Source organism: Marmota monax, unplaced genomic scaffold, assembly GCF_021218885.2.
Source record: "Marmota monax isolate L192 unplaced genomic scaffold, Marmota_monax_Labrador192_F-V1.1 WCK01_AAM20220418_F8-fsc00005, whole genome shotgun sequence".
Lineage (NCBI taxonomy): Eukaryota > Metazoa > Chordata > Mammalia > Rodentia > Sciuridae > Marmota > Marmota monax.
The window spans coordinates 2,708,847-2,780,935 of record NW_026692254.1 but is presented as its reverse complement, the minus strand read 5'-3'; the positions used below and the strand labels follow the sequence as shown (position 1 = coordinate 2,780,935).

General features: G+C 37.9%; 2 protein-coding genes across 2 annotated transcripts; both read right to left on the bottom strand.

The window, feature by feature from the left end:
• Nucleotides 1–50,646: 50,646 nt before the first annotated feature.
• Nucleotides 50,647–54,258, bottom strand: Otor (otoraplin). The gene is made up of 4 exons (XM_046434260.2): nt 54,117–54,258; nt 53,600–53,739; nt 52,705–52,812; nt 50,647–50,808 (listed from the first exon to the last, which is right to left on the bottom strand). The coding sequence occupies exons 1-4, from the start codon at nt 54,229–54,231 to the stop codon at nt 50,785–50,787; spliced, it is 387 nt and encodes a 128-aa protein (XP_046290216.1). The 5' UTR covers nt 54,232–54,258; the 3' UTR covers nt 50,647–50,784.
• Nucleotides 54,259–61,718: 7,460 nt separating this feature from the next.
• On the bottom strand, nt 61,719–71,588 carry Snrpb2 (small nuclear ribonucleoprotein polypeptide B2). Its single transcript, XM_046434462.2, has 7 exons — nt 71,436–71,588; nt 69,594–69,682; nt 68,687–68,859; nt 64,389–64,529; nt 63,281–63,331; nt 62,631–62,719; nt 61,719–62,095 (listed from the first exon to the last, which is right to left on the bottom strand). The coding sequence occupies exons 2-7, from the start codon at nt 69,655–69,657 to the stop codon at nt 61,936–61,938; spliced, it is 678 nt and encodes a 225-aa protein (XP_046290418.1). The 5' UTR covers nt 69,658–69,682; nt 71,436–71,588; the 3' UTR covers nt 61,719–61,935.
• Nucleotides 71,589–72,089: the final 501 nt, after the last annotated feature.

The following is a 72,089-nucleotide window of genomic DNA, read 5'->3' as shown; positions in this document are numbered from 1 at the left end:
TATGTTTAAAAGAATACTACCAATGTAAGTCACAGTCGGTCTTCTTTTAATATTCAACTTTCTTTTATAACAGTTGAAATATTATAAAATCCTCTGGATTTCCCTGCCCTGTCTAGTTATATCAAAAGTCCAAAACATTCCAAGAGACTTGGAATTTTTCATCTCATTTCAGGAATCTTCCAAGATTGACTTTGTCAGGGAAGTGACCATCAGTCTTAAATTCTTGATGTTTTCCTCTTTTAACTCACATTATCTGATGAGCTGAGAAAAAAACAGGTTTCAGAATTTGGGATGATCACCTATTTAGATTGTAAATTGTAAGCCTGGGGCGCCCTCTACAGGTTGAATTGAGTATGTCCAAGTAAGAATCTTGGACTGTTTTTAATCTGGGCTTCAGAAAGAAATTATCTGGACAGCTTCAAATACTCAAATGCTGCTCAGCTGCACACTTACAGCCTGAGATTTAATTGCTCTTTAGTGTGGCTTTAACTTCAGAGCTTTTAAAGGATTTCCTGTACTTATAACAATTCCTGAAAGCAGCTAGTGTTGATCCTCCATTTAGTTCCAGTTCTTTTCCAGTTGCTTTGACTGTCTTTTGCATTTCTGTATGATTTTAGAACCAGTTATCAGTTTTGCTTTGAAAAATGTCTGATGGAGTTTTAACTGGGATTGAATTGCTCCTGTGGTTCTGTTTGGGCAAAATGAACAAAACACGATTGAGTCTTCTGACCCATAAAAAACCAGTTTATGTCTCCTTTTATTTAGATCTTTCATTTCTCCCAGAAATGCTTTGCATTTTTCGATTTACAGATCTTGGAAGAACTAGACCCCTCACATGAACAAGTTGAAGCCAATGTAAAAGCTTTGGGAAAGCAGGGCAGTCTCTTTAAGAGTTAAATGTACATCTATTGATGTACATTTCAAATCCTACATGTCCATGAATATTCCTAATATCTTTGGAGAGGGGAAATATATCAGTTGCTAGATTGTGTCCTCCATTGTTTTCTTTCCTGTATTGGTTCAAATCTGAGGCTCTCCAAAAGCTCATGTGTGGGACAATGCAAGAAAGTTTAGAAATGAAATGATTGGAATCTGATAGCCTTACCTTAATCAATGCATTAATCCACTGATAGGGATTAACTGGGTGATAACTGTAGTGTGTGGGTGGAGGAGGTAGGTCACTCGCATATGCCTTTGAGGTATATATTTTATCCCTGTTGAGCAAAGCACGGTGTCTCTTTGCTTCTTCATTGCGATGTCCTGAGCCACTTTCCTTCACCACATTCTTCCACCATGATGTTTTGCCATCCCCTTGGGCCCAGAGCAATGGAGTTGGCTGCCTATGGACTGAGATCTCTGAAACCATGAGTAACAAATAAATTTTCCTCCTTTAAAGTTGCTCTTTTCAGGTCCTTTTTGGTGATGAAAAAGCTGACAAAAACACTTCCCTCCATTGTCACCTTCAAACAACCAATTTTGTGAAAGTTCTTGACTGGAGATCTGCTTGTGAGGAATCCAAACTTAAGAGAAACTGCAAATCCAAAATAATAAGGAGATAGGGAAAATGATCATCGTGTATTAGCTTTTGTGTACATATGCTCCCATTTTCTGTTGCTAATAACACAACACCATAGACTGGGTCAATTATAAAGAAAAGGGGTTTATTTTGGCTCATGGTTCTGGAAGTTCAAGGATAAGGGGACAAAAATGGTGTTGGTCTTCTTGCTGGAAGAGTCCCAGGGTGGTGTCCGGCATCAAGAAGCAATATGTCTGTGTATGCATATCTCTTCTGGTTTCTCTCCCTCTTCTTAGTCAATCATAGGGATCCATCTTAATGATCTTATCTAAGCCTAATCTCCTGCCAAAGGCCCCACCTCTACACATCCCAGGTCAAATTCTCACCCTCTTAATACCTTCCAATGGAGACTGTGAGGAGGGAAAATGCAATGCTCCTTTCTAAAGAAGGAAAAGTACATAGTGATCCAGGAAGCCAAGGGGTTGATGACAGAGAAAAGAAGGGAAATTGGGGGGAAAGAGTGAGTAAAGTAGAAGGTTGCTGGGATCAGGTGAAGGAAGGGAGGTCTGACAAAGGAAAAAGATATTGCTTATGGTTCCATTGGAAAATGGATTCTATCACCACCCTCCTCTGAGCTCCCTTCAAATGTCCTGTAAAACTTACTAGTGCTTACCAGTGCTTTGGGCAGGAGGGCTTTTGGTAAAATTCAAAGGAGCTGTTGTGTTTCACGCTTCCTAGAGCAGAACAGACACTAGAAGAATAAGAAGCAAGATCCTGGAGACTGAGCAGAGCTTGAAAATGTAAGCCTGCAGAAATCATCAGATGATCGTTCAGAGTAGGTCTTGACATTGACCAGGTATAGCTTTGACAGTCAAGCAAGTTTACACGGATCTCTGTAAGGCAGGGTGGGAAAGACTGTGATAAATGAGCTACACCAAGGCATTAAACTTCCTTCTTTTGTAGGAGCAGGGACCAGATGAGGTTCCTCTTCTGCAGAAATAGCCTCTGCATTTTTTTCATCAGCCAGTGGGTGGAAGAGGAGTAAGTGTGAGTCATCCAGAGCAAGGCTGGGGATATTAAATCAGTACAAGGCAGAGGGATTCCCTTGAGGAAGACAGAGAAATTAAAATCTAGAGGAGAAAAAAAATGGTGAGCCTATCAGTACAGCAAAAGGAATTTATATGCAGAAAAGGAAATAAAGAAGAAAGATCGGTAGAGGAAATGGCTCTGCTCCAGAACCGAGTCTTAGCATAGGGATAGCATTGTATTTCCTATATATATATCAAAGCTACTGTGAATTAGAAAGGACAGATTATATACTAGAGCACAGCTATGAATACATAAAAGAGAAATATACATTTTATTTTAAAGCATTGCTAATGGGTCAGGAGCGTTAGGAATGGATAATTCACAAAAAATAGCCTACAATAATCAATAATACCCCAGGTGGCTAAGCACTACATCTTCCAAATGATGTGGCTTAAAAAAAAAAAAAAGTCCTGAGGAATAAACTCCATGAATACATGAATATATAATTTTTTATGGTTCTAGGAAATTGACATTTCTAATCAGAACATAGCTATAGGGTTGTAAAATATTGTTCAAAGAACTTTTCTATGGATTTGGCAAGGGAAATCAGGTTTGTGGATAATGGCGGGTGTACCATTAGCAAGGATTCCAGGCCAATTCTCATGGTAGCTAGAAAGTTATGGTAAGGAATTGTTCTCTGTATAAAGAACAATCAGAGCAGGAGGAAAGGTTTCCTTTGGGAAAAGCCCAACCTCGTTTACAACCTCTTGCACTTTGTTTTCCACCCTGGATGTGCAATGCAGAGGGGTTAGTGTTGGCTGGAACAAAAAGTGCCAATCAACAGTGTTAGCCTCCTCTCTGTGGCTTTGGTCCACACACTTTTTCTCTTCTTTCTCTCCCTCCATCTGATCATAAGCTTTTCTTAGGTTCTTTTAAGACTTAGAGACGATCTTCCATTCTTTATTATCTCCTTCCCAACCATCAAGTAATGTACAAAATTCTGAACTCATTAAATCCATGTTGTAAATCACTCTCCTTACTGAAAAAACTGAAGCCTCGAGTTTTAGCCTTGTGAGGAGTGTGTTAGTAGCGGCATCTCCTGGTCAACTGTGGAATTGAATTGTATGATCTCTAAAATAGCCTTTTCCGAGTTTTGTTTTTGTTTTCCCTCAAAGAAACCCTCACCCCTTAGGCTGCTAAAGACTATTGAGGACTCAAAACAATTTTAAAGCATATGGGTGATTTCTATACATATTTATAGTATTATAAACTATAACTGAGAAAATGTTAATATTTATTTATGTATGAACAGAACAATAATAAATCCATTTACCTATGAATGTAAACACTGTTTCTAAGAAAAGTAGCATAGTTTCCACATGATAAAATTAGTGAGAAAAGAATCCATTGTTTTACATTTTTACATATCTATGATATATGACTGAATAAAAGATACCTGGATTCTCGTACCTGCCGCTACCTTCCATCTATTTCGAGTGTATGGGTTTTTTTTAGAGGTTTTTATTTTAGTTATTTATTTTTTAATTTGTTCTAATTAGTTATACATGATAGTAGAATGCATTTTGACACATTGTACAAAATGGAGCACAAATTGTTCCTCCCTCTGGCTGAACATGGTGTAGAGTCACATAGGTAGTGTGTATATAAGGTATAGTTTTGATTGAAGTATGTGAAGAAAATCCAGCCCCACACAAATGTACAGTCATTTCAAATGTAGTTAATCTTTTTGGTACTACTTCAAAATTTGAAGATAGTTTCTTGAAGTTTAATTGCACAGTGAAATCTGTAAATATATCAGAACTCTTCCTTTTTTGTTACATTAAAATTCATTGATTTCTCTTGCACTTTGAATGGATCGTTACCAACATGTGATTTTTGTAACATTATCTCTTGGATATTTGGAAAATACTGACTACCAAGTCATGTAGACCTCCAAATATTAACATATTACATAACATTCAATAAGAAAAAAAACACATTTATCATCAAATTCATAAAATACAATTTCCTCACCCATCTCCTTGTTTACCCACAAGACAGCCACAATGTGTGCAGGAAGATGGTCTTCATCTCACGCCATGAACCTTTCACTGGGTGAGACAGTCTAATTGACAGAACCTAAGTTGCCTCCTTTATCAGAAGAAAGTATGAAAAGCATAGTGTGTGCTCACTAGCCTCTTAAACTTAGAGACATGATGAAGTGGAGACTGAGCAGGTCAACACCTGCTCTAGATGCAGTCAACAGAAATTTGTTCATTCAGCCAGTGATTATAAAGTTAACATTATTTATTATCTTTTCTCCAAATTATGGAAAATCTTCCCAGAATGGATCAGGGAGAGAGAGGCAGGGAGGGAAAGAGGAAGTACTAAAGAATGAAAGGGAGAACACTGTTGTGTGTATATATGAATGTGTCATGGTGAGCCCCACTATTGTGCATAATTATAATGTACTAATAAAAACATAATAAAAGGAGAATCTTCCTAGATCATATAATAAGAGGTTGCTATTTAACACATTTAATCACTGATTTTGAGCAAACCATGACAATTGCATGTTATAAACCCAGAAGAATTAATGGGGATAAAAAGGGTGGGGGAGAATCCAAGATGGTGGGCCAGAGGGAGATAGCATTCTGTGTCACTCCGTGACCTGGGACTCAAGAAGCGAGAATACTGCTTCTCTGTGAGCGTTATTCCTGCTCCCACACAGGAATCACAGTCCTTGCCCATCCAGGGCTCCAGGCCTCAGCATCAGAGTAGGTCTCCCAATTACGCACTCACACAAGACTATCGAGTACCCGAGTAAGACCTTCGGTGGCAGCAGCACCTGCAAAAAACTTATGGCCCCCACCCAAGCAGATATCACAGATGCTGCTCCCACACAGGACACCCGGCAGCTTCCAACGAGTAGGAACTCTGGCTGCCACTCCCATGTGGACCCCCATCTACCAACGTGGGGCTCCCCCAGTTGCTGCCATCTTGGGACTCTGCAGCAGTGAAGATAGTCCCCTATGTGCAGTGGCCTGCCTGCACCTGAGAACCTCACACAGGCTCTAAAGTCAGCCGACAGCCACACACTGCAAGCCACAGAGCTCGTCTCTGAACTCAGTGTCCAACACCATTGCTTGACTCCTCCCACCTGACCTGACACCTCACCCCTGAAAGCAGGTGCCTCCATCTTGGGCCACCTTCATCACCATCTTCAGTGGGGGCAACTCCCAATTTGAAACTCATGCTGGCCAGGTACCCAGTTTCTAACTTCCCCCTCTCCCCAACTGCCACTACCCTGGCATAGTGACACCTGGTTACCTTCACCATTCTGAGGGTGAAGATACCAGCTAACAACAGACAACCCCATCTATTGGATGAGAAGGGAAGCAGGAAAGACACTGATCTCCAACCAAAACTATCCTGTTTCTTCCTTCAAGATTTATTTTCCCCTCTCCCTCTCTATTCTCCTGCCCTCACATCCCCAACATATGTGAAACCACGTACTTTGCATGAATTAGGATTTTGAGGACTGGGATATCTGAATTGTATATTACAGTTGTGCTGTATATTCTTTTTTCTTCACCAGTTTCTACTATTTTAACATTTTAAATTTTTCTTAATATGTGTGTGTTTGTTTTACGTACTCTACTGTCTTCCCACTTACTTGTCCATTCAAAATTACTTCCTCTCCCTTCTCCTGCTACTAATCTTTCTCTTTAGATTTCTCTTTCACATTTCCTAAGGTATAATAACTCTATATCCTCACCTCATACCTCCTCAGCATATCATCCTACTTCTCACCCCCAGTTCTTTGTCCACCATCAGAAACTGTAAACCCGTTTACAAACCTACTGAGTATATTGTAGGTAATAATTGATTTCACCATTTCTGTACATTGTGACCAAATTGTAAACATCCTAATAGCAAACATTTGTTTTTTAGGGTGTATATTGTTTATATCTGTTAACATTATCCTTCACTTCAAAGGAAAAATATTGGATTCCTACAGGGGCACTATAAGCCTATAGGGTAAAAATGGAAATGCCTCAGATCCACAGTGCTAGAAGGAAGACACACAAGCAATATGAAAAGACAAGGGAATAAAATGCCCAAAAAAATCAAGATACCACATTATTAGAATCCATGGCCAGCACAGCAGAAGAAATTACAGAGAAGGAGTTCAGGATGTACATAATTAAAATGTTCTGCAAATTAAAGGACAATATAAGAGCCAATACAGGCAGCAAAAGATCATTTTGACAAAGAGCTACATAAACAAATACAGAAAGCAAAAGATTACTTCAATTGGGAGATAAAGGTTCTAAAAAAATACCAAGTGGAAATCCTTGAAATGAAAGAAACAACAAACCAAATTAAAAGTTCAATTGAAAGCATCACCAACAGATTAGACCACTTGGAAGACAGAATCTCAGACAATGAAGACGAAATATATAATCTTGAAAAGAATGTGGACCACACAGTGAAAATGGTAAGAAACTATGAGAAGAACATTCAAGAAATATTGGATAGCATGAAAAGACCGAATTTAAGAGTTGTTGGGATAGAGGAAGACATAGAGTTCCAAACCAAAGGAATGAGCAATCTATTCAACAAAATAATATCAGAAAATTTTCCAAACAGAAGAATGAATTGAAAAATCAAATACAAGAGGCTTACAGGATGCCAAATATACAAATCACATCAGATCCATACCAAGGCACGTTATAATCAAAATGCCTAGAATACAAAATAAGGAGATAATGTTAAAAAACCATGAGACACCTAATCAATAAATGGGCCAAGGACTTGAACAGACACTTCTCAGAAGATGATATACAATCAATCAACAAATATATGAAAAAGTGTTCATCATCACTAGCAATTAGAGAAATGCAAATCAAAACTACTCTAAGATATCATCTCACTCCAGTCAGAATGGCAGCTATTATGAAGACAAACAACAATAAGTGTTGGCGAGGATGTGGGGAAAAAGGTACACTCATACATTGCTGGTAGAACTACAAATTGGTGCAGCCAATATGGAAAGCAGTATGGAGATTTCTCAGAAAATTGGGAATGAAACCACCATTTGACCCAGCTATCCCACTCACTGGTCTATACTCAAAGGACTTAAAAACAGCATACTACAGGGACACAGCCACATCAATGTTTATAGCAGCACAATTCATAGTAGCTAAACTGTGGAACCAACCTAGATGTCCTTCAATAGATGAATGGATTAAAAAAGTGGCATATACACACAATGGAATATTACTCAGCAATAAAAGAGAATAAAATCATGGTATTTGGAGGTAAATAGATGGAGTTGAGAAGATAATGCTAAGTGAGGTTAGCCAATCCAAAAAAAAAAAAAATGCTGAATGTTTCGTCTGATATAAGGAAGCTGATTCATATTGGGGTAGGGAGGGAGAGCATGGGAGAAATAGTTGAACTCTAGATAGGGCAGAGGGGTGGAAGGGGAAGGGAGGGGCATGGGGTTATTAATAATGGTGGAATGTGATGAACATTATTATCCAAAGTACATGTATGAAGACACAAATTGGTTTGAATATATTCTGTATACAACCAGAGATATGAAAAGTTGAGCTTTATATGTGTAATAAGAATTGTAATGCATTCTGCTGTCATATAAAAAAAAACACAAGAGAAAGGAATCAGATTACATAAAGTGGGAAACCAATTAGATTATGTGCAGATTTTTCAACCCAGACTCTGAAAGTGAGAAGATCTTGGAACAACATATATCAAGCTCTGAAAGAAAATGAGTGCCAACCAAGAACCTTATATCCAGCAAAATTAAGCTTTAGATTTGATGATGAAATAAAAACCTTCCATAATAAACAAAAGTTAAAAGAATTTACAACTAGAAAGCTGCACTAGAGAACATCCTTGGCAAAATATTCCATAAAGAGAAATTGAAAACAACAATAAAAATCAGCAGAGGGAGTATTAGACTAAAGGAAAAACTAATCAAGGGAGAAACCAAGTCAAGTTAAACACCAAAAATGGCTGGGAATACAAATCATGTCTCAATAATAACCCTGATTGTTAATGGCCTAAACTCACCAATCAAAAGATATAGACTGACAGATTGGATTAAAAAAAAAAAAGACCTAACAATATGCTACCTCCAAGAGACTCATCTCATAGGAAAAGACATCCACAGACTGAAGGTGAAAGATTGGGAAATCACACCACTCACATGGACTGCAGAAGCAAGCAGGTGTTTCCATCCTCATATCAAATAAAATAGATTTCAACCAAAGTTAATCAAAAAGTATATATACTAAAAGGACATTTTATACTGCTTAAGGAAACCATTCATCAAACATCAACAAGATATAACAATAATAAACTTATATGCCCCAAACAATGGAGTATCTGCGTTCATCAAACTCTTCTCAAGTTCAAGAGTCAAATAGACCACAACACAATCATTCTGGGTGACTTTAACACACCTCTTTCACCACTGAATAGATCATCCAAACACAAGTTGAACAAAGAAACTATAGAACTCAATAATACAATCAATAATTTAGACTTAACTGACATGTATAGAATATTTCATTTTTCAATGAGCAAATACACTTTTTTCTCAGCAGCACATGGATCTTTCTCTAAAATAGACCATATATTATGCCACAAAGCAACTGTTTGCAAATATAAAAAAATAGAGATACTATCCTGCATTCTATCAGATTATAATGGAATGAAATTAGAAATCAATGATAAAATAAAAAATAAAAGCTACTCCAATACCTAGAGACTAAATAATATGCTACTGAATGAACAAGGGGTTGCAGAAAATATCAAGGAGGAGATTTAAAAAATTTTAGAGGGCTGGAGTTGTGGCTAAATGGTAGAGCACTCACCTAGCATGGGTGAGGCACTGGGTTTGATCCTCAGCACCATATAAGAATAAATAAATAAAAATAAAGTCATTATGTCAACCTACAGCTAAAAAAATTTTTTAAAAATTAGAGGTGAATGAAAACACAGATACAACTTATCAAAATCTCTGGGACACTATGAAGGCAGTACTAAGAGGAAAGTTCATTGCATGGAGTTTATTCCTTAAAAGAAGAAAAAAAAATCAACAAATAAATGACTTCATATTACATTTCAAAGCCCTAGAAAAAGAAGAACAAATCTACACCAAAAGCAGTAGAAGACATGAAATAATTAAAATCAGAGCTGAAATCATGAAATTGAAACAAAAGAAACATTGAAAAAATTGACAGAACAAAATGTTGGTTCTTTGAAAAAATAAATAAATAAAATTGACAACTCTTAACAATGCTAATGAAGAGAAGGAGAGAGAAAACTCAAATTACTAAAATTCATAATGAAAAAAGAAATATCACAACAGACACTATAGAAATACAGAAGGTAATTAAAAATTATTTTGAAAACCTGTACTCCAATAAAATAGAAAATATCAAAGACATCGACAAATTTCTAGAGTCATATGATTTGCCTGTATTGAATCAGGATGATGTACACAATTTAAACAGATCAATTTCAAGGGATGAAGTAGAAGATGCCATCAGAAGCCTACCAACCAAGAAAAGCCCAGGACCGAATAGATACACAGCTGAGTTTTACAAGACTTTTAAAAGAAGAACTAATACCAATACTTTTCAATTTATTTCAGGAAATAGAAAAAGAGGGAGCACTTCCAAACTCATTCTATTAGACCAACATCACTTTGAATCCAAAACCAAGCAAAGACCCATCAAAGAAAGAAAACTTCAGACCAATATCTCTAATGAACATAGACACAAAAATTCTCAATAAAATTCTGGCAAATCAAATACAAAAAATATATCAAAAAGATCATGCACCATGATCAAGTGGGATTCATCCTAGGGATGCAAGTTTGGTTCAATATATGGAAATCAATAATGTAATTCATCACATCTATAGACTTAAAGAGAAAAATCATGATCATCTCAATAGATGCAGAAAAAGCATTTGGCAAAATACAGCACCCCTTCATGTTTAAAACACTAGAAAATCTAGGGATAACAGGAACATATCTCAACATAGTAAAAGCTATCTATGCTAAGCCCCAGTCCAATATCATTCTAAATGGAGAAAAATTGAAAGAATTCCCTCTAAAAATTGGAACAAGACAGGGATGCCCACTTTCACGACTTCTATTTAATATAGTTCTTGAAACACTGGCCAGAAGAATTAGACAGATGAAAGAAATTAAGGGATACAGATAGAAAATGAAGAACTCAAATTAGCACTATTTGCCAATGATATGATTCTATAACTAGAAGACCCAAAAAATTCCACCAGAAAACATCTGGAACTAGTAAAGAATTCAGCAAAGTAGCAGGATACAAAATCAACACCAATAATCAAAGGCATTTCTATATATCAGTGACAAATCCTCTGAAAGGGGAATGAGAAAAACTACCCCATTTACAATAGCCTCAAAAAATAAAATAAAATACTTGGGAATCAACCTAATAAAAGAGGTGAAAGACCTCTACAATAAAAACTTCAGAATGCTAAAAATGAAATTAAAGAAGACCTTAGAAGATGGAAAGATCTTCCTTGTTCTTGAATAGGCAGAATTAATATTGTCAAAATGACCATACTACCAAAAGCATTATACAGATTTAATGCAATTCCAATCAAAATCTCAATGACATTCCTTATATAAATAAAAAAAGCAGTCATGAAATTCATCTGGAAAAATAATAGACCCAGAAGCGCTAAAGCAATCCTTAGCAAGAAGAGTGAAGCAGGTGGCATCACTATAACAGATCTTAAACTATACAGCAGAACAATAGTAACAAAAACATCATGGAATTGGCACCAAAATAGACTGGTAGACCAATAGTACAGAATAAAAGACACAGAGACTAACCCACATAATTACAGTTATCTTATATTAGACAAAGCACCAAAAACATACATTGAAGAAAAGACAGTCTCTTCAACAAATGGTGCTGGGAAACTGGAAATCCAAATGCAACAAAATGAAATTAAACCCCTATCTCTCACCATGCACAAAACTCAACTCAAAATGGATCAAGGACCTAGGAATAAAACTAGATACCCTTAGCCTAACAGAATAAGAAGTAGGCCCTAATCTCCATCATGTGGGATTAGGCCCCAACTTCCTTAATAAGGCTCCTTTGGCACAAGAAATAAGGTTATCACTGTGTGCAGATGCTATGATCCTAAACCTAGGAGATCCAAAAACTCCACCAAAAGACTGCTAGAGCTATGAATCAGCCTCATAGCTCTAGCAATATTTTGGTTGGAAGGGGGAGCATGGGAGGATTAGATGAACTCTAGAAAGGGCAAAGGGGTGGGAGGGGAAGGGAGGGTAGAAAAGATGGTGAAATGAGATGTACTTCATTAGCCTAAGTACATGTATGAAGACATGAATTGTGTGAATATACTTTGTATACAACCAGAGATATGAAAAATTGTGTTCTATGTGTGTAATATAAATTGTAATGCATTTGGCTGTCATATATAACAAATTAGAATTTTTTAAAAAGACTGCTAGAGCTAATAAATGAATTTGATGAACTAGCAGGTTTACAAATCAACATACAAGAACCCATAGCTTTCCTATATACCAACAATGAATCTACTGAGAAAGGAATCAGGAAAACAATTTCATTCACAATAGCCTCAAGAAAAATAAAATACTTAGGAATAAATCTAACCAAGGAGATGAAAAACTTCTACAATTAAAACTATAAAACATTGAGTAAAGAAATTGGAAGGCTGTAACTTAGTGACAGTGTGCTTGCCTCTTATGTGTGAGGCACTGGGTTTGATCCTCGGCACCACATAAAAATAAAAAATAAACATATTGTGTCCACCTAAATAAAACTAAAAATCTAATTAAAAAAAAAATAAAAAATAAAATAAAGGCATGCTATCCATCTACAATTACAAAAGAAGAAGGAGGAGGAGGAGGAGACACAACAATGAAATTGAAGAGGATCTCAATATGAAAGATGTCCCATGTTCATCGACAGGCAGAATCAATATTATTAAAATGGCAAACTACCAAAAACAATAACAGAATCAATGCAATTCCCATAAAAATATCAATGACATTCGTCACAGAACTGGAAAAAACAGCCCTAAATTCATTTATAAGAATAAAATACCCAGAATAAAGAAAGCAATTCTAAGCCAAAAAAGCAATGCTAGAGACATCACCATACAGGACTTCAAATTACAATGCAGAGCTTAGTAACAAAAAGTGTGTGGTACTGGCATAAAAACAGATGCATAAAACAAAAAACTCCACCAAAAGACTGCTAGAATTCATATTTTCTTTAAATAAACCAATGATACAGAATAGAAGACACAGGAAAAAACCCACACATCTACAATCATCCGATCCTTGACAAAGGTGCCAAAAACATACATTGAAGAAAAGACAGGCTTTTTAATAAATAGTTCTGGAAAACTTTTTAACAAATGGTGCTGGGAAAACTTATCTCTCACCCTGCACAAAAATCAACTAAAAATTGATCAAGTATTTTGAAATGAGAACAGAATCTATGCAACTTCTAAAGGAAAATGTAGGGTCAACACTCCAGAATATAGGAATAGGCAACAACTTTTTAAATAGGACCCCTAAAACTCAGGAAATAATGCCAGGAGTTAATAAATGGGATGACATCAAATCAAAAACCTTTTTCACAGTAAAGAAAAAAATGAGGAATGTGAAGATTTGGGACAGAATGGGAGAAAAATCTTTGCTAGCTACTCTTTTAACAGAGGATTAATATCTAGAATATATAAAGAACTCAAAAAACTTAACTCCCTTCAAATTAAATAACCCAATTAATAAATGGGAAAATTAATTAGACACTGATCAAAAGAAGATATCCAAAAGGCCAACAAATATATGAAAAATAATTCAATAACTTAGGAGTTAGGGTAATGCAAATCAAAACTACACTGAGATCTCATCTCACACCAGTCAGAATGGTATTCATCAAAAATATAAATAATAATAAATGCAGAGAGGATATAGAGAAAAGGGAACATTTTTACCCTATTGGTACATTGCAGTAAAGTGGTACTAGTAGCCACAAACACTGAGAGTTTTTCTCAGTGTTTTGGTAGTATGGCCATTTTGGCAATATTAATTCTGCCTATCCATGAACATAGGAGAAAAGTAAAAAGGGCTGCAGAAAAAATAACAAGAAGAAAGACAGCGTGAAACATGGACATGAGAGTGAGTGAGGAAAAGTGGAGAGTGAATTACTTGGTTTGTTCCTGTTAGGTTTCCACCTCATAGCCATCTCACACCTGCCTTAACTTCTTCCTGAAAACCATGGAACAGATTATACTTTCTTTTTCATTTTTCCATGTTTTTTATTGGTATACATTATAATTGTGCATAATGGGACTCATCATTACATATTCATACAAGCACACAATATAACAGTAAAACTTGGTCAATATCATTCCTCTGCATTTTTCTCCTCCCTCCCTTCCCTTCTCCTACATCCTGGTTCCTTTCCTCTACTCTACTGATCTCCCAATTTTCATGATATCACTCCATTGTCAATTTTCTTTTCCTTTTCCTTGTAGCTTTCACATATGAGAGAAAAGACATAACCCCTGACCTTCTCAGTGTGACTTGTTTCACTTAACATCACGTTCTCAAGTTCCATTCATTTTCCTGCAAATCAAATATGAGAAAGTTGTAATTTTGTGGATTGGTCTCTGTGTCCTCTATTCTGTACCATTGGTCCACCTGCCTGTTTTGATACCAGTACCATGCTGTTTTTGTTACTATTGCTCTGTAGTATAGTTCAAAATCTGGTATCGCTATACCGCTTGACTCACACTTCCTGCTTAGAATTGCTTTTGCTATTCTGGGTCTTTTGTTTTTCCATATGAATTTCATGATTGCTTTCTCTATTTCTACAAGAAATGCAGTTGGGATTTTGATTGGCATTGCATTAAACCATAGAGAACTTTTGGTAATATCACCATTTTGATGATGTTAGTTCTGCCTATCCATGAACAGGCTAAATTTTTCCATCTTCTAAGGTCTTCTTCTATTTCTCTCTTTAGGGTTCTGTAGTTTTCATTGCATAAATCTTTCACCTCTTTTGTTAGGTTGATTCCCAAGTATTTTATTTTTTTTTAGGATATTGTGAATGGGGTGGTTGTCCTCATTCCCATTTCAGAAGATTTGTCACTGATATACAGGAATGCCTTTGATTTATGTGTGTTGATTTTATATCCTGCCACTTTGCTGAATTCATTTATTAACTCTAGTAGTTTCTTTGTAGACCCTTTTGGGTCTGTTAGATATAGTATCATATCATCCGCAAATAGTGATAATTTAAGTTCTTCTTTTCCTATTTTTATGCCTTTAATTTCTTTCATCTGTCTAATTGCTCTGGCCAGTGTTTCGAGAACTATATTGAATAGAAGTGGTGATAGAGGGCATCCCTGTCTTGTTCCAGATTTTGGAGGGAATGCCTTCAGTTTTTCTCCATTTAGAATAATGCTTGCCTGAGGCTTAGCATATATAGCTTTTACGATGTTGAGGTATGTTCCTGTTATCCCTAGTTTTTCTAGTATTTTGAACATAAAGGGATGTTGTACTTTGTCGAATGCTTTTTCGCATCTATGGAGATGATCATGTGGTTTTTATCTTTAAGTCTATTGATGTGGTGAATAACATTTATTGATTTCTGTATATTGAACAAGTCTTGCATCCCAGGGATGAATCCTACTTGATCATGGTGCACTAATTTTTTGATATGCTTTTGTATTCGATTCGCCAGGATTTTATTGAGGATTTTTGCATCTATGTTCATTAGAGATATTGGTCTGTAGTTTTCTTTCTTTGAAGTGTCTTTTTGTCTGGTTTCGGGATCAGGGTGATGTTGGCCTCATAGAATGAATTTGGAAGATCTCCTTCTTTTTCTGTTTCTTTAAATAACTTGAAAGGTATTGGTATTAATTCTTCTTTGAAGGTTTTGTAGAACTCCGCTGTATACCCATCCGGTCCAGGGCTTTTCTTGGTTGGTAGTCTTTTGATGGCTTCTTCTATTTCCTCCTTTGTTATTGGTCTGTTTAAATTGTGTGTATCTTCCTGACTCAATCTGGGCAAATCATATGACTTAAGAAATTTATCGATATCTTCACTATCTTCTATTTTATTGGAATATAGGGTTTCAAAATAATTTCTAATTATCTTCTGTATTTCTGTAGTGTCCGTTGTGATATTGCCTTGTTCATCCCATATGCTGGTAATTTGAGTTCTCTCTCTTCTTCTCTTCGTTAGCGTGGCTAAGGGTCTGTCGATCTTATTTATTTTTTCGAAGAACCAACTTTTAGTTTTAACAATTTTTTCAATGTTTTTTTTTTGTTTCAATTTTGTTGATTTCCACTCTGATTTTAATTATTTCTTGCCTTCTACTACATTTGCTGTTGTTTTGCTCTTCCTTTTCTAGGGTTTTGAGATGAAGTGTGAGTTCATTTATTTGTTGGTTTTTTCTTTTATTGAGGAATGAACTCCAGGCAATGAATTTCCCTCTTAAAACTGCTTTCATTGTGTCCCATAGATTCCGATATGTTGTGTCTGTATTTTCATTTATCTCTAAGAATTTTTTGATTTCCTCCTTTATGTCTTCTGTAACCCATTGATCATTCAGTAACATATTGTTCATTTTCCAGGTGATGCAGGATTTTTCCTTCCTTCTTTTATCATTGATTTCCAGTTTCATTCCATTATGATCCGATAAGATGCATGGTATTATCTCCACACCTTTATATTTACTAAGAGTTGCCCTATGGCATAATATATGGTCTATCTTTGAGAAGGATCCATGTGCTGCTGAGAAGAAAGTGTATCCACTTGATGATGGTTGATATATTCTATATATGTCGGTTAAGTCTAGGTTATTAATTGTGCTATTGAGTTCTATAGTTTCTTTATTCAGCTTTTGTCTGGAGGATCTGTCCAATGGTGAGAGCGGTGTGTTGAAGTCACTGATAATTATTGTGTTGTGGTCTATTTGACTCTTGAACTCGAGGAGAGTTTGCTTTATGAACGTTGCAGCACCATTGTTTGGTGCATACATATTGATAATTGTTATGTCTTGTTGGTGGATGGTTCCTTTTAACAGTATATAGTGGCCTTCTTTATCCCTTTTGATTAACTTAGTCTTGAAGTCGATTTTATTCGATGTGAGTATGGCCACTCCTGCTTGCTTCTGAGGACCATGTGAGTGGTATGATTTTCCCAGCCTTTCACTTTCAACCTGTGTATGTCTTTTCCTATCATATGAGTCTCCTGAAGGAAGCATATTGTTGGATTTGTTTTTTTTTAATCCAGGTTACTAGCCTTTGTCTCTTGATTGGTGAATTTAAGCCATTAACATTTAAGGTTACTATTGATATATTGTTTGTACTTCCAGTCATGCTTATTTATTTATTTATTTTAATATGGCTCGTTTTTCCTTTTTGGTTATATTTTTTGTTCTTCCCTTTACTGAGTTACTTCCCAATGTTAGTTTTGGGTGCTCTTTTTCAATTCCTCTTCTTGTAGTGTTTTGCTCAAAATGCCTTGCAGTACTGGTTTTCTGGCTGCGAATTCTTTTAACTTTTGTTTACCGTGAAATATTTTAATTTCATTGTCAAATCTGAAGCTTAATTTTTCTGGATACAGTATTCTTGGTTGGAATCCATTATTTTTCAGCGTTTGAAATACGTTGTTCCAGGATCTTCTTGCTTTCAATGTCTGTGATGAAAAATCAGCCGTTAACCTAATTGGTTTACCCCTGAATGTAATCTGCTTTCTTTCTCTCGTAGCTTTTAATATTCTCTCCTTGTTCTGTATGTTGGATATCTTCATAATTATGTGTCTTGGAGTTGGTCTATTATGGTTTTGTATGTTTGGGGTCCTGTAGGCTTCCAGGATTTGGCAATCCATTCCATCTTTCATATCTGGGAAGTTTTCTAGGATTATTTCATTCAATAGATTGTTCATTCCTTTGGTTTGAACCTCTATACCTTCTTCTATCCCGATGACTCTCAAGTTTGTTTTTTTTATAACATCCCATATCTCTTGGATAGATTGCTGGTGATTTCTTAGCATCCTTTCTGTGTTGACTATATTCTTTTCAAGTTGATACACTTTGTCTTCATTATCTGATGTTCTGACTTCTATTTGATCTAGTCTATTTGTAATATTCTCGTTTGAGTTTTTAATTTGGTTTATGGTTTCTTGCATTTCTAGGATTACTGTTTGATTTTTTTCTAAAATCTCTATCTCCTGGTATAGCTCGTTCTTTGCCATTTGAATTTGCCTATTTAATTCATTTTCAAAGTATACTTTCATTGTTTGGACTTGCTGTCTAATGTCTTCTCTAAGATTCCATTCCGAGTTAGGTATGTCTTGAGTTCTTTCTCTGTCCATTTATCTGAAGCCTCTAGGCTCTCCTGTGAATTTAAGTTGTCCTGCATTGTTTGTAATCCTTTTTTCCCTTGTTTTTTCATGGTGCTCACGTTGCTTTCCCACTCTGTTTGACTGCTGTGTTTCTGTTTTCTTCTTTACATTTGTTTTGGTTTTTATAGTTCCAATATCTCTCCTTTGTGTTGGGAGACAATATTTAGAGATGTTGGATTTAATTGTGAATTAAAATTCATTAGTTTCATTAGAGGCCTACAGAATTTGATGGCATGTGTAGAATTGAGGTTTGAACTTAGGATTTTATGTTGAGGTTGGGCACTTTGATGGTATAGAGGTTAGTATATGTTAGCTTCTTTGGGGGGTTGCTCCAATGCAGGCAGATATTAACAAGAGAATAGACAGGAGTACTTGGGGGTAATTAAGGGCTTAGGCGGACTATGGACCAATTCTTATTATTCATCTATCTGCATTTAGTAAGTTGTACGTAATCTGGATGGTCATGCTTAAGAGGAAAGATGGGGAAAAGGTAAGGAAGCAAACCAAGAAAGAAAGAGGGAGAGAAGAAATAAAGAGAAAAGAATAGAAAAGGAAATGATAATAAAAAAAATAAAATGCAGTAAAATAAAAATTACATTTAAAAAATAATAATGTAATTGTAGAAAAGAAAAAAATTAAAATTTAAAAATTTTAAAAAAAAATTAAAAGAAAAAAGGGACACTGTTAGGCTTCTATTTTCTTCGCTTCCAGTAGGTGGTGCTGTGCCTTCCAGGCCAAGATTTTGCCCTCCGGCTGTAGGAAACAGTCCATGTGAGGCCGCTCCCTCCTCCCCACTCCCTGGTGTCTCTCAAAACCTGTTAGCTTAGGTTTATTCCTGGTTTCTAGTCCCCTGGCTTCTCCTGTCAGCCAGGCCTTTCCCAGTGTGATACGTCTCGGCAGTTCAAACTACACTCTGTGCCTGTAGTTTCCTGGACATGGAATGTGGCTTTTGGGAACCGGCACCTTACTGTTTTGATTCCCTCCGCTAGCCCCGCCTCCTAGAGCTGGCGAAACAGGTTTTGTTCTTGCCGCTGGTGGGAGGGAGGAGTTGGGGGTCAGGTGCCTTTACCTTTCCCCCACGCCTCTATTCTCGCTCGCTCTGTTAATCACGCCCCCAGAAAGCTGGGGAGAGATTTTATGTGATTTACCTGCTGTATGGGGGATGGTCAAGATGTCACAGACCTGTTCTATCATTGAATGAGCTGCGATCAGTCGAAAACTGGCGATGGTGATGTCAGCTCTCCAAGATGGTGGCCGCTGGCTTCCTCGGTGGTCTGACCGGTGTGGAGAACAGAATTGGACCGCTTCCTTCCCCCATCTCAAACCCAGAATTCAGCACTGAGCACAGTGAGGGCACAGCCTGCAGGAGCCCGCAGAATCAGCAGCGCCATTTCTATGTGTTGTTAGCTCGCCCATTTCTAGGGATGCCGTTTCCTGGCGCGCGCCGCAGTCTCTAGCAGCGGGGCAAGCCGCTGAATAAGCAGCTTGAATCTCCGGGCGGACAAATCTCTCGTGGTTGAGCCCCAGTAACCGAGCCCCAGTAACCGATTCTCGGGAGATGGAAATCCTTCCTCTAGGTTTCGGTGCACCCCAATTTTGCTGGAAATTCCTAACAAGATAGCTTTTTGCCGTTCTAACTCATCATTCACCCGCGCAGTGATGCGGTACATGGGGGTGATGCACTCCATTCGCCGCCATCTTCCCAGCCTTAAATGACATAACCTCATTCTTCTTCATGGCTGAATAGAATTCCACTGTGTGTATATATCACATTTTTAAGATTATACTTTTCATTTATTTTTCTTTTGCTGTCTACCTAAGAAAACTTGACCCACATGAATTAAAACTCAGTAATTAGGGTGATTTTTCAAATTCAAGCTCCCTAGTCAAATTCAAGTGTATTTATTATACTCCACTAACATCACACTCACCAAAAATAGACACAAACATTTTTTTAATAAAATATATTTTGGCATAAAATATAATAATAATCACTGATATCAAAACAAAACTGAATTTCCAACAAATCAATTGTTTTAAGAGTCATCTCCAACATCCAAAATATTTACTTAAATTTGTAATCATAAAATAAACTGTTATAAACATTATAAAGCTTAGGTAACAAAGTGTAATATAAAATTTAACTTTTATGTTTAAAGTTTTAGTTTAGTGGGTTTTTTTTTGTTTTGTTTCCAAAATAATACATGAACATAATCAAAAATTGAACTAGCAGAGAAGGCTCAAATAAAACCAACAATTTCCTTCCCCAAGTTCTTTGCCGCACTCTAGGAGTCAATAACTTTTAACCATTTATCTTCTTTAATAGCAGTTAACCTCTGCTTCATTTTTAAATGAAATGATTATATCATTTTCTTGGTTCATCATTATTGGGAAAAATCACTGCCAAAATCAGAACCATCTTCTGCTAGGAGTGGAAGGTAAACTCAGGTTGAAGAAGAGGCAGGCCACTCCTTGGTAAGTAGTTTAAAGATCTATTCAGAAGGATCTTACATACACAGCATAATGGGGTAGTAATAGCAAGACGAAGCAGATCTCCAAGATTGTAATGCACCCTTGCTGAAAATTTTATACCATAAAAGGGAAAGAAAGAAGAGGGGAAGGGGAGAGAGAGAGGAAGGAAAAGAAGGAGAAAGCACTGATGGTTTGTTAAACCATCTGGTTTACTTTTTGCCTAAAGGGATTGCCTGGGTTTCCTACAATCTGGCCAACATCCTTTTGGAGGAGCAGTTGGCACTGGTGTTAGGTTCCTCTGGTTGCTGTGTCACCGCAGTCACATACTCAGGTCACATTTTCATTACAGTCATCCTTTGATGTCAGTTACTGATCCATGACCATAATATTAAACCTTGAGTTTACTTGTATCTCTACCTCCCTTCCTCCCTCTTTCAATTTTTCATACTTACCTAATTATAGTTATCTATTTTTAGGCCTTTGTTACTGCATACCACCACCAACACCCCACTCCACTGGAGGCATTTGAAATGATTTTTAAGTGTACCACACACTGGTCTGTCTGTTGCCAACTCCTACTTCACCCATCTGTGCTTTACTGAATATTGTAGTCTTTCCAATTGCAATGACTAGACTCCCTTGCCTGCTGCCTTCCAGACAAACATTGCTAGAGAGAAATACTGGCAGGTTACGGGAAGGCAGGAGGAGGTAATAAACACCCTTCCTGATTCCAGTTGCAGTCTGTGTCTCTGGCAACAGCAGTGACACCAACATAAATGATGCAGCAGAAGTGGCAGCAGCAATTGTGGCTGCAACAAGATGGACCCACAGGATCCAGGGTTCCTAATTAGGCCGCAGGAGCTCCAGTGGCAAAAGCCTTAGCAGCCCTGTGCTATGTTCTAGATGATTCCCTCAAAATAATTTTCCAGTTTACTCATTCTCTCTTTGACTATTTTTAATCTGCTGTTTAACATATCTGTGTGATATTTTAAAATTGTAATTATTGCCTTGTTGATTGATAGATTTCCCCCTCAAACAAAATGAAAACCTAAAGTATAGCTCCTCCAAAGTCCTGAATGTTTAGAAATCTACATTCTAAATCTCCAAGGAGAAGGCTAAGACCAGGGACCATTTCTGATTCTCCCACATCACATAGCCATTAAAACCCAAATATTTTAGACAGCCTAATACCCAAAGCTTTACTTCCCCCTTTAGTGCTATGGGATTTCATTTTCCTATCTATTCTGGACCCTATTAGATTTGTCTTGCATTTTTTAAAAGGATATTTAATGGTTTTTTTTTTCTGGCAATTCTATGTATTTTGTAGTGTAATGTGCAAATAATTCAGTTAACCATATTTTCAAATGAGCTAGGAAAAACCAAAAAATCAACAAAAGTTTTATCGTTGTTGGTTTATAAATTCCAATGCTGTTAAAGCAGGAAAATAAATTAAAGTGTTTCTTTCTCACTAAAGTCACACAGGAGTTGAGCTTCTTGTTCTTGTAAATGCTGAAGCAAAGAAAAAAAAAGTCAAAATTATCTTAACATAGTCCTTCATCTTAAACTAAACTATAAAATAACTAACTTATTTTTAATGAGTGAGACCTTTTATTTAGTATTATATAATAATCTCCAAGTAACATTTTAAAAACAATTTTTACCACATTTGTGTAATATATGCTGTCGTTTATATAAAAAAGTGAAAGAGGACATATATCTATATGTAGTCTTTTCTATATATTTCAAAAGAAGTTAAAACAAAGGGAAGGACTTTCTATCTGCCTAAAAACATTTCATTTTTCTATTCATAAAAACTTTAAGTATTTAGTTAAGTATTTTTGACTATGTACATATTGTTCTACAGCATATTCCTAGAACTTTTTCATTTTGCATAACTAAAACCCTTTACCCATTGAAAAACTCCCTATTTTCTTCTGCCAACTCTGGACACTCACCATTCAATCCTCTTCTTCTAAGTTTGAGTACTTTAGATACCTCATTTAAGTGGACTCATTTGTCCTGTTATTGGCTTATTTCACTTAGCATAATGTCTGCAGGGTTTATCTATAGTGTAGTATATAATAGGATTTCTTTTTTTTTTTCAAATCCTAAATAATAATCCCATAGTGTGTGCATGTCACTTTAGCTTTATCCATTCATCTCCCAGGGAACTCTTAGGTTGTCCATCTCTTGGCTGCTGTGAACAATGCTACAAGGAACAAGAGGTGCAACCATCTCTTCAAGATCCTAATGGCAATTCTTTAGGATAAATATCCAGATGTGGGAGGGCTGGGTCCTATGGTTGTTCTAGCTTTAATTTTGTGGGGAATCTCCATAGGGCTTTTTATAGTAGCTGCATCTTTTCACATCCCACCAATGTTGCACAAGAGTTCCACATCCTTGTCAACACTTCTTTCTATTGTTTGATAATGGTCATCTTGATAGGCATGAGACAATACCTCACTGCGGTCTTATTCACACTTCCCTGATGTTTAGCCACATTGAGATAATTTTATATAAGCTATTGGCCATTTGTGAGTCTTCTTTGGTGAAATAGCTATTTAGGTTCTTAGCCTATTTTTTCACAGCTTATTCGGGGGTTTTCATTGTTGGTAAAGTGTATTGTAAATTAACCCCTTAACAGTTTGTTTGCTTGTTTCCCATTCAGCTATTCTGTCTTTTGTTTGGGCACTCACACTGAGAGTCATGATTTTACCTTCAGTGAAGTTTTCCTTTAACACTGTTTTAGTCAGTTTTGCCTTGCTGTGACCAAAATACCTGCTCACAGTTTCAGGAGTCTCCATCCATAGATGACCCACTCCATTGCTCTGGGCTCAAGGTGAGGCAGCACATTATGGGGGAAGGGCCCAGGGAAGAAAAGCTGCTCGGCTCATGACAGGGTCAGGAATCAGAGGAAGAAAGAGAGTAAAGGACTGCAGGAAGAACAACCCTCCGGGACACATTCCCAGCAACCCACCTCTTCCCTACCTACCTACAGTTACCGCCGAATCAGTTTATTCAAACTAGGATAGATTAGGAAATGATTGTCATGATCTGATCATTTCACTTCTGGATATTCCTGCATTAATAGGAGCTTTTGGAGGGACACCTCACATCCAAATCATAACAAATAATTTAGACTCATATTTTCCACCACCATATTCTTAGGACATATAATAGGACATGACATACCAGAGTAGGTGCTCAACTAATATTTGATAAATAAATATTTGTTGTGAAAAAATCCTGGAGCTACTATGAGTTCATTCACCATGGTTCTCTGCACTTAGTTTTCTTCTCTAACTCAAATAGAGTCAAGTAAATTGTACCCATTCCCTAATATTAAAATAAAAGAAGGAAGAAACACTTCTAAATAAACTATATATTTAATCTATGTTTCACCATTTCTGTCCTGTTCTTCTTTTAGATGTGCAAATTACAACATCAGCATGCTGTCACCATCTTTCTTTTCCTTTCTCTTCCACCTGTTCATAAGGGCCACCAGTTGTCTTACCACTAAGCTATGTGCTGTCTGCAGTCCTGTGGGGTGGCTCTTGGCCCTTCACTGCTCACACCTGTGGCAATATCCTCCTAAAGGACTCCCCACCTCTTTCATTCTCATCTGTTTCTCACCTGCTTCTCTTCTGCCTGGGAAACCAATTAACCAAAACAGTAGGTCTATACTCCAGGTCTCCCCATTGTGTGATTTTGAATGTTTCTCATGTACTCAGGGATTTCCAATATATCTGCACCTTAGCTCTTCAGCCATCCACTCATCAAAACAGAAGAAAAGGGATCATCCATTTTTTAAAGATGTTTCTCACTCAAAAAGCAAATGGAGATTGTCCTTTGATGCTTCCTTGTCACAAACACTTGACCTATTACAAGTTCTCCTGTACAGCTAAAACAGTTACAATACTCATACCATTTCACAGACCTAGAAGTGGAAACTATTTTTGAAATTATTTTTTGTATATATAAATATTTCTCCTACAATGAAAAATTATAGTCTTTGGTAGGGCTAAAAAATGTTCAGCTTTTAAGATAAAAGACTTAGAAAAAGACAAAAAAATAAGAAAAAGAAAAAGCAAACTAGAGAAATAAAAGAGTTTCAGAATGTCCTATTATCTCTTTCCTACATACATTTTCTGAAATAAAATGAAAAATAACCTTCCTATACTCCTGCAACATTCCCAAGTAATTAGATAATTTATCCTGGTGAGTCTAGGCTATTTCTATATCCTTTTCAACAGTGTGACCAGTCATTCAAACTTTTCATTCAAACAAGATGAAATCCACATTTTATCCCTAGCCCAGAACCAGAGACATACTGGGAAAGCCAGCTGTGCACAGCTGTTCCGAAGTCTTCTCTCAATGATATCATGTGCTAACATGGTATCTGCAATCCTGTAGGGAAGCATGAAATCAGCATGCTGGGAGTATTTGCACCATGAAAACTGACAAATGCTACAAATCAAGGCTTTTTTCCCCCTTGGAGAGCTAGTTATTAAACATTTACCAGCATGATATTGCCTACAATATTCAGCCAAAAAATGAGTACCTACCATGTCCCAGGCATTTTTCCAAGTGCTGAGCAAAACAGATGAAAATTCTTAGCCCAGTGGAGCTTAAATTCTAGTGGGGGAAATAGAGAATAGAGACCAAACACTGTAAGTAAATAAATTGTGCAGCATATAGAAGATAAATGGTATTGATTAAAATAGGGTAGACTGGGAAGATTTAGGTATGCTGTGGAGGTGGTCAAATTTAAATAAAGTGGTCAGAAAATGCCTCAGTGAGAAGGTGAAATTTGAGCAATGCCTTGAAGAGGTGGCGGACCGAACCAGGACAATATCTAGAGATGATGGTTTACAGCAGAGACAATGCAAAGGTCAGAGAAAGATATTAGCTCAAGATGTTTAGTATCCATGAGACAGTTGGAAAGGTGAGACCATAGACAAAAGAAAAGATGAGTGTTATGGTTTGGACATAGTTTGTATATGTCCCCCATAGGTTTATGTGTTGGTCCTCAGAGTGGCTGTGTTGAGGTGGCAGTTTCCTTAAAAGGTGTGGCCTAGTAGGAAGCTATTGCTAGTCACTCCCCTTTCTCTGGGCTCCTGTCTCACCATGTGATCTCTACTTTCACATGGGCTTCTGCCATTGTGATGCTATACACCAGGAGGTCCTCATCAGAGCCAAACCAATGCTGGTACTATATCCTTGAATCTCAAGAATCATGAGGTAAATAAACTTCTTTTTCTTTTAAAGTCCTCAGTCTTAGGTATTTTGTTATAGTAATGAAAAACACATAATATGATTATAGGAAATCAGAGGGATTGGAGACCAAAATTTTAGTTCCTTATAAGCAATTATTTTTAACTCTTCAAAAGATTGGAATGTTGGGCTGGGGATGTGGCTTAAGCGATAGTGCTCTCGCCTGGCATGCGTGCTTCCCGGGTTCTATCCTCAGCACCACATACAAACAAAGATGTGTGTCCACCGATAACTAAAAAAATAAATATTAAAATTCTCTCTCTCTCTCTCACTCTCTCTTTAAAAAAAAAAGGATTGGAATGTTAACAAGAGAGATGGCTAGCGTCTCATTGGGGGGTTCTTCTTCCTGCCAAGGAGAGTGTAAGCCACCTGAAAACCTAAATTCTCAAATAATTAGTGAAGAACAAAATACAAATAATCAGAAATATATTTACATAAAGTGGAGCCCCTGATAGATCTAGGGATGGGTGCTGAAACTAGACAAAGAAAAGATATGGCTCTGGTGGTTTATTTAATGGTATACATCAAAAGCAGGGATAACGATTCAAGGGTGGAGTCCTGCTTCATGATATCTTACAATCAGCAGGTTGATAGATATCTTGGCAGGTCACACCTATCTCAGATGCTGTGTGAACCACAGCAGAATGGGATAGAAATTCACACTGTCCCTGGGAATATGTCCCCTGGTCATTCCCAGACAAAAGATGTTTCTATCCACTAGGCTTCAATGCGCGGTGACCCACATGCAACCCATGGACAGCTTGTGACAGGATGTCACTAACCCAAGAGTAGCATGGTCTGCTTTACATTTTAACAGGAGCATCTGACCGGTGTGTTTAAAAGCTACAGAATAAAGCATTTGACAAATTATAACACCCTTTTGTTATAAAAATACTCAACCCATTAAGAATAGAAGAAAACTCCTTCAACTTGATAAAGATCATCAGTGAAAACCCCACAGCTGATCTTTCCTTAATGGTGAAAAAAACAAAACAAAACAAAACAAAAACACAACGTTTTCCCCCTAAAGTAAGGAAAAAGACAAGGAAGTCTACTTTCACCACTTCTATTCAACACTGTATTGGAAGTTCTAGCCAGGGTAATTAGGCAAGAAAAAGAAGCAAACAGCATATCCAAATTGGAAAACTAATATATCTGTCTCTTTTCAACATAAAAGAAAAAATGTGCATGAAAATTAAAAAAAAAAAAAAACTAAAATGGAGGTGGGAACAAATCTACTGGTCATAGGGTAGAAGACTTAGTATCCTTAAAAGGCCAATATTTTTCAAACTGAGCTATAGACTTAATTCAATTTTTGTCAAGATTCCAATTGCCTTTTTTTGCAGAAATTTTCATTCAGATTCTAAATATTATATAGAATTGCAATGTAACCCAAACAGCTAAGATAATCTTTTACAAAAGAACAAAGTTGAAGGATCACATTTCTTGATTTCATAAATTAATATAAAAATCCAGTGATCAAAAATGTGGTACTGGCATAAGGATAGACATATACATCAGTGAAATAAAGTTAAGGGATGATAAAGGAACACACTCAGGTATGGTTAGTTGACTTCCAACAAGAGTAAAGTACTAAAGTCATTCCTTGGGAAATTTTATTTGACTTTTCCACAAATAATCTGGGACAATTGAATATCCACATGTAAAAGAAAGAATTTAGACTTCTACCTCAGACTACATGCAAAAAACAAAAACAAAAACCCAAAAAACTAAAATGGATCAAAGACCTCATATAAGTGATAAAATTCTTGAAATGAAAAACAGGCATAAATCTTTATGACCTTGAACTAGGCCATGGTTTCTTAAATACGACACCAAAAGCATAAACAATAATAAAAGAGAGAAAGAAATTTGATTTGTTAAAACGAAAGAACACTACAAAGACAGTTTATAGGCAGCCCACATGATGCGAAAAGATATTTGCAAATCATGTATCTGATCAGGATCTAACACCAACAACTCTTATAAAAAGACAAACTCAAAAAATGAACATAGGGTTTGAATACATGTTTCTCCAGATATATTTTTAAAAGGGCCAGTAAGCACACACACAAAAAAATGTTCAACATTGTTACAAATCAAAAGCATAATATAATACCACTTCATGTCCACCAGGATGGCTACAAGACAAAAAGTAATAGTAATATTGCAAAGAATGTGGAAATATGGGAACCCTAATATATTACTGATGAGGATATGAAGTGGTACAGCCATTGTAGGAAACATTCTGGCTGTTCCTTAAAAGCTGAAGTGTAGTATTCCACATAACCCAGCAATTTTATTCCTTGTTATGTACTCAAGAGAATTGAAAGCACATGTGTACACAAAAACTTGGACGTAAGTGTTCATAGAAGCATTATTTATAATAGCCAAGAAGTGGAAACAGCATTCATTAGCTAATCAATGGATAAATAAAATGTGGTATCTTAGTAACCATTGAATATTATAAGGTGATCACAAGAAATAAAGAATTAATTTATGTTACAACACAGCTAAGACATAAAAATATATGCTAAGAAAAAAATGTCAGGAAAAAAAGCCACATTATATAACTCCATTTCTATAAAGTGTCCCAAATGGGAAAATTTATAAAGACATAAATTTTGTTAGTGTTTTCCAGAGGCATGGGGTGGGGGAATGGGGAATTACTATTTAGTGAATACAGGGTTTCCTTTTGAGGGATATACTCTGAAATTAAATACTAGTGATAGATGTATAACATTGAGAACATATTAAAATGATGAACTTTAGGTTATGTGAATTTGATTCCAATTAGAAGAGTAAAACATGAATCTGGCATACAGAAAGAAAACAATTAGAAGACCATCTATGTCTCTTAAGTACAATAATCTTAAAAAGTCCAAAATTCCAAATTTCAAATTTTTTCATGAAACATAATAAAAAAGTTTAAAGTTTGAGCCCCAACTGCCCCATTGTAGAATAGTGGCTATGAGAGAAGGCTTATAGTCACACTATCTGGGGCCAAATGCTAGTTCTGATTATTGTTCAGTTATTTAATCTATTTCTCGTACTCTTCCTCTGTTAAATGGGAATAATAAAATCACCCATCTCAGAGTATCAATTTGAGATTCAATGAAGCAAGACAGTACTGGAATTTAAGAAGTTCTCCTTGATTGGTAGTTATCATTACACAAAAGCATTAATAATAAATCCAAGGTTTTTTTTAGGACTCATCAACCGGAGTAGTTAAATGCTTTTCCAGCTCCTATTGAAAAGGAACAGCTCTGTGAGATGAAAATTCTGAGTGACCCAAACTAGAACAAGAGTGGACATCATCTTTTGCTACAAAAGTTGTGATTAATCTCTCATAGCTTTTTCTGCAGAATTTTCAGAAAATCTTCTGCCTTTAAAAAATGTTTTCTTAGCCAGATGTGGTGGCACATACCTGTTATCCCAACAGCTCAGGAGGCTGAGGCAGGAGGATTGCAAGTTCAAAGCCAGTCTCAAGCAATTTAGTGAGGCTCTAAGCAGCTTATCAAGACCCTGTCTCTAAATAAAATATAAAAAGGGCTGGGGATGTGGCTCAGTGGTTAAGCACCCTTAAGTTCAATCCATGATACAAAAAAGCAAAAAACAAATAAAAAAGTTTTCTTTTCCAATCCCATCTTCAAGATATGTCCAATGACAGTTTCCTTTTTAAAGGATCCTACATTGAGATTCTTTCTTGAAATCTGCTGAGTATGTGCTTATGGACAAGGTGTGCTCATCCTACCAGAGTCAAGGAGACCATCTTTGTTTTCCATGTGGGTCACCTCTGCTCAAATTCATAGGCATCAGGAAATACACAAATACTACAGCAAGTGGAACCAAGCAACAGACTACCAATTACATGACCAACTCAGCAAATCCTCTGGGGATAACATGGCCCCCATCAGTATGTGCTCCTTCTCTCTAACATTGGGCCCTCCACCTGTGCCCATTTCTGCAGGAGTTTCATGCCACCCAAGTCTTCAGAAATCACCTCACCAACAATGCGCTGTTGGTTTGCCTTCTCAACATTATCAGCACACTTGCAAGTAAGGCATTCTCTTGATTTGATTTCACAGCCAGAATTCCTCAAATCATTCACGTGTTGGTACATCTTGGATGGGAGTGGGAATCTACCATTATTTTTTCATCAGAGTGATTAGATACAGCAGCTCAATTCACAATATCTAAACTATGTAACCTACCTAGGTGCCCTTCAACAGATGAAAGGATTAAGAAAATGTGGTATATAATATACACAATGGAATATTACTTAGCCATATTAAAAAGATAAAGAAGAATGAAATTATGGCATTTGCAGGTAAATGGATAAAACTGGAGACTATCATGCTAAGTGAAATAAGCCAATCCCAAAAAACCAAAGCCTGAATATTTTATCTGATTATGCGGATGCTAACTCCAGTAAGGGGAAGGCCAGTAAGGAGGAATAAAAGTACTTTGGATTAGACAAAGGGGAATGAAAAGAAGGGAGAGAGCATGGGAATAGGAAAGGTAGTAGAATGAATCAGACATTACATATGACTATATGATTACATGACCATGTAATTCTGCATCATGTAGAAACAAAATAATGAGAAGTTCTACTCCACATAGGTATAATATGTCAAAATACATTCTACTGTCATGTATAACTAATAAGAACAATTTTTTTAAAAAGACTATATAAAGAGAATCACAGCCTCTGGGATAAGAGTCCTCCTTTGCTAGAAAAGCAATAAAACTTTTTGTTTCCTTTTTCTCAAAACCATGTCCTTGTTATTGGATTGGCATTGGAGACAAGGACTGAGCTTTCAGCAACAAATATGGCACCCCAAATGGACCCAAGAACAGCCCCCACTCTGGCTTTCTAGAGCAGGCCTGGCTCTCCCAACAACCCCATTTCCTTGCTGATGCAAGGTGGCTACAACTTGTGCAGAACTAGCTGCTGGAGAGTTAGGAGACAGCTGAGTTTGCCTTGGATGGAACTGGAGGAGCGATTCCTGTGAGTAAAGGGCAGGACTGAGAAACTGTCCCAGCAATTACAGAAGCTCCTTTTCCTTTGAGGAACTTCCTTCTTCTCTTCCTGAACCACACAGCTAGCTCCATCTTGGCCCACAGTGAGAAAAAGGAAACTGAAACATCCAGTTTGGAACACCCAGTTTCCAAGTCGCAACATCCTAGGCCATCTGGTAAGTCCCCTGGTGTGCACACTGAGACCCTTGAGTCCACAAATCTCGTCCCTCTTTGTAGAGACATCAGTGGTGCCCCTGGTATAGGAGGTGTTTTTTGTTTGTTTGGTTTTGGTTTTGATTTTGTTTTGGTGTAGGATTTATGGTCAAGCAAGACTTGAGAATCTCGTGATTTTACTCCATTCTCGTCTGTTCTTGGTTCTCATCTGTTCTTTGGCTATAGGTTCAGGAATTCCTTATGGTTGTCTGTCTTGTGCTTGTTTGTATCTGTTGTTGCCTCTTTTAAGACATGGGCAAATACTGCTGTTGATCTTATGGATAATCTTTTAGGAAAGATATTGGCTGTTTAAAATGTTCCTGTCTGTCAGACATGGCTTGGGGGCTCCTTTCTGATTATCTGTCTGTGTTTCTTTTTTGTACAATCTTGCAGTTGGTGTTGGTCTGTCAGAGGTAAAGTAAGTGGAAGAAATTTGTGTAATTCTTCCTGTTTTAAAGATTCCCATGTCAGCCATGGTTTCAGGGATCCTCCCTGGTTGTGTGTGTGTGTGTGTATGTGTGTATGTTTTTTCCTTTTTTTTAAATTTTTATTTATTTATTTATTTTTTAGTCATACATGAATGTGTGTATGTTTTAACAATCTGTTACTGGCCCTTTAAAAATGGGCCATGCTAAATTGATCTTACCAATAAGTAGTCTCTTGGAAAGAAAGACTTTGGCTGAATGGGTCATCTATAGGTCTAAGCCTGTCTAAGAGGAAAGATGTTTTATTGTTACATAACCTGACATTTGACTGGTTTTCTGGATTATTATACAATCTTGCAGTTGGAGTTAGTCTGTCAGGGGTGAAATATATGGAAGAGATTCTGTTATGTACAGGCATTTATGAAGTTACATAATAAGGAATCTGAACAGTCAAGAACTAAGTTGAAAGTGCAAAAAAGCACTGCCTCTTGTGTGCAAGGATAACAGGACACCAGAAGAAAGAGTTAAAAATATTTAAATCTTTTAAACTCAGTGCTGTCACCTCCAGCTCTGTTCCTAAGCCCAACCCCAGGCAGCTGCAGATTATCTCCTTAAAGGTCAAGGATACTAGCCTTGGTGGGGGGCAATCCCAGGAAAGCAGCTTGGAATGTAGGAAAATAGGCAAAGAGAATATGGCCTCTACCCTGCCTTTCAGCCCATTTTGCTCATAGAGGGTGGTGACTCTGACCACAAAGGATATGTGGCAGTAGGTTCCAGCACTATCAGTTTATAACCCGGGGACAGGTATGGTCTCCCCTTTAAAATCTGACAGAAAACCCATTTGGCCAGGGGATATCCACCATTACTGGAGCAGAGGAGTTCTTGCTCTAACAGTAACCCATCCAACTGAATGCTTGGGGAGACAAGCAGGATAAACAACTGCACCCAGAAAAGAGGAAAAAAATAAAATAAAATAAAATAAAATAAAAAACAGAAACTAAAGCCAACCTGTGTTTTGTTGGCAGGTTTGGCATAGGGATCTTCAAGGAAGCCTAAAAAAAAAGGATGCAGAGGGCCTCCTCCATTGAATATCCATATGCCTAGAATAATAAAAAGGCCCCAAAGGAGGCTATGGGTACAATTGACAATGGGGATCTCACTTAAAGTTGATGGCATTGTGTTCCAACCCCTTAAATGCAAATTGGGAGGAAAAAAAGATTAAGGCAAAGTTTTTGTATATGCCAGATCGTCTGACCCTCTCCGGGGATGAATTTTGTTGTGTAAATTAAATTCACAGATAACATTCATAAAGATTGTTTCAGAATATGAATTTAAGAAAGGAACTAAAACTAGAAAAGATAAAAGAAAAGAAAGTTATAGGTATGGAAATGCATTTTAGAATGGAAAATTAGAGGGTAAAAGAAATGTGTCTGCATGAGAAAGTATTTTATATGGTAAAGCTTCTTGTGTTAAAGTTCAAGATGAAAGACAGCACAAAACTAAGAAGTTTCAGAAGGTTTATGAAAGGTAAATCTCTAAAAGAGTTGTATATGTGATTAAATTGGCTATGATTAGCAAAGTCCATCAAATTTTAATGTACTGATAGAAATCAGAGTCTGAACATTGATCTGCACTTATCTATCAAGACTGATGCTGAATACCCTTAACTGTCCACACTCCACCTGACAGAGAACAAGGGCATCAGGGCATTTCCCCCAACTTCACCCTCTCTCAGCAGAAGCAGTTTGAAGATGTCTCACCCATTTTCCCATAAAAATGGAATGTAGAAATTGACAGTGGAGAAATGTAACCATGGTCCACCTCATGCATTGAACAGAGCCCTGTGACATTTTTAAAACAACATGTTTTTTTTCTCTTCCTCTCCCTCCCTCTCGCTCCCTAATTTTGGCGGAGTTAGGCAGAGTTATCTGTCCTTGAGTACACACCCATTTCAGAAATAAAGTAATCCAGACCTTGGGGATGGCACAAGAAGATCTCAGAAATGACTGTCTCCCAAATTAATAGTGAATTACAGCTCCAACAGAGAATAGGAGGAATGTAGCCCTTGAATCACCTCTTTAAAAACCTCCTGTTTTCCCTGATGGAAAGAATCACAGCCTCTGGGACAGGAGTCCCCTGTGTTTCTCCTTTGCTAGCAAAGCAATAACACTTTTTGCTGCTTTTTCTAAAAAAAATAAATATATGTGTGTGTGTGTGTATACACATATATGTACAGAAATATCACAAAAATACTGATATATACATATATATAATATAATATTATATATATTATATTTTATATATGTGTATATGTATATATATATGATATATATGTGTATATATGTATATATATATTATATTACTTCTGTGATTTAACATTATTCATCAGGCACTTTCCTAACACTTAACATATATGTCCTTATTTCACACCCACAAGCAGGTTACTATTATTGTTATCATCTTTTTCTTATAGGTGAGAAAACTGAGACATAGCAAAGTTAAGCAAACTTCCAAAGTTGGTAAGTGAGTAAACCAGGATTTGAACCCTAGAAACATGGCTCTTGGCAATGGTGAAGTGCTAAGCAACTCAGGGAGACCCTATCTCTAAATAAAATACAAAAGAGGGCTGGGGATGTGACTCATTGGTTGAGTGCCACTGAGTTTAATCCTTAGTACCACCCTCCCCCACAAAAAAACATGGCTCTTGGGCTCTGAAATTTATTATCTTTATTTCTAAGCTAAGAAAGTTTAGACAACAGGCCACACCCTACAATGGTTGACTAAGAGAAACAAAAGAGAAATCATAATTTATCGAGTAACCGTGCGGCCAAGAAAAATAGATATGTAGCCATATGTGGCTGCAAGGGAAGCTGGGTAATGTAATTCTGTTGATTTGTGTTCCCTAAAAATCAGACCCTGAAATAAGGACTTCATCATAAGCATTTTATTCTGGACCTGATCCCAACCTGTAGAAGTAGGTGAGTCGGAAAAGTGAGACAGGGAAAGGAAAAAAGCCAGATAAAGGAGTGTTATGGAGCAGCTTACTGCTGTGGGCAATTGGGGTTCAGTATCAGGTTTTCTCTGAGGGACCTTGTGGAACATAGCTCAGCATTACTCCATTTGAGGAAGGGGAGGCTGTAACATTTATCCATCACCTTTTATCCCCCATTGTGAAGGGGTGTCCCCAGGGCAGTAGCCCCTGCTCATCTGGATTGTAGATTATTTCTACAGCTTCAGAAAATAGAACAGAGGGAGTATGCACAATTGGTGTGGCGGCAGTGGATCTCTCCTCCTTGTCTGCAGCAAGACTCAATGCACTGCAGGGGAGTCGCTTGGAGCATCATATGCATCTGCAACAGGAATCATTATTCAAAATGGTCTCTGGGCTGTTAAAAGTCAGGAACTCGATATCTGTCATGAGCTGTCTGTGGGCTGTGTGTGGACTGTGTGTGATTAGTAGCCTCCTGAGGGGATAAGTTTGGCACTGGGAACTCCCTGGAGTACCCCAACAGGGATTGACTGCCTGATGCAAGTGAACTTCCCCCTCAAGCTCTGCCTAAGATTCCACACAGCACCTGAGATAGGTATGACTTGCCAAAACGTCAATCAACCTGCTGACTGCAAGACATCGCAAAGTAAGACTCCACCCTTAAAACCTTACCCCTGCCTTTGGTGTACCCCCTTAAATAAACCACGGGGGCCATTTTCTCTTTGTCTAGTTCAAGAACCCAGGTGGACTAGATCTATCATGGCCTTCACTGTTTGTAAATATATTTCTGAGTGTTTGAGTTTTATTATTTGTTAATTATTTGAGATATTAAGATTTAGGGTGGCTTGGACTCCTCTGGGCAGAAGAACCCCGCAATGAGACACTGGATATTTATCTGCCCTCCTGAAAGATATCAAGGGAAGGAGGAGAAAATAGATATGGACATTCGGTTTCTGGTCTCTGTCAAATCTTCCTTCACCTTTGTCTCTGATTTTTTTCTCAATACAGTTACCCACACAGACTCTAATGCCAAATCCACTCATAGGGTGGGGCTAGAACTGCACTCAATATTTTTGCCAGTCATGCCAACAAGGAAAACTTCATGCCAGATGGAAGCTTTATTGAGCCAGAGTTTCACCTTTATGTCTTCACTTGAACCACTAAAGCATTTGGTAGACTGTGTGTCAGGTAACTTCTGTCATGAATGATATCTGAGCAATTCTCATAAGCATTACGACAGAACTAGGGAAGGGGAGTTAGTTTTTGATGCATAACAAACCACTCCTAATTTTACATGCATTCCACTATTGTCACGTATGTAAGAAATAAAAATAAAAAAATAAAGTTAATTATGCTTTTTTTTTTTTAAAAAAAAGCAACATTCATTTTGCCCATGAACTTGCAAATTGGGAATTGCTGTAGGGTGCTCATCTCTGCTCCTTGCAGTGTCCATGGAGGCAGTCAAAGGCTGGAGAATGGAATTTAATGAAGCCTCGTTTGCTCACACAGCTGCTGCTGCTGCTAGTGACATTGATAATGGGTAGTCAATGCTGGATGTCAAATAGTACCTCAGCAAGGTCTTTGGCCAGAACTTTCCATGTGACTGGTGGCAGAGTTCAAGGTCAACAGTTCCAAGAAGGCCAGTGAAAGTAGCATTTTCTTTTTTGACTTATCTTTAGAGGTATATAGCATCATGTTCTCCAGCTCCACACTTCAACCCAGCTGCAAAGGAAAGGAGGAGACTTCACTTCTTAATGAAAGAGAATCTGTGTCCATCCTAGTAAGAGCATGTGGTTTGATAGACCATTTTTGGAAAATACAACCTGTCTTAGAGGGCAAAAGACTTAGACTATTTCTAACCCACTACGTGTGTGTGTGTGTGTGTGTGTGTGTGTGTGTGTGTGTGTGTGTGAGAGAGAGAGAGAGAGAGAGAGAGAGAGAGAGAGGTAATGTTTATTTTTCAGTGAACCTCATATCTGTGGGCTCACTGCTGCCTAGAGTTTGACCTTGGAAAAGATTCCTTATCTCTCCATATCCCAGCCTATGGAACACCATGGGAGGTGTCAGGCTTTATTTAGTACTTTTTAATGAAATCTGCAGAGCTCTGAGGGCTATAAATCATGTGCCTAAAGTTTAGGCTTTGTGCTTAATGGCAAAGCTAAGACAAAATGCCTCCCTCATGGGTTTCCAGAAAGTTATTAACTTGAGTTAAAAATATTACCACTCAGCAGTTTCAAAACTTTTCTAATAACCCTTTCATCCTGTTAGTACACTTTATGGATCTCTTCCTCTTTTCTTTTTTTCCCCCCCAAAATGAAGAAATCCAAATTATCTTTCTCTTGTTGTTGTTTGACTTCCTAATGGCTGCCAATCTTACTGGAGTGAGATGGTATCTTAGGGTGGTTTTGATTTGCATTTCTCTGACAGCTAGAGATGTTGAGCATTTTTTCATGTACTTGTTGATTGACTGTATGTCCTCCTCTGAGAAGTGTCTGTTCAGGTCCTTGGCCCATTTGTTGATTGGGTTGTTTGTTCTCTTATTGTCTAATTTTTTGAGTTCTTTGTATATTCTGGATATTAGGGCTCTATCTGAAGTGTGAGGAGTAAAGATTTGTTCCCAGGATGTAGGCTCCCTATTTACCTCTCTTATTGTTTCTTTTGCTGAGAAAAAACTTTTTAGTTTGAGTAAGTCCCATTTGTTGATTCTAGTTATTAACTTTTGTGCTATGGGTGTCCTATTGAGGAATTTGGAGCCCGACCCCACAGTATGTAGATCGTAGCCAACTTTTTCTTCTATCAGACGGCGCGTCTCTGATTTGATATCAAGCTCCTTGATCCATTTTGAATTCACTTTTGTGCATGGCGAGAGAAAGGGATTCAGTTTCATTTTGTTGCATATGGATTTCCAGTTTTCCCAGCACCATTTGTTGAAGATGCTATCCTTCCTCCATTGCATGCTTTTAGCCCCTTTATCAAATATAAGATAGTTGTAGTTTTGTGGATTGGTTTCTGTGTCCTCTATTCTGTACCATTGGGGTACACTTGTACATTGCTGGTGGGACTGCAGATTGGTGCAGCCAATTTGGAAAGCAGTATGGAGATTTCTTGGAAAGCTGGGAATGGAGCCACCATTTGACCCAGCTATTCCCCTTCTTGGTCTATTCCCTAAAGACCTAAAAAGAGCATGCTACAGGGACACTGCTACATCGATGTTCATAGCAGCACAGTTCACAATAGCAAGACTGTGGAACCAACCTAGATGCCCTTCAATAGACGAATGGATAAAAAAAATGTGGCATTTATACACAATGGAGTATTACTCTGCATTAAAAAATGACAAAATCATAGAATTTACAGGGAAATGGATGGCATTAGAGCAGATTATGCTAAGTGAAGCTAGCCAATCCCTAAAAAACAAATGCCAAATGTCTTCTTTGATATAAGGAAAGTAACTAAGAACAGAGTAGGGACGAAGAACAGGAGAAGAAGATTAACATTTAACAGGGATGAGAGGTGGGAGGGAAAGGGAGAGAGAAGGGAAATTGCACGGTAATGGAAGGAGACCCTCAGGGTTATACAGTGGAGGGGGTAGAGAGAGAGGAGGGGAGGGGAGGGGAGAGGTGGGGAGGGGGGAGGGTGGATGATGGGAAGGGCAGCGGAGCACAACAGACACTAGTATGGCAATTTGTAAATCAATGGATGTGTAACTGATGTGAATCTGCAATCTGTGTATGGGGTGAAGGTGGGAGTTCATAACCCACTTGAATCAAAGTGTGGAATATGATATGTCAAGAAATTTGTAATGTTTTGAACAACCCACAATAAAAAATTAAAAAAAAAAAAAAACAAATTATCTTTCTCTCATTATCCTGAAGTCCTAACTTTTTTTCAAGATTCTGCTTTCTTATGTTTCTCCCCTCCAATTGAGGCAGGCTTCTCAGTCTCCTTCTCAGTTACACATGCCAACTGAGCATAGATCACATGTACAGCATGGTCTCAGCAAGCTTATCAGTTAGGGATTCATTTGGCTGCAAGTAACCAAACTCTTAGTAGTTTAACAGGGACTTATCTGTCCCACTGAAGAAGTTCCTGCTTCCAGTAGTGATAGACTTATCATTGCATCCCAAATCCTCGCAAAGAAAACCAGAAAAGATGGGCAAAATATAGGAAATAAGTTTGAGCCGTCCGGAAATAACCAATAAACTGAAGACTTTGAAGAGCCAGATCCCACAGAGAAGGAAAGTGAGGAGAGCTGAGTGTCACTGGATTAATGCATAGGATTAGAGAGAATGTGCACCAGTCTATCAAAATGAAGCAGAGTCCAGGAGGATATATGTTATTCCAAGCATTAATCCTGTAACTGTCAGAGATCTTTGTGGTATCAGGATAGGAGCTTATGAAGCGGGTGTGGCAATGAAGGGACAGACACTTGGAGGAGGGAGGCTTCAAGATAGTGACTATTTAGCAAGTAAAGCAGTGTTTTACAATGTTTACAACTGGTACCAATCAATCTTAGAGAAGTGAACTACCTGCTACAAATCTCACAGAAGCAAAACCATCCATCAAATCCACCTGTGTCATTTTAATACCATGTAACACATTCAAACAAGTTTTTGAGAGGGTTTTATTAAATCAGATGGGAAAGAGAAATGATGCTGGATCTTAAAGGGCACATAGCCTAGGACTTGGGAAATAACCAAAAAGCATCCTAACCTCTTCATTGTTTGATCATGGAATGAGTATTGCCTGGAGCCTGCTCATAGTATTGGGTGGCCTCCTACATGTGGGTCTCTGGGAAAATTGAGCTTTCCAAACTTAGGTACGGTCCCTATTTCCCTGCCAGGCTCTGCAATTCCTTCCTCTGGTGGAAAGGCTCTGCAAAATTCACAACTGTGAAATGTAAAGTTTCTGGCCCTGGAACAGATTCAAGAAGTGCAGCTCTAGCCCAGTGTGGTGGTGCATACCTGTAATCCCATGACTCAAGAGGCTGAGGCAGTAGGATCACAAGTTTGAGTCCAGCCCCAACAAATTAGCAAGACCCTCAGCAACTTAGTGAGACCCTGTCTCAAAATAAAAAATTAAAAGGGGCTAGGATGAAGTTTTGTGGTAAAGCACCCCTGGGTTTAATCATTGGTAGAAAGACAACAAGAAAGGGAGAAAGAGAGAGAGAGAGAGAGAGAGAGAGAGAGAGAGAGAGAAGATATGAAATGACAGCAAACAGGACCAGACCTGGTTATCTAGAACTTGGAGCTGTCCAGAGAAAAACAGAGCTACAAAGGTGCAAGGCATTTGGTGAGTCTTGATGGTTAAGGGGAGGCTGGTATCTCCAAATGCTTAATAACTTTCCTCCTATTTAAATTAGAGGCTTCACCAAGAGCCAATTTATTGGCACCCCTTCAATTATACATTTGCACTTGAGAATAACTTTGTCTCAAGACTGACATAAATTTTTGAAAGTTGGAAAATAAAAGAAATATCTACTAGGAATCACTCTCCCTAAAAAATTAAATTAAATTAAATTAAATTTAAAAAGCCCTGATTTCAAGCTTTTAAAAATCTTTTCCCATTATATTTTGTATGACCTTTAAGTAAAGACCTTTCTTAACCTGGCAGCCATTTTCTGCAGCTTCCTGACTTGAGAAAATTCTCCTTCTCTGTTGAGTTCTAAGGCATTGAGCAAATGTTTGCCTAACCTTTGCTTCAAGCATAATCTTACCTTTTAATAAAGTACACCCAAAAGGCTGCGCTACAAGTCTTTCACAGCTCTGAGTCGTGTTCCTACCAGGCAGTGGAGAAATTAAAGAACAGTCGTGTTTGAATAGTAAAGAACTCTGTGATGAATCTGAAAGCGATGGGTGTCTGGAAGGGTAAGAAGCTTTGAATATGAAATAGAGACAAATCCTATGCTGCCTTCCTGCAGGGATGTGGGCTGGCAGAAAATTCTGACCACAGGCAGCTTGGAGCATTTGCAGGTTTGCCATGGGAATAGCCTGGGATGAACCTGAACTATTGGGAAAAGAAATCTTTGCTTTAGCTTTTTTTCTTTTACTTGGGAAAGGAGGAGTAGGATGAGCTGGGAACCTGAGGGGAATATCCCAACTCTTCTGCTACCCTGCCTTCTAGTTCTTCCCCAGTGGTGACGGAATGGCAAGTCTTACTGGTCAGAATCTGAGACACTCAATGGGCCAAGTTCTACAACTAGGTTGGGACTAACAGGGCTTAGAAGACATACGACTGTGTCACCTCTTGTGCCTTGGAGTGCTAAGTATTTTTCCCACATGCTGTATGTCTCCAATTCCCCCCAGGCAGGTCCTGCCTGGTAGGAACAGAGCCAGGCATATTTTTGTCCTTGGCTCCCCCAAGAAGCTGACTCTGAAACAAGGATCCTATTCCAAGCAATTTGTTTAGAAGGTGAATCCTGGGAAGATGAGCAGGAAAGTAGCAAAGTGAAGCAGGAAGAGAAGAAAGCCACAAAGGGTGGGAGTGATATGGAGAAGGCCATTTTTGTGGGATCCTGGAACTTAGTCTCACTAGGGACTTCTGGGAAATAATGAAGATTCCACAATTGACAGGCTTCCCCTCCCCAGGTAGGGTGTGCTATACCAACCCTGCCAATCATTGCTTAAAGGCTCCCGGGGTGTTAATTCCCTGCCATCTCCAGACTACCATGAACAAGTGAACTCCCATGACCCAAAATGCCATGGGGCAAAGATACAGATGATATGGAACAAGGTATCACAGCACCTACTCATCTTCTCTATTGTTTTAACTTTCCCATTAGTACTCAAGTGGATCAGACGTTGGTCCACATGGCTAATTGAATCCCATTCCACAGAGCAGGTGACCTGGATGCAAGGAAATAGGAAATCTTATGTAGACTTCCCACTCTGAGCCACATTCTCCAGACCCTCCTATGTCACAGAAGTCTCATATTGGAAGATGAGGTATTCGGATGCTTGCCTAAAGACTAATTAAGATGATATTTACAACTCATTTGGTTCTTTCACTTTGTGGATGTCTCTTCATTGACAAGTCTCAGGAGGGGAGAAGGCACAGGAATATAGTGTTTGTAGGACTCAAACCCAGCTTCCAACTCCTTGTATATATTTTAGCCATCTTTTGCTTTCCTGTGGCTCAAAGCTTCCATTCTGAAAAACTCAGTACAATGTCATATAAGGAAAAGAGGTTTTTGCATCTTTTAAATTTAATAACAAGTTTTAAAAATCATGTGAGCCATATTCAAACTATAAAAAATAACAAGGCAGACTAGAGCAACAATTAAGTTTAGGTTTCATTCAGGTATACATCCATGTATGCTTTGAGTATGAGAAAAAGCAACAACACATTTCAAATGAGGCATTAGGTCTCTGATGACATTTCTCTTTTAATCCACAGTTATTACAGATGAGAACTGATTGGTATCTTTCTCCCCTTCTCAGAACTGAACTACACTCTGAAACATTCATTGCACATTTAGTCATTAATGTTTAAGTAAATTCTTCCTCTAAGAAATGAGAAGTGTCAACAGTGGGTTCAGTGTGCAATGTTTAAATTTTAATTGTATCCACAAATGCACAGCGATTCTATAAATACAATCATGTGCCTAGGAAGCTCTCCCAAGAAAGGTTAAACTGGATGACAATATCAGAGGAGGGGAAATAAAGGCAAACAGAGATCCGTGTCGGGCAGAGACAGCTGGTGCTATTGAAATCGACAGTGCATACATTACAGAGGGGTAAGGCAGTGCTATTTTTATTTGAAAAATAATAGGACATTGTAATCATCAAGAAGACTCTGTAAAGTGAGGAGGACGTGATCGCTGTTTGAAAAGCAATTAAGCAATCTTCTAGAGGAGACGAAAAATGGACTCCAGAAGAAATGCAAATAATCTTCTTAACCCTATCACACGTCAGCCTTCACAAGCTCAGAGCCCTCCTGGAGCTGATGGGGGACGTTTGGCAAGATGTTAAATCTCAGGAACAAGGATGTGCACAAGTAGGGCATAAAGCAAAAGGAACACATTTAAAATCATGGAGAAAGGAGGCATCTGGTGCTTTCTTGTAAGCAGCTTATTGCAGATGGCAGTTCTGTCTGTTTTGGGCTCTGGCTGGCGTGGTGGTATGTGTGTCAGGATGAACCTGCCCAAACCTATCTTTCAAGTACCAGCTCTACCTAATGGCTCGTTACAGAACAAATACACTCCAAATTGGACTTGGAAAACAAACACCCAGTCAGATAATTGCTTAGGCCTTCCTTGAATTTGTCATTCTTTCAAAACTCATACATTGATGAATACCACCTCTTAAAGTAGGGCTTAGGGCTTCTCCACCTCGGCAGCTTTCCTATTGTTGGATGTCTAGCCTCTCCCTCTCCATGCCATTGGTGCTCCCCTCCAGTTGTGACAACCAAACATTTCTCTATACATTGCCAAATGTCTCCAGCAGGTGCAGTTAGTGATCAAAATAGCCCCCAGGTGAGAAACTTTCTGTTAGATGAAGTAGATACCCAGATGAATTTTCCTTTAATCATATTCCAGCAGATGGTCATGGATGGCCAGTGGATTGTGAAGCCAGACTCTCTGGCTTCAGATCCCTATTTCCAAACTTTACCAAAGTGAATGACTTGGGACACCAAGCCCTATGCCTTTCAGCTACCCCATGGCACCCTGGAGGAGGCTAGGAGTTGTGCTCATTGTTTTCTAGACAAGCTTCTACTCTCTGAGCACAAGATGCTATTGCTAGTTTTCTATAAATGAATGAAATCAACTAAAACAAATTATAAACTCTCTAGGGCTCCATATCAAAAGCAAACAAGCAAATCGAATCTGAAAGTAAAATGTTGGCTTTCCCTAATTTGTAAAATTTTAAATTAGTTAAATTTATTATAAGATCAGCAATACAGGCATATCACTAGCCCCACCTATGCCAAATGTCAAGCAGACTTTAAGATGTGTGTGTGTGTGTGTGTGTGTGTGTACGGGGAGGATGAGAGTCCCTCTGAGAATGTGGCCCTGAGAGCAATGATTCTGAATGCTGCTAAAGATGCTCACACCAGTTTAGAAATGTCTCTCTGTACAGCAGATCCAATCTAGCCACTGGAGGTCACCCTAGTCCTACTAAAGTTTCTCACAACTAACTTGCATATCAGAAAGTTTCAGGGTCCACAGAAACAAATCAAGATGGAAATCTGAGGCTAGATTAGCTTCTCTTCCCACAGAGGATGTGACAGGGATTTATGCATGTTCAGAGATAGTGTGAGGATGAAAAGAAATGAAAAGCACCTTGTACGGAACCAGCCTAAAATCAGTGTAACACCCAAATGCCCAGAATACCATTTTAGTGTCTTCATGCATCTTCTGGCCTTGGTTTGCCATCTCCAACACCTACAGCCTACTTGAGAACACTTTGCCTATATGCAGAACTATCTCAGAATAATACCCTTCCACTGCAACATTCAGTGACCGTCTCAGTCTATTTTCTATCATTATAACTAAGTGCCTGAGACTGGGGAATTTACAAAGAATACACATTTATTCCTTTTATGGTTCCAGAGGCTGGGAAATCCAAGAACACGATGCTGGCATCTGGTGAGATCCTCCTTATAACATGCCATGGCAAAGGGCATTATGTGGAGAGACAGAACAAATATTCCAGAGAGAGCTGACTCTTATAACAAAGTCACTCCTGGCACAATCCATTTATCTATTAATACAGGAATGGGCTAGTCCATTCATGAAAGCAGAGCCCTTATGGCCCAATCACCTCCCTACAGCCCCACCATTCAAATACCATGAACATATGACTCTGTAAATTAACTTTCTAACACATGAAATTTGGAGGACACATTTGGACCAGAGCAATGACTGACAGGTCAGAAGAAAGATCACCTTTCTTGCTTTGGGTCTGGATGACTCTGAGGCATAACTTACTGCACACCAGAGCCCCCTGCAGAGTCAAATGGAAGCCAGTGGCTAAAAGACCTGGTATAAAATGGCAGCCTGGCTAGGTCCCCTCCCCTTCCCTGCCTTTCTGTCCCTCTCTCCTTCACCTCCTTCCTTTGGGAGTCATTCTTTGATGAGTCACTGTACATAAATCCCTATCTCAGGGTCTGCTTCTGGGGAATCTGATCTAAGACACTGGTCTGCCCTTGGTGCTCACAAAGGTTGATTTCTCTTCCCCATGACCACCTGTCTTTTCACCTAGTGTTCCCAGCGCCCCCTGGCCTTTTCCTGCAGGACAGATTGGCATGTAAGGCTGTTCCTGGGCCTCCACAGGCCTGGATGACCCTCCACTGTCTTCTGTCCACTGAGCATCAACTGAAGTGTGTCTGCTTGTGGCTTTCAGAGTCAACGCTTCAGTTTTGTTTGCTAATCCATTTGTGGCAGCACTAATAGTATAACTTAAAACCCAGGGAAAGGTCTAGAAGCTGATTTTAAAAATTTCTTAAATCATTTTGGCGTCATAAGGTGCAGAGAAAGAGAGAAAGCCAGAAGAGAAATGATAAACCAAGAATGAACAGCGATCCAGTGAAGGGGGATGGGTAGGCACTCAGTGGCCATGATGCAGTATTTCTGCCTTTGGTTGGTAGAAATCTAAAAGGCGGTATTGGCATCTTTTTTCTCCCCAGCTTGACATATAGCATCACTCAAACAAAATTAGCTTTCCCATCTTGACTGATTTATTTGGTTTGATAAAATTCACATGCTGAAGCAAATCGGCAAACAGGAGGGAAGGTAAGAAGAGATGAGAAAGGTAGTGAGATAATGGTAGGACCACCTCATCTTTTACCTCCAGAACACGCTGACTTAAGCATGTTGTACACTTTAAAAAAATAATTAAAACAATTGCTCACAGGTGACAGAAAATAACTTCCATTAGAAAAATATTTAAATCAGGAGTTGGGGAACATTCTCTGTCTTAGTTCATAATGAGCTAGATAACATACAGGGCAGATTATATAAATGGATCAATACATCATTTTTGATTAAATTGCTGATATACCATGGTATTTGTAGGTGGGGCAGCTTAGAAGATATCAGAAGGCCTGAAATTGTATTTCAAGAGTAAGACAAGTATTATAGGTTGTAGTCATTTCTTTTTTTCTTTTTCTCGCTCTCTTTTCCTCTCTGTTTTCAAATAGATGAGGTTGGTGATTGAAGGAATGAGATTTTCTTCATACTTACTCCTATTTCTTCTCTCCACTCAGAGCTGAAATACTTACCCCCTTCTGGGATTTGTTTAAATACTACATGAACAGGCTTACTATTTCCCTGCCTTGAATCTGATCCATGAGGGCATATACACCCCCTCTATCAATAAACATGAGAAGAAATAATGGGCCATATTTATCTAAGGTCAGGAAAGGGTGACGCTAAAGAGGCTGACACTCTTTTTTTATTTTTATTTTTTTAGTTGTAGATGGACACAATACCTTTATTTTATTTTTACATGGTGCTGAGGATAGAACCCAGGGCCTTCCAAATTCGAGGCAAGCACTCTACCACTGAGCTACAGCCCCAGCCCAAGGCTGACACTCTTAAGATTATCTTTCTTTCCACTTATGACGTGTATAGGGCTTTTCTAAAACCTTGCTTCCAGAAAACTACTGCTAGATTTAGTTGCCTTGTTCATTGGGAACACTGAACTAAATCAACTGTGACTCAGAAATTTTTCATGCAAACAGTGTCTTCACAAAAGCATTTGGGAGTGGGTGGTGAAATGAAGAGACCTGCCATCACCAGGAAGTTTCTGATAAAAGTCTACTTGTAAATTGCCATTTCTGAAAATTACTTCAGATACACTGTTGCTCTTTGATAAATCACACAGAAAGTCCGAAAAAAAAAAAAAAAAAAACCCTTGCTAGACCTGATTTGGAAAGGGTCTTATGAATTCATAGTCAGAAATTTAAAGGATGGGTTTCTAGTCTTAATATTTGATGGGGCTTCTGATTTCTAATTTACCTCATACAGCTTTGCAAAAAAGCAAAACAGCACTCCTAACCACTCGTTCCTTGAACAAGAGACAACTTTTTAACAAAGAAGGTTATTACCACAGGAATAAGCATATTATGCTACCTTATCTTCAGAATTGAGCTCCCAGTGTGTTCACAGATTACCAAAGCCCTGCTTTAAATTGCCCTTTCTTGTCATTTGCTAAATGCTTGTTCCCAGGAAGTAGCCAGGAAATTCAAAAGTCAGTGCCTTGAAAATTAGGTTTTCTGCAGATCTAAAGACCCATTAATTAGGTCAAGGCTAATAGTTTCTGCAGGATAAAGGTTTTCTTCAAAAGGATTCCTGGCCACTTATGTATTAGTCATCCCAAGGACAAGCACTCAGAGGAATGGCTGAAGTCAAGTGAAGTCACTATTGGCTGGGAATGGAACAATAGGGTGAGGCCTGGATGCCCCCTACCTTTTGCAACATTTTTGGAGAACCCTAGAGGGTGAGAGGGAGAGGACAAAGTAGGAACATAAGGGTGCTTGTAAAGGAAGCACCTGTACCTCCCTGATTTGTTCTCTTTTGCCAAGGCTTAAAAGAAAAATCTGACAAAGCACCAGACACTTCTCCAATAATGAAGTCAGGAAAGATGAACCACCCCAGACTTGAAGAATAACATTTGTCATGCTCACGTGTAGGCACACACCGGTGCTGGTGTGTGCACATGCATGCTTGCCTCATTGTGCTTGCAGCATGTATTTGCAACATGCCTTGTAGATAATTTCAGAAAAATCTGAGGACTAACATAAGTTGTCACGTCTCACGACTAAACCAGTCAGGGTCACTCCAAGTGAATTTGGGGAATAAATAAAGACATAGACACAGAAAGTACCTTTTCTTTGGGTTCAATGACCGCTCCTCAGCTGCAGCTCCCACAAGGGGGACAAGGCAGGCAAGAAAAGAGAGCGAGGAGCACATGCTGAACTTTTTTAGTGGGGAGAAGCCATTTAAATGAGACAAGGGGTAGGATTACAAAAGAACAGGTGAGTGTAGCTCAACTCCGGTGGGTGATGCCTATACCTGGAGCCACACCTTGCTATCTGAGCTGGGGTAACACCCAAGTTATTGCAGTCTGGCACTATCATGGTCAGTGCCCAGGGCATTAGGACTTGAAGGTCTGCATCCAGGGCAGCTCCCAACAATTAGTGTTCTGGAATTAAAAGATGCTCAAGATATACTTTAATTTACTTTTAAAAGCAGTTTTTCAGAGGTCTCAAAAAACTTAAAGTTGTCTCACTTTTTATTTAAATTTAATTACAAACCTACTGTGGATGGTGCACTCCACTGGGTGATACCTACAGTGTCTTATTTAACTTAATCTTCATAATTATGTTCAAAGTTAGTTATTATTACCCCCAAAGGCATTATTATTCTCACTTTGTAAATGAGTGAAATGGGAAGATAGAGGGTGGTCACAAAAATAAAAAGCTTGGCCATTATTCCTCACAATGTAAAATAATGCCAAAGAAACCTACAATGGTCCATATTACACGACATGTATTCTGTTGATTTTGACATCATTTGGGGAAACCAATCCAATGTAACTTTTTCAAATTGCTTATATTATTTATAGAATTATTTAACATAAAAAGGTATACCCAACATCTAATCATCTAGACAGAATAAACTGCTGATTTGTATGCACCTCACATCCGTGCATATTCATTTGGAAGAGTAGAAGACACTGTGCCTTCATCTCCAGGTGGATACTTGCTGCTATGGGCAGTGGAGGTGTCCTCTCTTCCTGGTGGTCACCTAGGCTGTTACTGTATGTGGCCAGAGACTTGGACTTCCAACACCACAAGAGCAGAGGGACAGTTCATAGCACTACAGTAGCCACAAATGCCATCAGGTATGGAAACCCTAGCCTCTCACACTGTGATAAGACACTCCCTTTTTGAGGTCAGTTTTCCCAGAGGTGTTGCTGTTTATGCTCTTTCCAGAATGGGTATATGCATGGGAAGCAATCCTACTTCATTGAGCCTAGATGTGAGAACTTTGCATGCCCACACCCACCTGCCTATAGATCTCACAGGTAAGCAAATTTTATATAATATCTAATATGTGGATTCTTATAAAACGTGGTGGGATGTAGTTAACTGACACATCAGTGCCAATAAAGGGCTGTGGGCAGAACTAGGAATTATAATCAAAATTGTACTCATACATTTCATACCACGTCATTGAGTTGCTAGTGGAATGACTTTGGAATATTTCAGATAATTTCAGGTGATTTTGATATAAAATTCCTAAAGTGTATGCACTCTGGAGAGTGTCACAAATATCTTTGATTTAGAAATTTCATATGATCAGAATCAGTACCTTTGATTTTTATCAGTAAAATATCTAGCATGTTATAGCAGCAGAGTGGGAATTCTGCTGCAGATGCCCTAAGCATGGGAGTGAGGCTGGAAGCCTGAGGCCAGATGAATGGTGAAATGAGGGTGTGGGGCGTCTCAAGGGGCAAAGGGGAGCCAGCAACTGAGAGGCAGAAAGAAACAGAAGTAGGAGTAATATCTGTTTTAAAATTGTGCTGTGAGCCCTAGATGCCAGATGATATCTGAAAACTTTTATGAAATGAAGTTAGCTAGAGTCCTGTAAACTGTGGGTGTTTTATAGATTTTCTTTTTGCTTTCCTTTTTACTCTCTCTCTCTCTTTTTTCTTTTCTTTTTTGTACTATTTTACTGAATGACCTCCCTAAAAACTTGGTAAAATGACATTCACTTAAAGCCATAGTGAACACAACTGAAAAATGACCCTGGCCCAAGACTCTGACTTGCCTTAAATGTTCTCTTCTGCTTCCTTCTTCACGCTTGTGGGATGACCAGATCATAGAAAACTGAAAAGCTATTCCATTCCCAAACAGTCTGTATATCCAAAGGTCAAATGTTGATTTTTTTTTAAATCCCAGAAACTTTCTTTTTTAAGCAGATTAGATTTAAATTACATATGAACAAACAAAACTTCACAAGTAAATCAAAATAATGACATTAGTGATACACAATTACAGTGCAGACTTCCAGCTAACTATAGAAAAACTTGTGGGCCTTTCAGAACTACAAAATCTGTATTCCCTCATCAGATATTTTTGACACATCATACTTGACTAGAGGAATCTGCACAGAAAGAAGAAATTAAAAATTGAAATAGAAGTAGAGAAGAAGCCCACAGACATTTTTTGACTTTGTCATTTGATGAATGGAAGCTTGAAACATCAGTGAGAGCACTATTAAGGGGAAACTGTTCCATTGAAAGTGTAGTAAAGCCAGGTGCAGTAGCACACAACTGCAATTCCAGTGCCTCAGGAGGCGGAGGCAGGAGGATTGCAAGTTCAAGGCCATTCTCAGCAACTAAGCAAGGCTCTAAGCAACTTAGTGAGACCCTGTCTCAAAATACAAAAATAAAAAAGACTGGAGATGTAACTCAGTGGTAAAGTGCCCCTGAGTTCAATCTCCAGTACTGAGAAGGAAGGAAGGAAGGAAGGAAGGAAGGAAGGAAGGAAGGAAGGAAGGAAGGAAGGAAGGAAGGAAAAGAAAGAAAAGAAAGAAAGAAAGGAAAGAAGGAAGGAGTGAAAACCTCCAAGGGACTGGGAATGTGGCTCAGTGGAAGAGCAATGGCCCAGCAAGCTTGAGGTCCCTTGCACGCGCTCACACACACACACACAAAGTTATTTCCATAAACTGCCCTCTTCTAGTACATACAGATATACACATATAGTTATTCAAATTTGGAGGGAGGTAAGTTGATTATTTAAAAGGTAAAGTTATTTAATCGAAATAATATGTGAAATTATTTTAAAAGTTCAGAAACATAGTTAAAACATCTGAGTCTAAAAACTTCTTTTTTTAAAATTCCCAACAACTTCACATCCAAAATTATAATTATTAAAAGTAATAATACTAGAATACTCCTTAATAATGTAATTACTTTAGATATATTCTTAATGCTCCATATAGCCAGAGAGACAAATAACTAGGAACCATGATTTCCAAAGGTAAAACCTAGGGCTCACCAAGTTTATGTACAGGGTGTCAAAGAGCTGGGAAGAATTACTATCTAGAAATAACTAGAAATAAATCATCTTCTACATGCATTCCCATGTAAAAGAAGATTCTCTAGTTTGAAAACGAATTCTTCAGTTTCAATTCCGTCCTGTTTGTGGAAAGACCATACCCACAGTAAAAAAGGCTGAGTTGAAAATCCTCTTTTATTCCACCTCCAGACCCAAGACCCAGACCCTCTTGAAACAAAAGTCAGAAATTAGAGATAGGCACTTCTTTGTTATTTTGGCTTTTTTCTTCATTTTTGGTGTTTCATTTTTTATCTGAAGTTTTAGCTTATTTTTATTCACAGAAGAAGTCGATATCCTGAAAGAGAAAAAGAGAGAGAAAGAAAAGATTGAACTGAGAAGGTAGGGCCAGAAGACAGATATAAGTTCTTTCTTTAAAATCATATCCAATCAAAGAGAAATCTGGATTTAAAAGAAATAAAGGCCAGACTCCAAAGAATATGAAATAATTACCACTTCAAGTCAAAAGCTGCTTAAAATGAAAGTCCTCAAATAAACTTTTTTTTTAAATTTTTTATTGTTGGTTGTTCAAAACATTACAAATTTCTTGACATATCATATTCCACACTTTGATTCAAGTGGGTTATGAACTCCCACCTTCACCCCATACACAGATTGCAGAATCACATCAGTTACACATCCATTGATTTACATATTGCCATACTAGTGTCTGTTGTGCTCCGCTGCCTTTCCCATCCTCCACCATCCCCCCCCCACCTCTCCCCTCCCCTCCCCTCCTCTCTCTCTACCCCCTCCACTGTATAACCCTGAGGGTCTCCTTCCATTTCCATGCAATTTCCCTTCTCTCTCCCTTTCCCTCCCACCTCTCATCCCTGTTAAATGTTAATCTTCTTCTCCTGCTCTTCGTCCCTACTCTGATCTTAGTTACTCTCCTTATATCAAAGAAGACATTTGGCATTTGTTTTTTAGGGATTGGCTAGCTTCACTTAGCATAATCTGCTCTAATGCCATCCATTTCCCTGCAAATTCTATGATTTTGTCATTTTTTTAATGCAGAGTAATACTCCATTGTGTATAAATGCCACATTTTTTTTATCCATTCGTCTATTGAAGGGCATCTAGGTTGGTTCCACAGTCTTGCTATTGTGAATTGTGCTGCTATGAACATCGATGTAGCAGTGTCCCTGTAGCATGCTCTTTTTAGGTCTTTAGGGAATAGACCAAGAAGGGGAATAGCTGGGTCAAATGGTGGCTCCATTCCCAGCTTTCCAAGAAATCTCCATACTGCTTTCCAAATTGGCTGCACCAATTTGCAGTCAAATAAACTTTTAATTTATGGTTATTTGACAGATCAAGCTTAGTCCTAAGAAGCGCTGACAAGTGAGTGGTATTTGTATAGGCTAGGCAATATTTGAAACACAGTAATTAGCTTTGGGAAAAATCTCTTCAAAACAACTACCGTGCAAAGCAGCTCAGAAAAATCTTTTTTTTTTTTTTTTTTTTTTTTGCCATGAGTTTACCAGAACCCAGGGCTCTGGAAAGAGTATGAGTGCACTTCATACTTGAGTCTATTTGTCACAAAAATAAGGCATTCAAAGATTTTTCTAGAATGTTTTGATTTTTATCAAAAAACAGGTGCTAATCCCCCCCATCTGTCTTTTATAAATATGTGTAAACTGTCAGTGAGAGTCAGTTTATATTATTTTAGTTTCTTTCTTTATGACATGGAATCCTTTCAGGATGATTCACATATAAAACAAAGGAGTACTGTATTGTATGCTTGAAATTTGCTAAGAAGGTAGATCTGAAGTGCTTTAAATACACACATATAAACACAAAAGTAACTATGTGAGGTAACAGATGTTAACCAGCTTGATTGTGATGATCATTTCACCATTCATACTATATCAAAACATCAAGTTTTACCCCTTAAATATATACAGTTGTTACTGGTCAGTTATATCCCCAACAACACAGAAAAAAATAAAGTTAAAACAAAAATAATAAACTTTTAAAAAGAGGGGTGGGCTAGGGAGTTGCAGGAGTATTGCACTAATATTCAATACAAATAGTTGATTTAAATGTCCCCCCAAACCTCACTATTTCTGGCAAGTTGGCATTGGAAATAGAGGGCTTTTCCAACACATCTTGTAGGTCGCATGATGCATTTTTAGCACTAGCCTATATTACCCCAAGATCTGAGACCTCTAATGTTCACTTCTGAGATGCTTACCGTAGTGGGAACTTCTTTGGTGGCTTCCTGGTACACATGTTGCTCCTTGACCAGGTTGCTGGGGAAATAACCCACAATTCCCATTTCATCCTGATGATCACCATAAACCTGAATACCCAAAAGAGGATCAGTTAGGGCAAAACCTGCAGGTATCCTCTTTGCTGATAAAAAGAATTTCGTAACTACTAGCACCTCCCTTTCACTCTGGTTTCCAGGGAACTCAGTCAAAGTTGGAACTTCATTTATATCAGATAAGCCTGAAATCTTTTAGGAATCCATAAAAAATAATAATAAAGTCGGTAATTTTTTAAAGTATTTACTTGAAACTTTTGTTTTAAAGGATATCTATTTCTCAGTATACAACAATTCAAATGAAAGTATACTTGGAATGCATTTCAATCTAATTCTTCATTACCTTAGAACCTCTTTGGGATTGCCAACCAAGATGTAAACCAACCTTGCTTCATCTCTCCCCAGGGTCTGGCCCTGTGTATTTTAACTGAAGAAAACAGATTCTTTGGAATGAAAGTGGGTACTAAAGTTTCCTAAAAGGATATTTTAACTTAGACTAACTGCCAGCACACATATCTTTTACTTGGCAAGTTCTCTGGAACATTTTTGAATAAAATTCAAACTCTTTGGGATGTCCAAGTCCCAATGTTTATGGTTTTATTCTTGCCAAAACATCACATTAACCTGCCTTTGGTTTTGTTATGAAATTACCTTTGATTCTTTAAAATGCAACAATAGCAATACACCTGAATTTTTGCATTTACAATTTCCAATTGTTTTTAACAGTTTTAAGCATTAAAATGGGTTTCAGATAGGTAATTGAGGAAAAATTAAGAGCAACATGTGTGAAGATATGTGTATGTTTTTAATAATCTCATCTTACACTGCCAGCCCAAAACTCTCCAGCTTCATTTTCTTTCACCAGCTTTGAGTAAACATAGATTTGCTGCCCTTTTTTAACATTAATGAATCTACAGTCTGGGGCATTGTAATCTTCTTGAGCACTAGCCAGAGAAATAGTATCTGGAAGAAAAGAAAATTGAATTTACTACATTTTATAAGCATGTTAAAAAAAACAAAACTAGAAAATCAGAGTGACTCACACATCCCAGTTTGCAACTGGGTTCAACTCACAAAGAGTAAGTGAACCAAAATATTAGTGCTGCAACAACATCTTAGAAAAGTGAATTCTCCATAGTCAGACCCCAAGAGCATGGACCAGGATGTGCAATGCTGATAACACAGACATTGAAGAAAATTCACTTGGAAGTACAATTCGATTTTGTGCTGTTAGTGGATATATTGGAGATATATATATATATATATATATATATATATATATATATAATATAATATAACATAATGATAATGAAAAGCATAAAAAAAGAAAAATTCCTTACAGACACACTCCTCATCTGCACACAGCTTCTTGGAAGCAAGTCTCTCCATAAATACTCCATGCACAGCACATATAGCCACAAGACCCAGAAGGAGAAGTAATATTATTCTTGCCATCTTCCTTTCTTTCTGTTTTGACTGACCTCTAGGACTGGAAGTGGGGACTGACTTCAGTGGTTCCTGTCTTTTATGTGAAAACCAGACCTCTGGGCAAATACCCCTGTCCAATAGGAAGGGTCAACCCCCCCTCCCCCGACTCCTCCACCCTGTTTTCATAACAGGCTACTGGACTCCAGCAGCTATTCAGCATTTGATATTCCAAAGAGAGCCAAATTCCATATCATTTTTACACACAAATGATATTCAGAATTGTGCCCTATTGTTAAAGCCACATTTAGTTGTGATTTATTGCATCAATCAACAGGACATTGGTGAAAGGACCATGAGAATTTTAAACTAGTTTTTTAAAAATTATTTTTTAGGTCAGCCCTCATAATTTTCAGTTTATGAGCAAAGATGTGCTATAGAAATCTGTTGAAAATGTGAGAGCTATATCTTTTTTTTTTTACATCTTTATTTTATTTTTAAGTGGTGCTGAGGATCCAACCCAGCGCCCCGTGCATGCCAGGTGAGCGCACTACCGCTTGAGCCACATCCCCAGCCCGAGAGCTATATTTTTACTACAAATAATTTTTTTAAGTTTTCTTTTTAGTTGTTGATGGACCTTTATTTTATTTGGGGGTTGGGGCGGGGTGCTGGGGATTGAACTCAGGGGCACTTGACTACTCAGACACATCCCCAGCCTTATTTTTTGTATTTTATTTAGAGACAGGGTCTCACCCAGTTGCTTAGTGCCTCGCTTTTGCTGAGGCTGGCTTTGAACTTGCAATCCTCCTGCTTCTACCTCCCGAGCTGCTGGGATTACAGGTATGCACCTCTGAGCCCTGCAGTCCTTCATTTTATTTATATGTGGTGCTGAGAATCAAACTCAGTGCCTCACACATGCTAGGGAAGTGCTCTACCACTAAATTGCAGTCCCAGCCCCTAATACAAATAATTTTGATTCAAGCAAATCCAATAATAAAATCTGAATTTATATAACAGACAAGTAAAGGATTCTTATATTTACAAATCCTTTCTGATAAGATTCTTAGAAGTCATGTTTTTCCTGGGCCAGACATACATTATAACATACACCCAGACCCTACCAATAGGGACACGAAGAGATATGTGGGTTGGGGGAAATGGGGTCATACTTTCTTCTCTGTATGTTAGTTTTCTATTACCTGAGATAATAACAAATACCTGAGATAATCAATTTATAAGGCAATGAAGTTTATTTTGGATTTCAGTTGGGGAGTTTTCAGTTCAAGATCAGTTGGTCCCATTGCTTTGGACCTGTGGCAAGGCAGCACACTATGGCAGAGAAAAACTGCTCACCTCATGGTCAGAAAGCAGAAGAGGAAGAAGAAGAGGGCAGGGACACACAGTGTCCTTCAAGGGGAGACCCCCAATAACTACTCCTCATCCTGTCCTTGTGTTTCATAATCCTAACCTTATTGAGAGAGATTATCTATCTTTGAATGCATCTATATAATTATATTAAAAAACATGAATTTACAGTGGAGACTCAAGTTATGATTCAATAGCTTTGAGTTTATCTAGCTTTACCCAGTTGCTTAGTATAATCATCTTCACCAGTTCCATTAACCTCAGTGTATTAACTTTTTGCTCAAAATTCTCATCAGTTACCAAATTCTAGAAAGGAAGGCTTCAAGAGGGTGGAAGGGGAAAAGAAAATTCCATCAAACTAGGATCTTCCGGCCTTTCTTTCTTACCCATCTTTGGGAATGCATTCCAAGTAATGATCGGAGGGAGAAGATGTTATATAATATAATGGGTTTCAATTTTGGCTGTATATTAGAATCATCTGGGAAACATTTTTAACTACCCTTGATCAATGTATATCCCAGATAATTAATCAAAATCTCTAGGAGTGAAACTCAGTCCAATATTTTTTAAATTCCTGGGGTGATTACAGTGTGAGCCAAGGTTAAGAACTAACAAAGCAGATTACTTTTATGAAGGTTATAATAATTAGGTCATTTACTCAAATAATATTTTTCAAAGGTAGTATATTGATGAATAGGATATGGTATAAAACAAGAAATTTGTAAGAAGCATACATCTCCATTTTAAACTTAAAGGCTTATAGAATCTTCTGTTTGAATATTTAATAAGCATTTTATTTCTTGAAAATGTATCCAGTGAATACTAATGAAGACTGTGAAGCCCTGGCTAAAATTTTTTTACTGTATTTGGAGCAGTATTTCTCAAACTTTAATGTGCATATATGAATCACTTGAGACTCTTGCTAAGGTTGCATTGAGTTGGAGAAGTCTATTGCAAAGGTTTAGATTCACATTTAACATGTTTGGGGTGAGGTCTGAGATTTTATTTTTATGAGTAAAGGTCTGAGGAGCATACTGGTGACAAATGGCAGGTCCCCAGAGTCTCTGTCATAATAATTTGTTTAGTGAGTTTTAATTTAATAAAATCTAGGGATTTTCCCTAGCAGGGGAGAATGCATCTGTGTATGTATACATACTTCAGCATACGATTTCAGAGAGATCATGCATTCATAAATATTGAGTGAATGTTTATTTTTTATGTTCCAAGTTTTTCTGGGTACTAGAGTGATGAACAAGAGAAACATGTTCTTGCCTCAGGACTTTCATGGTAGTCTGAGACAAATCACCAAGTAAATAAACCAAGCTATCAGTTAATACATGCTTTTTGACAGTGTACCACAGTTTGGTGATATTGGCATTGGGTTGGAGGAACATACAGAATGTTTTTTTTAAATGTCTATCTAGGGAGGCATCTTGATCAGAAACCTGAATGCTAGTATCTGGAGAAAAAAACATCCCAGGCAATAAGCTTAGAGATCCTGAAGCACAAATGAGTTTAATGTTATCAAAAAAGAGTCATCTGTGAGAAGAAACAGCAAGTGAGAAAGAGAGATGGGAGATGAAACCTGAAAGGTAGAGATCCTACAGGACTTTGGAGGCCACAGCAAGGAGACTGCTTCTACCCTTTCCATTCTCCTGCCTATCCTTAGACCCTACAGGAGTCTCTATTTAATAATTCTTCAGATGGGACATCTATTTGGAAACTGAAGGAAAAAGATGTCATTGGAAGATTAAAGGTGCCCAGAGTACATCTGAAAACACAGAGGAAGGAGGTGAGCAAGCTCCAGACAGACTCTTACTGAACCTCCAGTGACCACAGTTCCTTGAGACAGCTGCTAGGCACAACTGCTTGCTGTGTTATTGAAAGTTCAAATTTCTATTTGCAAATTTTTACCTGACAGCCTCTAGTCTCCATCCTGCCTCTGTCTACTGCAGATGCCTTCTAGGTCCTCCCAGGATGAGCCTAAAAGGCTTGGCATTTCTTTTATTTCTTCACTCTCAAAAGACCAATAAAAACTTCACATTTAGTCACCTGGAATCCCAGAGGCTTAGGAGGTTGAGAGAGGAGGATTGCAAGTTTTAGGCTAGCCTCAACAATTTAGCCAGAATCTGTCCCAACAAATAAAAAGGGCTTGGCAAGTAGCTCAGTAAAGTACCCCTGGGTTGAACCCAGTACCAAAACAAAGAAAAAACAAAACAAAAAACAAACAAAACCCACTTCATGTTAGCATTAACCCATTTGTTAGGCTGTGATAGCTTGAATGTGGCTTTGTCATTTTATTCTGCTTTGGGGGCCTGTACGTCGTGTAGCAATTCGTTTATGCAGTTCCATTTCTTAAGAGTGTCTCTTAACAGCAATTGTCTTTTAACTCTCCCATGTTGAGGATTGGTTTGAGATTGTAACAGTTTGTAAAACAGCTGCCTGATCAGGAATAAGATTTAATTGATGTTTCCATCTTCCCAAAGATACTTTTAGGCCCCTAGATTATAGGAAGGAAAAATGCACCAACATTCTATTTTCAAAAATGATTTCTAATTCATCCTTTCCTTGGCACAAAACAAGAAATAGATTTAAAACCCCAATTCTAACTTGACAGCATGAGATAGCTTTTCTTCACTGTGACCATATACCTGACAAGAACAACTTAGAGGAGGAAAAGTTTGTTTTGGCTCATGGTTTCAGACATCTCAGTCCATTGGTCAACTGACTCCATTGGTCTGGGCCAAAGGTGAGGTGGAACATCATGGTGGAAGGGTGTGGCAGAGGAAAGCAGCAAGGAAGGGGAGGGGAAGGAAAAGGAGAAAGGGGGAAGAGAGGAAAGGAAAGCGAAAGGGTGGGGAAGCTTGAAGCCTTCCAGGGCAAGTCCCCAGTGACCCACCTCCTCCAGCCATGCTCCATCTGCTTACAATTACTGCCCACTAGTCCTTTCAAATTGTTATTCTATTAAATGTATTTATTCATGAATGGGCTTATATCCCTCACAATCCAATAATTCCCTAAATGCTCCACCTCTGAACCTTGCTGCATTAGGAACCATGCTTTCAACAAACTTTTGGGGGGACATTTTAGATCCAAACCATAACAGACAGTGATGAGTGGAAATAGAACTGGACTACAATTTCTGTGTGACCTTGAGCAGGGTGGTTAATAAAGGAAGGTTACTTTGGCTATTGTGTGCCTGAGCTTCCTTGTCCATAATGAAGGTATTAAATAAAACAAGCTTCCAAATCAGGGCCAAGTGTATAAAAGATCCTCCTCAAGAAATAATACAAACACACACACACACACACACCCCAAACCCTTTCATATACAAACAATAAAATTTTATCACATACACATACATATATCCTAAACAATAAAACCTTTTTATTATATTTTGCTTCACTAAGTATCCTTTGGATTTTACCACAAATTATTTAGTAATATGAATTCTTGTCCCTCATTCTGTGAGTTGACCATATCTGGGGGTGAGGGGATGATGAGTTCTGCTCCGAAATCATCAACTAAGTCAGAGAGAGCATCCTGACTGAGATCTCTATTCAAGAAACAATTGATGAGGACAGAGATCCACTTTTACAAAAACTTGTTGTCTTTGTATCCTAATGCTAGAAAAACCTTTGGGGCTTGGGCCTTCTTTAATTCACTGATATATTTCTAGTGCCTGGAACAGTATCTGGTACATAACAGGTACTCAGTAAATATTTGTTGAATAGATGGAATTCTGTACTGGTGCTTTAAATTTGGTGACTTCTAGTAGTGTCCCTCTCCATGAGAAAGAAGTCCAGAAGCAGGCAAGTGGGAGTAACATAAACTTAACTTTACATGTCTCTATGATCCATGAGCATTTTGATACTAAATTTTGGAAGTCTTAGAGGAGGTTGCTGTAGTTTGGATCTTGAAAATCCCTCAAAATATGTTAAAGGATTGTACTCAGGGTGGCTCTATTGAAAGGTGGTGAAACCTTTGAGGGGTTGGGCCTAGGGGGATGGACTCAAGAGACATGGTAACTACATGCAACATGATCCTGGATAGACTTCTTGGATGTTATTGGGTTATCAGCAAAATTTGGATTGGATGACAATAAGGAATTGATGTTGCTTTGATTTTGATGTTTGTATTGCAGTTATGCGGGACAGTGATCTTTTACTTAGGAAATACATTGAAGTATTAAGGGGTAATTGGGAGTCAAGTAACCTTAGTCTCAAATGGTTTAGAAATGTTAACAATTGGATAATCTTGAAGTGTTTATGGGAGTTCTGTATTCTATTTTTGTTAATTTTCACATATTTGGAAATTCTATCAAAATTTTAAAAATTAAAATGTATTTTAGTATCACTCTTCTGATCAAGATCTACCACAACATACAGCCACATACACTTGTACGTAAATAAACTGGAAAGAATACAATGGCCAATCCATTGATGGAACAAAATGCTGATCCATGCAACAATATAGATCCATCTTAAAAGCATTCTGAACAGGGCAGACTATGGGGACAGAAAGCTGATAGGTGGTTGTTTAGGGCTGAACATGGGAAGAATTGACTCCAAAGGAGCACAAGGAAATATCATTGGATGATGAAATGCTCTGCCTCTTGATTACTACATGACTATATATAATTGCCAAAAGTAGTTAAATGGAACACTAAAATGGGTGACTTTTACTGTATATGAATTGTAATTCAATTTTACAATCATCTCCCAATTTCATTAAAATATAAATGATTCCTTAAAAAGCCTATACAATCCGCTTCTATAATCCTCTCCCCTCCTTTCTCGTTATCACACCACCCTAGCAACCCTGGCCTTTCTACTTGCTCTGATAAATCAACTTAAAGAATGGCCCACAGCTTTGAATCAGGCTATGAAATATTTTCTATTTTGAAACAAACACAGTGATGAGAGTAAGAATATTTAATAACAAAATTGCCATAACATCCAAGAGCATGGTCCTTTTTCTAATAATCACTGTTGATGTATCTTACCAAAGTACATGAGCTTGACAACTGGGTTAAGAAAATCATTCAGCAGAATCCAACGCTGAATGTGGCAATTTAAGGAATAAAAAATGATTTTGCCTCGTAATGAAAAAGTGGCCTTTCCACAAGTATATAATACAAATTCTAAGTGATAAGGGAAAGTCATATTCAAGGAAATACTAAAGCAAGAACACCAAAAAATAATAGCTTAATGTGTTATACTTGCAAAAAGTTGTCTACTTCTAAAGATACCCAAGATTTTAAACAGGGGTTATCAATATCTAATGAAAAAATTGGTATTTAAGCATTACAGAGGTAGAAAAGATTAATGCTAGCAACTCTTTGTCAATCTAAAGATTATAATCACAAAATCTTCCACTGGAGATCCCCGAATAATGAAACTAGATTTTAACTAAGCAATAGTCCTGCCCCCAAACCAAATGCCAAATGTTTTCTTTGATATAAGGAGGCTGATTCATAGTGGGATAGGGAGGGGAAGCATGGGAGGAATAGACGAACTCTAGATAGGGCAGTGGGGTTGGAGGGGAAGGGAGGGGGCATGGAATTATTATTGAAAGTACATGTATGAAGGCACAAATTGATGTGAATATACTGTGTATACAATCATAGATATGAAAAATTGTGCTCTAGATGTGTGATAAAAATTGTAATGCATTCCGCTGTGATATATACATAAATTAAAAATTAAAAAAAGAAATAGTTCTGCCCCAAGAGGGAAGAGAAAAAAAATGCAAAATTTGAAGACAGCAGTCCCTTTTCTTCTGTTTTCCTAGACAACAGTAAGCTCAGTTACTCACAAATGGCCTTTATCCAATTAAATACTGCATGACAAGATTCGTGAAATCCCTACTACCAGCAAAATACTCTGCAAATTTAGATACTGCTCAGGTCTCATTTTCTTGTAATACCCAGATGTTCATTTTAACTATCAAGATAAGTCATTTACTAGCTGCTATTCACTAATTCTGTTTACCCTTTGTTAAAATGATTCAATGTTGCTGTATCATTAGCTGTTCCAAAATAACAACAGAAAAACATATCAATACAGAGTTTTCTATGATTTAAAATGTGTTCTAAACTAGAATAAGCATCTGATGACAGGGTAATGGGCCAATAAATGAAGCATTATATGTACAGAATACAAAGAGAAGTTTATTGTACAAAATTAAGGCCTTCACATTTCATAGTTCACTCAGGCTAAAGAAAGAATGGTTGAATTTTTAAGTCTTTCATAAAAATTTCACTTTCACTTCTCCCCAACCTCCAACCATTAAAATGACCTGGCCAAATGTTATCAAAACAAACACCATAAATAATACCAAGTCCATTAAAGATGACTATCCCAAATGTTATTTCTTGGCATAGGTGATCTTCATAGCATGGGATGGTGTGATCTTAAACCCTTGTAAAGCATCCCTGGCAGCTCCAGCCTGTCCGTCATTTTCAAATTCAACAAAAGCAATGTCATGCCTCCCAGGTACCAGACGCACTTCCTTAAAACCAGGGAACCTAAGAAGAATAAAAACAACTCATATATGTATGCGAATACATAAATATCTGCTTTCTGTTTAAAATGTAGATAATTTGTTGACATTGGTTTAGGAAAAGTAACCATATCACACCAAGAATCCCGAGTAGGATGGAAGAGCATAAGATATAACTAAATGCCATGAAAAACTGCATATACTGGGCTGAGCACGTGCTCAATGATAGAGTGCCTTGCAAATACTAAACTCTGGGTCTAGTCCCTAGTACCACAAAAACAGAAAAATTAAGAACTGAAAAAAACCATGCTAATTTTATTTCCACCACTCTATCAAAGCCGTACTCCCTGCTTTACTCATTTAATCAGAACTAATAATTCAAACATTAGATGAAATTTAGATTTTTATTTGCTAAATATGTAGATTGGCTTCAATCTGTGATTAATTCTGGACCAAATCAAATGAACCTGTAAGGAACTGCTGTTGTGGGATGACAAATGGATGCAACCCATGGAAGTGCTATTTGTCCTGTCAGGAGGCTTGTTTATGAGAAAACTTACTGATTAAACAGCATGGACAACATCATCTCATTAGTCTCTTCTGGTAAATTATTAAGGAACAAAATATAGTTTGGAGGGTAATCAGGGACCTATTTAAGAAATAAAGAAAAAAAAAAAAAAAAGAAGCAAAGTTAGCTTGTAAGTATACACAGCACTGTAAGCCATTTGGTTCTCACAGGAAAACCTAAACTTCAGAGGGCTATACACCAATATAGGCTTGTGAAATCTTACGACACCAAACAATGAAGCCAAAAAGCAATGGCACTGGAGAAATATTTATTTCTCCAAACAGCAACTTAAAGACACAAACATTCAAATTAAGACATCCCAAGTTTGGAACAATGCAATCTTATTACAGGTTTTAAGTACTTAATAGTAATTAAGGCAATATTTATGATTTAAGCATCTGGAGGTCAATCATATTTGGAGAATTTTGTCACCTAGAGTACGTAATTGAAGTACACTAATAAAACCAAAAAAGGCTTCCTCTTAAATGAATTTAAAATGTTTTAAGAAATGAGTTTCTTAAAATAGCATGCAACTTAACATATGTCTTATAGGTGAAATAATTTTGGTTTTGGACATGCAAGTTATTGTTATGATTTTTACGATTTTGTTTTAAAGAAAGCATCACATGGAAAAAATATTACCTGAGGATTCGGTGTTGAATTTCCTTGGGGATTAGCTGAATTTGGTATTCCCTAAACAAAAGAAATAGGGGTACAGGTAAGCTTTTCAATTTCTTTAAAAGGGCAAAAGGCATATATAACATAAAAATAACATTAATTTTTAAAGGTATATTATTCCATTTGATTTTACTTTAAGAACCTACATTTTTATTCTGATTCAAATATTCATGTATTTAATTCAGCCATTACTTTTGAAACGTCTAACCCTAAATTTCAAGGACCATATCATAAAATTTAACTTCCAATCTTTAAAATTATGGAGAAATACATAACAGAGGAAAAAAATGAGGACTGGTCTTACTTAAAAATAGATAAATAAACCCAACTCTATATAAGCATTATACTTAGTGAAATTGATTTCTAACCACTTTCAATCCAGAAGTAACTACCTTTTGGATAGTAATTTGCTTTTATCTGGTATTTCAAATTAGATTTTATATTCCTGAATTATTCAAAGAAAGTTTTGAGAGGAGTACACATGATTAAAGATAATATCCGCAGTACTATTTACAGGCAACAGAACTTGAGGAGTAAACCAAGAGGTATTAATGTGTTTTGAAGAAAGATGAAATTAAATTTCATGCAAAGAATAAAACTATTTTTAAAATCTCTATATGAAAAGACTTATATTTTAATTTACTGCTAAAATATAAACACTGGAATTTTAGAATTCAGTTCATTTCAACTTCTTAAAATTCCACTTTTTAAACACACATGTATACAATAAATACATGCCTCAAAGATCCTCCTGTCTATGACAAGAATCCATCAAGTTTCCTCCCACCTCCCAGGTTGTGGGGGGGTGGGGCAGGTGGGCTACGGACGGTTTTTATCCCAAGGGCGCTTTACTACTGAGCTATATCCCCAACCCTTTAAAAAAAATTTTTTTTAAGGCAGGGTCTCACTAAGTTGCTTAGGACCTTGCTAAATTGCTGAGGCTGGTATCTAATTTGCGATCCTCCTGCCTTGGCCTCCCAAGTCACTGGAATTATAGCCGTCCACCACAAGGCCTGATTTTTTCTATCAAGTTCTTAACATCAAAAAAATATGAACTTTTATTCTGTCTTACCTGACCAGGCTTTTTGTTTGCAGTTGCTGCAGTCTGTTCCACAGTTTTGGCTTTTTTCTTTTCTTTTTTCTTTTCTTTATCAGCAAAAGTGCCTCGCATTTTAGATATTATATCAGAATCTGTTTTTGCATACTGGATTCGCTGTTTTAATTGTATGAAAACAGATTACATCTCATTATGCCGAAGGCTACTTACACTAGTCATTAATGATTCAAATTCCATTACACAAATACACTATAAGAGAATCTTACACACATCCCTAAGGAAATCATCAAAATACACTGAGTGCCAAATGAAAATACAGTGTGGTCTACGATTTACAAGTAAGACAAAGATTCAACTGTGTATACGCAAAGAAAAATTATACATATTCAAATGGGAAAAACCAGACTCTGTAATATTTGTGTTTCTGCTTCTCTCCATCTGGTAAGAGAAAACTGCATTAGAAACTTGCCTACCTCTTACCAGCCACTCTCATTAGAAGGGTCCACATGTACCAAACCAGCCTTGGAATGTGTCATCTAGAATTTGTTAGTTTTAATGGTTCAAGTATTAAAAACTGGGAATGACTTCCCTTTGAATGTGGGGTTCCCCTGCAAATTCCTAACCCCCATATTGGGGCTTGAACCCAGGGGCACTCTACCACTAAGCTACATCTCTAGCCCTTTTTTATTTTGAGACAGGGTTGCTAAATTGCTTAAGTTGGCCTTGAGCTTGTGATCTCAGCCTTCTGAGTGGCTGGTATGTGCTACCAAGCCCAGCTGAATCTATCATTTTTTTTTTTTTAAATGAAATGACTTTAACAGCAGCATCAACTTAGATTTAAAAAAATTTTTTAAGGGAACAAAAGGATAGCATTACAGCTACTAATGTGAGGCCACTTGCTTCATTCTTACCATGTCAGAGCCAGCAGGAACCAAAGTGCCTTTGAGGACATAGAAGCACTCAAAACCACTAGTCTAAGATGGCATTTCAACTACAGTGTGGAATTTAATTGCCTGGAAAAACTGCGGTAAATTTGGGTGAGTCCAGAGATTTTGTACTTTTAATAAGCACAAGAGGATGGCGATGCTACAGGCTCGGAAAACAACTTTTTTAGTGTGGCCCTGGCCTAAAGCATCACCACCCAGCTAATTCAACATCAATAAACTATCCAAAATTTTTTACAATGAATTAAACTGTTATCTGGGGTACAATTATCTGCAAACTCCAAATTCCATTTCAAGCAAACACTTCTACTCTGGAGCTGAAAGAGCAACCACCTCTCTTATCACATCAAACACAATAGTCCTACAATTAGCATCTAAAATTGCCTTGTATACAAGAATTTGATCTTGGTCTGAAAAGAAAAAATACCATGTAAAATGATCTGGATTAGAAGGCAGGAAACTTGTCAAAACCAAGAGCAATTCTTTCTTTTCCTTTATTTCAACTGGAGATGAATGTGGTAGAGAAACAAGGGGAAAGATGGCCTAGCACCATACTTCAGAACCCCAGGCCTTTTCTGCATGGGCTAGGCCGCTGAACTTCTTTAGCTCTAGGTGTACTTATTCTTGCAAGCAGCTCTGCTAGTCTTGCCATCATGATCTAATCAAAGCAGACAAGCTGACAGCTCACACTAAATTCTAACTTGATTCCAAGTATGTTCTCCCAACTCACTAGGTCTTCAACTTGTCTCTGACCTAAACAGACCTTAGGTGACCTGATTTCTCCTTATGATACTGTCACCTGTGAAAATATATGATCTCAGCAACAGTTCTTAACTAGCTGGTCTAAGCCAGTGATTTTCAACTAAAGGCAATTTTGCTTCCTGGAGACAGATGCATTCTCAGGAGAAACTGCTGGCTGACATGCTATGCTCCTAGCATCTAGTGGGCAGAGGCCAGGGATGCTACTAAATACCCTACAATGAACAAAAAGGAACCTTACAACAAAGTATTATTTGGTTCAAAACATCATCAAAAATGTTAGCATTTAGAAACCCTGACCTAAACTAAATATCAGAAAAGATAAAAATTCATTTGTAACTTACAGATAGAGAAGGCCAAGATATACATTTATATATGTTTATATTATATATATTATAGGTTTCATGACAAAGATGATTCTACTTTACTGAGGTATTTTTGGAATTAAGTAAATAAATGTCCTCGAATCACAAAAAATAATTTTGTTCAGAATTACAAATGAAAGCAAATTTTCTTTCTTTTTTAGTATATTGAGGTTAAAACAGAAGAGCAACTAAAAGCAGTTAAAGAAACATAAATGAGAAAGTTCAAAGAATTTCATTCCTCCTCTTCTAGAAATATGGCAGACCTGCTACTTTCCTGAAGGCAGGAAAAAAACCTCCAAAATGCCTTCATATAAAATCAGACAGACAGACATTTTCCACTGATATTAAATAATTAGTTGGCAATATGAGGCTGGTGCCAAAAAAGCAAATGATTTCCACCTTTCCTGTATCTGAGTAAACAGGAACACTCAAAACTGTCATCTCTTGGGCTGGGGATGTGGCTCAAGCAGTAGCGCGCTCGCCTGGCATGCGCGTGGCCCGGGTTTGATCCTCAGCACCATATACAAAGATGTTGTGTCCGCCGAAAACTAAAAAATAAATATTAAAATTCTCTCTCTAAAAAAAAACAAAAACAAACAAACAAACAAAAAAACCTGTCATCTCCACTCAGCCACTCAGGGAAAAGCCTAAAACCCAATCTTATGTGCCTACCAACTGAGAACTCAATTATGCTATTTCTTCATACTAGTAAGAAAGTTCAGCTGGTTTCAGAAAATGACAATTTACTCAAACTCAGGGAACAGCAGGATGTAGAACAGGGTCCTTAAACTAAGAGTCCACAGCTAACACTACCTGATTTTATAAATTATGTCTGTCTTGATACAACACAGTCATACCCATTCATTTTCACCTCATCTCCTGCTGCTTTTCTTGTTATGTTGGCAGAATTCCATGAGTAGCTGCAACAAAGATCACCTGGATAGCAAAATCCATAATATTTACTATCTGACCCTTTATAGAAAGTTTAACTCCTAGCATAAGAAAAAATAAAATCACAAGACTAGGTGTTAGGAGATGTTTTTAAGTTCTGATGCTGCCCCTGGTTATATTAATATAATCTGGATGATCAAATAATATTTCTGTGCCTGATTCTTCATCTGTGAAAAGAAGGGATGATCATACCAGTGTACTACACAACAAACAGTCTGTGGGCCAAATCCAGTCATTCTGTTTTGATATGGCTTGTTTTGTAACTTAAGAATTTTTTAAATACAATTTTAAAGGCAGGTAAAACACACACACACACAAGAACACGAAACAGAAATTGTATGTGACCCACAGAGTCAAAAGCATTTCTTATCTAGTCCTTTTAGAGCATTTGTTAATACCTGTTTAGGGTAAAGGAAATCCAACCTGCTTATACATTAAAACTGACCATAGGTACAGAATCTATCAGTGGCAGAACCAGAATGAGGACCCAGACCCTCTGAACCCTGGGCCTTGATTCTCTCTCCAAGACCCCTCCACACCACATTCTAATTCCTGAGGAAAATCAGTTTGTAATCAATATCTAAGGTAGTTTACTTGCTCACATTTGTAGGACCCTCGCTTTTTACTGTTTCTACTATTACACAGTCCACTACCACCTCTGACCTGAACAAGAGTTTACTGATTGAGTTCCCTGCTCTCCGTCTGGCCCTACAACAATCCAATGTTCAACCATCAGCTAAATGTGAATCTCACTGTCACTCCCGAGTTTAAAGCACTTCATGCATAGCTATTTCATTTCCACTCATGTGACTCATAAAACTTGTCAGTTTAAAATCTATGACTTTTCCTTAAGGTACTGCTCTTTCTATACTGCATAGCTTCTGATACGCAGTATTTCCCCACAGTATTTGCTGAAACTTCAGTCTGGATTTCCTTTTTCACCCACAATTTTTGTTTTTTGTTGTTTTTACAAGTTTAAAAGAGAGATTTCTTCTTAAATCTTCTGGGTTATTATTAATTCTAGGTTTTATAAGGTAAGAATATTACCTGTATAGTCATTTTTTAAAATGCTGTATGTCTCAATGTACTTTGGTTCTACCCATTTAAACTGGCATAAATTAGGAGTATATGACTCTACTAGTATATTTCTATAAAAATAACATAAAGCAAACCTAAATACCCTCTAAAATGCATAATTAAAAGCAGAAAGCAATAGCCACAGTTTCAAGTTGACATTCACAAGTTTACTATACAACTAACAGTGATTAAAGTTGAAATAATAAGATTATCTCACCATTGGTTTACCATAAAATGGAAATCCTTGTAACTGTCTCAAAGCATTTGTGGATGAGCCTAGTTCCTTAAAAATAACAAAGGCTTGCCCTCTCATCTTCATCGTCTTTAAAGCCACTATATCTACCACATGCCCAAACTGAGAAAAAAGGGCATATAGGGATCTCTTCAATTCTGTTCAAATAGAAGGAAAAACAAGTCATTTGTGAATGAAACAATGACAAAATTCTTCATAAAATGGCACTGTATTGAGTGCCCTACTATTCATTTATTTAGTTCTACAGTTATTTTAATAAAAACACATCATATTATTCCCAATATTGAGACCACAATGAGTAAATCCAAATCTCATTCACTGTCAGGCTCTACCTATTTCTATTTTTAAAAAGTTTTAAATGCCTTACATAAAATAAACTATTATTTCAGGCACTAAGAAAAATGACTAGATGAGAAGTTTTGGAGCTGTATAATTCTTAATACAGTAGTGAATAAACACATTTGAGCAGGGAGTGGTGTTGAGGACTGAACCCAGGGCACTCTATCACTGAGCTACATCATAAGACCTCTTTAATTTTTGAGATCAGGTCTCACTAAGTTGCCAAGGTTGGTCCTGAATTTGAGATTCTCCTGCTTCAGCCTCCCTAGTCATGGAGATTATAAGTATGTGTCACTGTACTTGGCAATAAATATGTTTTAGTTTTATTTTTGTTTTTGATGGGGAGGATAGGATACTGGGAATTTTGAGGCAGGGTCTCACCAAGTTGCTTAGGACCTAGCTAAATTGCTGAAGCTTGCCTCAAACTTTCGATCCTGCCTCAGTCTCCCTAGTTGCTGTAATTCCATGCATGCACCATTGTGCCCAACTAACACATTTTTAGTTGTGAACAAATATTTTAAAAAGCACATACCTTCTTTTTTAATTTTGTCATTCATATTGTTGATATAAATTGTATGATTTGGTCTGATATCCATGTTTGGGTCAGATTCTTCAAGTAGCCTAAAGAGATAATAAATAATCTGTTATCAACAAGAATTAGATCATATTGGAATGCAGCAAAAGGACATAACACAAAGGTTATTAATCTTTCAATTCTCCTTCAATCTCAAATGTCAGAAACTATCAGTTGGCAGTAGACTTTACTTCTTCCCCAGTATTTGCTAGTACTCTTTTTTAGGCAAAACAATAATGCTCAGGCTCAAAACTTGGTAGAACAAGCTAGATGTGGTAGCACACATGCCTGCACTTTTAGCTATTCCAGACACTGAGACAAGGAGGATCACAAGTTACAAATCAGCTTCAGCAACTTTTGCTGGGGAATGTTAAGTCAGTGAAACAGCACCCCTGGGTTCAATCCCCAGTAGCACAAAATGAATAAATAAATTAATTTAAAACTTGGTGGATCAGCAGTACATAACCATATTCTAATAACCTCATTTTATTCAAAATAATACTTTCATATTTACCTTCCACTTAGGAGAAATGATAGTTTTTTCACCTGCCTGATATAACTTCTTTTTCGATGCTTTAAAAATTTAGATATGAAGAAAAATGAAAAAGAGACCAGCAAACATATATCTAGTATCATCATGACAGATCATTAAATGAAGTTTGCAAAGTCCTTCACAGGTACACCTATATAGAACTTTCATGCCTATTTTAATTTATATACATCATCACCAAGGTTGACTCTAAGGTTACCGCTAACCAATGTGAAGTAATGGAGTTCAGAGAGAAAAGTGTTGCATGATGGTTAAGAGCTCAGATTCTAGTGCCAACCAGATAGGAACTCAAACCTTGTCTATGGTTCTAACTAGCTGTTTCACGGAAGTTAAGTTCCTTAATCTCTCGGATCTTCATCTGTAAAATGGGAATAGTAACAGTACCTACCCAATAGAACTCTTGCATTGTCAAAAAGCACCTAGTAGCTAATATTATCAGTCACTGAAAGTTAGGGGGACTTGCCCAATGTAACACACCTAATAAGCAGCAGGCCTGAGAATTCAGCCCTTGCCTTCTTCCCCACCCCCATACTTTTCTTTCACATTCGCCACATTATTTCATGCTCATATTTAAATACCTCATATTCCACATAGTTTTTAGCAGAAAACTGTGAACATATTTTATTTCCTCAGTGTCCCACATATTCCTTTATCTCACAAATATTACGATGTATACGAACGTCACATGATGACTTACCAGGGAAGAGTAATACTTATGCAGAAAACAGAATGAAAGATATCGCCTCTCAAAAACTGGGAACCCCCTAAACTGAAACTTGGAGAAGGGCTGGGGGTCACGAAGTAGACAACTAGTAGGAAGTTGACCGAAGTCAAAATGAAGGAGAGAGACCAGAGTGGAGGTTCTTGCAGTATCTAGAAGTTGACGGTGGGCTGGATTCGTGAAGGGACACCCGAAAATACTACACCCCCCGCCTCCGCAATCCAAGAGAGCTGCTGAAAGTCACCTGAAAGTGCAGTGAACTAAATGCAAACGCCAAGCACAAGCACATTATTATCCTTTACCTCGCAAGAGCAAGCTGCCTGCCTCTCCAAACATCCGCACGTTTGCCAAATGCCCGGGTCCGAAGCCCAAAGGAGCTGCCACAAATTCCAAGCCCCAACCTGTCGCACTAGAGAGGAGGCTCCTAAATTCGGAGGGCCTTGCCACGCCAGCCCGTTAGTCTTGATCTCTTCCTCGCCCCCACGCCCACTCCTTCGCAAACCAGTGGTCAGATGCGTCCTGAACCCACCTTCGTGTCTCGTCTGCTCCGGTTCAAACAGCGGAGAATCGGGCCAGCTTCAGCAGCAACCACAACCGAAAGGTACAAGCCGCTTCTACCCACCTGAGGCCTAAGAAGCCAAAGCCGGAAACAGAGGCAGGCACCGGAAGTAAGGCTACCGCGCTTCTCAGTCGAGCGCCGACAGGTCGAGAAGCCGAGCTCCGAGTCGATCGATGCCACCAGATCTCGGGCAGGCACGGCTAAGAATCTCTCCGCGCATGCGTATGCCTGGCGCGGTAAGGGAGGGGAGGAGGGAGATGGCGGGAAAGGGGAATGGGGAAGGGAAAGAGATTGTCTGGAAATTTAACTGGGGTCCTAGAGCCATACTGTGAGGGAAAAAGGAAGGGAAGTGATTCATTTCCTTTACCAAAACCTTAGAGGTTTTACCCTAGACAGCGGTGCCTTCCATCTTTTCAAATCCTATCTAATTTTGCAGGCGCAGTTTCTCATGCAGACTACCCGATCAGGTGGCTCTTCTGTGGGCTCTGTCACACCACGGTTTAACATCGCCTTAGATGCCCCTCCTTCAGATCTCCTCCCATTCCAGGGTCTCTGAGGGAACTCTTCTCCAACACTGCTACTGGTTTTGAATCTCAGAGGCAGCTCAGCTTGAGACCCCAGAGC

Coding starts and splice junctions, on each gene's coding strand:
- Otor (XM_046434260.2), bottom strand. CDS start 54,231: ATGGCAAGAATAATATTACTTCTCCTTCTGGGTCTTGTGGCTATATGT. Junction 53,740..54,116: donor TGCAGATGAGGAGTGTGTCT/GTAAGGAATTTT, acceptor CTTTTCTTCCAG/ATACTATTTCTCTGGCTAGT. Junction 52,813..53,599: donor GAGAGTTTTGGGCTGGCAGT/GTAAGATGAGAT, acceptor TTGGGTATTCAG/GTTTATGGTGATCATCAGGA.
- Snrpb2 (XM_046434462.2), bottom strand. CDS start 69,657: ATGGATATCAGACCAAATCATACAATTTATATCAACAATATGAATGAC. Junction 63,332..64,388: donor CAAACAAAAAGCCTGGTCAG/GTAAGACAGAAT, acceptor TCTTTTGTTTAG/GGAATACCAAATTCAGCTAA. Junction 62,096..62,630: donor TTGTCCATGCTGTTTAATCA/GTAAGTTTTCTC, acceptor TATTCTTCTTAG/GTTCCCTGGTTTTAAGGAAG.